The sequence below is a fragment of the Propithecus coquereli genome, unplaced genomic scaffold, assembly GCF_000956105.1.
Source record: "Propithecus coquereli isolate 6110/MARCELLA unplaced genomic scaffold, Pcoq_1.0 Scaffold8, whole genome shotgun sequence".
In the NCBI taxonomy this organism is placed as follows: domain Eukaryota; kingdom Metazoa; phylum Chordata; class Mammalia; order Primates; family Indriidae; genus Propithecus; species Propithecus coquereli.
The window spans coordinates 2,762,713-2,827,706 of NW_012154173.1; the positions used below are offsets into that span (position 1 = coordinate 2,762,713).

Consider the following 64,994-nt stretch of genomic DNA (forward strand, 5'->3'; position numbering starts at 1 on the left):
CTCCTTTAGAATGAGCATGTTCATTGGGATTATCCTGTCCCGTTTCACCATTGTATATAGAATATGTAGGAAAAGATAACTTGTCTTTTTAATTTATTTGTCTTTGGTGAAGAGGACCCATGTCTAAACGAGAGAGAGAGAGAGAGAGAGAGAGAGAGAGAGAGAGAGAGAGAGAGAGAAACTGTGCATCACCCAGAAATCCCAGACATTGAGATTGATGCTATGATTAAATGAGACTTGAGGACTTTTTATCTTGGGGACAGTGTCTTTACACAGAGGAAGGAGAGTAAGCTGAATATTTGGTGACTAGCAGGGTGGCAGTCATTGGGTGGCTCACCAAATATTTCTGGCTTTCCTCGTTCTGAGCCTATGACAAGATTGCACTTTCCTGCCCATGTAAGAGTTAAATGGCTTTGCCTTGCTTTGGCCAATGAACTGTGACATGTGCTACTTCTGAGCAGAAGTGTGAAGAGAGGCAGTGCGTAATTTGTCATACTTGCACTTTCCCTCTTCCTCAGTCACCAGCAATGTTCTAGATAGAGGCAGCTCTATCGCCTTTGGCCCCAGAGCGAGGAATGACAGAGTCCACAGTGACCCCTGTTGGATATGTAAGAGGAGCAGAAAATAAACCTTTGTGATTTTAATTTACTAAGATTTTTTTTTTTTTTATCATAGCCTGACCTAGCCTCTCCTGACTTATATTGCAGTGAAGATAATTCTATTCAGAGAGTACAGATGTGCATGGGGGCCTGAAACGTCATGTCACTGGCATGCCAGATTGAATAGTTGGGGGTCGAAGGAGAGCAGTGTTCTTTTTTTTTTTTTTTTTTTTCCCGGAGACAGAGTCTCCCTGTGTTGCCCGGGCTAGAGTGCCGTGGCGTCATCCTCGCTCACAGCAACCTCAAACTCCTGGGCTCAAGCGATCCTCCTGCCTCAGCCTCCCGGTAGCTGGGACTACAGGCACGTGCCACCATGCCCGGCTAATTTTTTCTATATATTTTTAGTTGTCCGATTAATTTCTTTCTATTTTTAGTAGAGACGGGGTCTCACTCTTGCTCAGGCTGGTTTTGAACTCCTGAGCTCAAACAATCCGCCCGCCTCGGCCTCCCAGAGTGCTAGGATTACAGGCATGAGCCACAGCACCCGGCCGAGGGCAGTGTTCTTGAGAAAAGAGACAGGTGGGCACTTCAGTGTCACCAGAGGTGTGCAGATTCATTCTGCAGATAGCGGGCAGGGGGCAGTAGAGTACCGGAGACACTCGATCAGTGTGTAGAGGAGGCTGCAGATGGGCGCGAAGGAGGCTAGTTGGGAGGCTGTTGCAGGTGTCTCCTAGGCCCAAGCTGGGCAGTGGTTCTTGAAGTAGAACAGAAGCAGAACTGAGGGACCATGTGGAGTCAAAGGGACGCTACTAGATGATCAATTGGAGATGTGTGGTGGGGGACAGCGAGGAATCCAAGATGACGGAGGTAACTTGGTGGGGCTCGGGGACCTTAGATTTGCTGTGGGCTCTGTGTTTGCCTGAGCATTTTTGGCAAATGGCCTGATTAGAAGTCAAGGAAATTGCCTAGTCCGCGCCGGGATCAGAGAGGTGATCGATTATTTGGATGCTAAAGCCACAGAGCCATGTCTCCCCCTTCTCATCCTCGCCTCAGTAGGAGGAGGGTGGCTGGGACAGAACACGTCGATCAGTACGTTTTTATCTTTGTCTTCTCCTCTCAAGTGCTGTGAAAGCGGATGAGGAGCCCGAAGGCGGACTCTCACCAGAGAGAACGGCCTTTGCCACGTTCGGTTGTTCCACACATTTTGGTGTAGAAGGGACAGGAGATGAGAGTGAATCATCAAATCAATGGAATTTTGTGAAAATTCATAGAAAGAAATTTATACAATTTAAACACAGTAATGAGGAAACCAAGACTCTGCAAAACACAAGAGAACAAAAAACAAAAACCAAAAAAATCCCCCCAAAACTGTGAGTGCAACCAGGCTACCAAACTGTGGATAATTCACGAAACGGCAAACCTCTGCACAGAGGCCTTAGTTAATCTATTAAAGGGTCAGGAGCATCTTCAGATCATTTAATCCCACTGAGAGATGATGAGTCGTGTGTTCCCTGACCTCACCCCAGCCCCTAGGTGCATTTTTCCTTCCATTGTTTTATTATCCTGCGAAGTGTCATTGTTGATTTTGTTTGTTCTTGGATTCCTTTGCATCCCACCTCTGCTTTTTTGAATCAGAGTAAACAGGTTTCTTTTCACATCCTGCCCCCAATGGAACATGCCCGGATGGAAACAGATGCCCTCGGTGTGGCAGCCACCAAGAGTCCCCTGCACCTGGATCTGTTTCGTTGTTTAGAGCGGCACTTCTCAAGTGAGGGCTGCAGACACACCGTACTGGCATCACCTGGGAATGTGTTAGAACTACACATTTTTAGGCTTCTACACAGACCTCAGGAATCAAAAACTCCGGAGGTGGGACTGACCAATCTGTGTTTAATAAGCCTTCTGGACAACTCTGAAACACAATAAAATTTGAGGACTACTAGTCTAAGGAAGCTCCATAAATAACTTCCCCCGTCACCAGTTTGCTGAGACTTGGAGATGTCCGCGATGAGCTATGACTAGGCAGCGAAGTCATGAGAAGAGGACATCGTGGCCTGGAGCAATCGTGCACCTCTCTCTGCCATCAGGCAGCTGGAACCATCAGCAGTTTCAGTTTAGGGACCCGCAAAGTAGTACGAGGGAATTGCCAACTATTTCTAATATTTCAGAAAGCTTCGTAGAAATTATCCGCTTCCCCTCAATATGCTGCATGGACTGACCAACATATCCTGCTTGCTGCTTTTGGGCCAAAATAAGCTACTAGACTGTGAGCTTCCTGTGGTCATTCAGGTTCCTGTTTCTAGGGCTTTTCTCACAGGGTCTGGCCCAGTGAAAGTCATACAGGTAATGTTTCCAAACTAAGTTATATAAAACCAGTGTGAAAATTCGGCTTATTTCATGCTATTCAGAAGCTCATGTGTATTGCATTAAGCACGTGTATCATATATTCCCACAAATATTAAAGGACATTCAAGACAGGGACCAGGTGGCCTCCACCCTAAACTTGGCTTGCTCGTGCCCCTAAGGACTACAGCCCAGTTTACTGATTCACAGATCTGTGTGATTTCAGCTATTTATGATTTTCTGCTAAAACTGGATGTGGTTCCTTTGGTCCTGTGAGGACCATCTGGGTCACTGACAGGACCCTGCTGTGTCCATGTGTGCAGTATGTTTATTGGCAGCACAGAATTCAGCAGTACGGCCGGGAATTACATTTTAACAGACGGCCTAGGCTGGGGGAGGTGTCCTGTGGGCCACATGGGGGAACTTGAGACGGTGCCAAGAACCTTCCACTGTTTTGAAAGGGGCTCCCTTCCCCAGAGTTATCAGTCTGAATCTTTGGTATCTCCTTCGGTCCTGTATATTTTTAAGAGGAACAGATTGAAGACCTCCCCCACTGTGCTGGCCTGTCAGAGGGTGAGAGAAAAGAGATGCAACCTACTGCTCCAGAAGGGAAGTGAATCAGCAGGGCACTGGTTTCCTTCAAACTCTAATTATTACCTCTGCTTGTGCGATTGTCTCATTCGATGGCCGCCCTTTTAAAAAAAGCCGAACTCCAGGGCTGGAGACCAGAAGGGGCAAGAGAACAGACCAAACCTTTATTAGTTCACAGAACTCCAATTCTTTATTAATCACAGCTTGCTCACAATGACATACAGGAAAATAGCACTAATGAAGAGTAAATATGCAGGCAGCAACCTTCAGGAGTTGGGAGTTGGGGAGAAACGACTTCAAAACTGCGCTAGGTACTTATGGTGGGTATCTGGTGATTCTCGGTTGGCACAAATGCCCTGCCTCGCCCCCTTAACTTGCATCAGCTTCACAGATGGAGTAATTTATTTATTTTTTTTACTAGGCAGGATTGCCTCACACTGGGGAAGAAAGACCAGCTTGCGTGAAAGTCCGCAGTGTTTCGATTTTGTTTGTGTATGTGTTTTAATGCAACAACCAGCTCACAGTTTCCAAGTGGAAAAATATTCAGTAGCATCATGTACTTGTACTATAGGTAAGAGCTTAAAATGAACATCATCAATCATAGCATCCACAAATAAGCCACCTGACACATTAATTAATTCATTCCATCAAAAGAACTTAAACTAGAGAATTAAGCCCACTTTATGAAGAGCGATTTCATGGCTGCTTGAACCATGTGGATTTGGATGTGTGTTCAGCACTTTTACAAGGTTCAACTTTTTGCTTCTACCCAGATTGATCTCAGATCTGTCTTCTCATCCATCCCTTTTTAAAGCCAAAAGCACATTTGTAGCACATAATCCAGTAGAAGCAGAAGTAAATGCTATGACTGGTGGTTTTTCTTAGCCTGGTTTTATAGTTTCTAGGCAGTAAGTAGATTATGAGCGAACAAATGTGGAGGTTCATGTGGAGTCATAATACCTGTGTGATCTAGGTATGGTCTTAGTCAAGCTCAGAGATTACACAGCCATCCTTCTAGGTCATTAGGCAATGGTGGGTTTCTAGCACCATAGACTGTCTACTGACCTCGTGTTTCTGTTGGAATGGAATTAGACATGGGGAGCTTCAAAAAGAACAGACCTAGCAAATCCATTTGAGTGGAAAGACACAACATCAAAAGCCTGTTACAGGACATGTAAGATTATGAAATAACTTGCATAATGCAATACTTGTATTTTTTAACAAAAATGTAAGTATTTACAAAATAAGATCCAAGGTATTTTTTAAACATCAAGCAAAACATTCTGCAAAGAGACCGCATTGATTTTTTAAAATTTTTGATTCTGTTTTTTTTTGTTTTTTATAATGAGTTCTTTTTAAACCATGTCATACATTCCCCATCCTGATATCGCATGATCCATTATAATATAGGCAGGGGGATTTACTATTGGTGGGGCGTGCCAGACCCTCATCGCTTCAGCCAGACAGTTCAACCTGGAGTTCCTTGTTCCTGCGCACCTCCGCAGCATGCCTCTCCTAAAAAACACCGAAGGGAGAAGAAATGTCACACAGCCATGTTGTCTGGTCCACAGAGAACTAGGATGGCCTGTCTGATCCTTTGCATACCATGCGCTTGACTGGAAATAATCCAGTTTGGTGTCTACGTTTAGGAATTTTTTTCATTTCACAGGAGAGAAAAACAAGGGCCCCAGGAAATGTCACATTAGAGAAGATCTTACAAGACTTACAGTGCCTTTACAAATATATTTAACCTGTTTTTGTTTAAAACTATGATGAAAAAGTCGTATGATTAAGAGAATGTTGAATATTAGGACTACTGTATAAATCTGGATAATAGCAATAAAATATCACATTGTTGATTTCCTCATCATTTTTAATGGTGCCTGATTTTATGATTGCTGATGGACATTGTGGGGGTGTTAGATCCAGGAAGAAGACTTTTTGTACTGCTTCCTAAGCTCTGGATCTCTTCGTCAAGGTCCTTCCTAACTGGAGTCCAAATGACTTTTCCAGTCTTTTCCTACACACACTTGGTATTTCAGTTTAATGGAATTGCCTTTTCATGCAATTTTCAATAATTGAGATCCTAATCTTTTATCTTCTCTGGCCAGGATTGTAAACTTACTCTTTAAGCCCTGTGCCTTTTTCTCCACAAGGATTTTTATGAGATTGCAAATGAAAGTAATCCATTTTCCATTTCAACACCTGCATAAATCTTTCCTTTTAGGTAGAAGTCATTTTACTCTAACTTGTATTACGAGCATTTCTGTTCTTGTCTCATCTGCTATACTTGACTATAAGCTTACTGAAGGCCTGGACTGTGTTTTCTCATTTTTGTTCCACTTGCAGGGCCTAGCAGAGTGCTTTGCAGGTAGCATGGGATTGGTGGATGTTTATTTATATGAGAAACCAAGGCACTAGCCTTAGGTTGGGAACTGAACTTCCTGAGGTGGGAACTGATGGAAGAAAGGTGGGTCCAATATTTTTTAGTACATGGTTCTACATCAGATGACTACAATCACATTGTCTTGCACACCACAGGTGCTAAATTAATGTTTGTTAAATTGAAATTTCAAGATGCTAATTATTAGTAGTAGTATTTATTTTTGTATTTAGAATATTGTTTATATTGCCTCCCCGCTCCCACCCGAAGCTCCAGAAATTTCTTGAGGCTGTATAGATTCCTTTAGTTCAGCGGCAATGACCTTGACCAGCTAGAAAGTAAATCTTATCATTAAAGTCTATTAATCTTAAGGAGCCTATGCTTACAGCATTCTTTATATTATAAAACTGAGCATTTATTAGGCATTTAATATGTACCAGGCCTGCATCAGTACAGATTTTGCCTATATTAATTCCCTTAATCCTCACAACAATCCTATGGTGGAGGCTCTATTATCATCTCCATTTCATAGATGAAGAAACCAAGACATGGAAAGCATAATTTTCCCAAGTTCACTTAACTAATACCTAGAAAGCTAGGAAGGATTTAAACCCAGGAGACCTGGCTCTACAGCCCACCCTCTTAATCATAATCTTAATAAAAATTTTATAGTTATATGGGAAAAGTCTCTCTATCTCTCTTTTTTTTTTTTTTTTTTTTGAGACATAGTCTCACTCTGTCAGCCAGGTTGGAGTGCAGTGGCACGATGATAGCTCACTGCAGCCTCGAACTCCTGAGCTCAAGTGATCCTCCTGCCTCAGCCTCCTGATTAGCTGGAACTACAGGCATGAGCCACCACGCTTGGCTCATCTTTTAATTTTTATTTTTAATTGTAGAGATGGAGTCTTGCTACCTTGCCCAGGCTGATCTTGAACTCCTTGCCTCAAGCAATCCTCCTACCTCGGCCACCCAAAGTGCTGAGACTACAGGCCTGAAAAATATGTCTTTTCAAGTGTAGTTTTTGGGAGAAAAAGGCACAGACCACCCTACACTTCCTTCAAAAATACAAAATTGGAGTAAGCAGGAAGTTGACTCTAGAGAAAGAGATTAAAACCAATTTTATTTAATTGGTTTAAATGAGCCTTTGTATATGTTCAAAAACCATGAAGAGGAGGAAAAAAGCATGTATAGAGAAATCAAGTCCTGTTTGGAAATGTCACAGGGGAAATTAGCATGGATGCAGCTGACTCTTCTTTCTGTTCTGCTATTATGAGGAAAAAGATGAAGCAAAATCTTTTTCTCATTCAGGAAGAAACTAATTAGTGAGAGCTGAGTTCTGGCGAAAATTGAGAAAAAGCCCAGACCATCCCTATGCTGGAAGAAAACAAAGCCTCAAGTGTAAAGATTCATATAAGCCCAAATTTACAAAGTAACAGGAAACATTATAATTAGCATTATTAGGCTATTTTGGAGTACACTTATTAAACTTAAAATTAGTAATAAAGAAATGAATTTTGCCATTGGAAAGAACAAATATAATTTGTGAGCTTGAGAAAATATTTAAAAAAAAAGGGAAATTTAAATAAATTCTTTGAGCTTCCGAAAAAATATTGTTGATTTTCAGGCATTTTTGTCAATCTATTACTTGAACACTTTACATTTAAATGATCAAATATCTACTCATGAAATGTTAATGGGACTTTATATCAAAATGTGGGAGAACCAAAGGCAGACATGCAGGAAGCATGTAATTTTCAACCTAGTTTGATTTTCTGATCAGTAAACTGTTTGCAATTATCAGAGGACCTTGAGTCCAGAGGTTCCTAAGGCAGATACTCAGAGAAAGCTCATCAAGAAGACTCTTTGATAGTATTTATTTCATTATTGAGCTTCTGATATTTGCTAGGTGCTGTCAGAGGCCCAAACATATTTAAATTTACAGTGTTCTCTGCAATTTATCCCCTTCCTCCCATCAATATGAGGGAAACATAACTGGTGTTTTAGTATTGTATGCAACTATGCCTTTCATATATGCAAAAAAATATATGAAAGGCAATCTTAGGAAAAATTCTGGTCCTCTAAGAAATCGTGATTTAGTAGAAAAATTTCTCTACTGGAAATTAAGAAAGATCAGGTCTTTTTTTTTTTCTTTATCTCTTGAAGTCCCTTTAACTTTACTAGATATCAAATATAAAAAAGGGTCTTGGAATAGATGCCCTAGGGTATCAATTCCATTTATGAAATTCTGTTATATGCATCTATTTAAATGCAAGATGAGGTCAATATCATCAGGAATCCTTCTTTTGAGTAATGACTCTGCACTTGCAATACACAAGAGGGGTCAGGAGTGAGCTGTGACAGCCAAGAGAGCATATTTTCATGAATCAAGATGACAGTGATCATGAGGTCATGGGCATCCATGGAGTGTGAACTTTCAATGCTGTTGCCAAGCCTGTTTATTGCGCAGTGTTTGATGACTGAGAAACAACCAGTAGCAGCTTTAGCTTAGTCTAAAAGTTTGGAGTGAAAGAGACTTGCATTCAGATCTAGACTCTGTGGTCTACTGAGCTTTGTGATCTTGGCCAAAGGGCTTCAGCTCTGTAAGGATCAGGTTCTACAGATGTGAAATGGGGATGATAACAGTATTTCCTTTCAGGGTTACTGTTTGGATTAAATGTGATTGTACATGCAGAAAATGCCTGGCTTATAGCAAACAATCAATAAAGGCTACTTTTAAACCCATTTCCTATTTTACTTTTCATTCATCAGGTATGTTCAATAGTAAATGGTTACACAAATGACATCTGTGTAAAATGGAGATGGCACTGTGTCCACCTTTTCGCTAATTGCTTTAGATTGTCGATGATGGTTTAGATCTATTATATACAGAAGGGAGTATTAAAAAAAACCCCACAACGTCTACCAAAAAAATCCCCCCAAAACCAACAAATGACATCTGTGAATCAGAATGACAAGAAAACAAATAAAACTCAGAGGAAAAGAATTCAGTACGTATCGGTTGATAATGGTTGAAATATATACATAAAGGGTTATATATTGTCCAAATCACCTCTTAGGAAAAGAATCACAGAATCTTAATTTCTTAAGAAAAATTATTTTTTAAGCTATATTATATTATGTGATGCTATTGTCACTAAAATTATGGCTGTAATATTTTCATTTGACATTTCCTAGATTATTATACGTGACATTATTGGTTATAGTGAAATGATTTCTTTTATGTCCTAAGTCTTGTACTTCATGGTTGGATAGGGTCAAGTAGTTGTCAGGATTGCCTGGGTTACTTCCTCCTCTCACTCCTGAACACCGGAAAGCTGCTTTGGTATTTGTTACGGTATTATGAGCTGGGCATTCTTGGCAGTGACTAGTGGATGATGCAGTAGAATTACAAAATCAAGAAGATGTGATACAATCTGGATTAAGTGAAGAATTCGACAAGGTTCAGCAGAAATCCTCCTCAATGACTCGCCGGCTTGTTGCTCCCTACTCCCTCCACACATCCTACTGTGTGACAGCTCCTGCGTGCCGAGCTGTAGCTCCACATACTTTTCCTATCGTTGGTTAAATTATATGCTTGATTCAGTCAGTGGTATTTCCACACCTGTTTAGCTATTTGCATTTGAAAAATTTAACTATGTAATTTAATTAAATATGGCATTAATGGAAAACTGTGAGGGTGGAGAAAAAGCTTTGGAAATACTTGAGAGAGTGAAGTATTTATTAGATAGTAGGTGAATCAACTACAAAAGCTAGGGAAAAATTGTAAAAATTCTTTATCCAGATGATTTTGCAGGTGTCTTTGATCTTCATTCAATTTTGAAGAGATTGAAACTGTAAATCATAGCTAATGGGATATAGCGTGAATAACTCAAGACAAAAAAAAGACACAGAACCCCAATAAATGGATACATTTTTCAAAGAGGTCTTGGGTTACATCAAAAGATTGGTCAATAATTTACATTTAAATATTTGACATGAAAATATGTTTAGTTAATGGATGTATTACTATTAAATTGATTATACCTGCTATAACTGATTTTTCACAATTAACTATCTCACTGCAGGTCCTCATCGGGCCTGATAAAGGAGCTCCTACCTGACTAAAAGGGTCGGGTGGGGAATTTTCTGCAGGGTGCTGTGGAGTGCAGTAGAGGAGAAAGGGACACGTTAGGGGAGGAAGAAAGTGTCTCTTTAATCACTTCTGCATTGCAAGAACAGGTGTTTCTCTCTGACCTCCCCTTCCCCAACTCCTTTCCTTCTCTCTCTGTTTCTCTCTCTTTCTACTTATTTTACCACTCCAAGAACAAGAACATATTTAACTTTACCAATGTGTCATAATCCACAGACTGCACTTTTGAGTCTTGGGTATGACTATGTATGTCACCCAAGCTGAGTGACATCAATAGATGAGCCTAATGCAGGTCTTTGTGGCATAGGCATCCCCTCTCCTACACCCTTCTCCACATTTGATTCTTTTCTATATAATAGTCTGGAGTGTTGAGATGAGGTGCTATGGAAACAGGAAATTGAAATAAAAAATGAGTATAACATTCTTCTTTGGAAGAAAAAAGAACACTTACGGAACAAAGATCAAAAATACTTAAATACAATTTATAATGACGTAGGAAAGCATATTTAAGAAGCCTTTAGCTCAGTGGTTCTCAACTATGGCTAAATAATTACTAGAGCCTACTGGTGAGCTTTAAAAATAATACTAATTTCTGGGCCCCACTCCAGACAATTAAATCCGGATCTCTTAAAGAGCTCTCCAGGAGATTCTAAAGTGCAGCCAGGGCTACTTTGGCTTTGGGCTTTCAGTTTTAGCTAAAGGCTTTGAGCTAACATGGCTGGGGCTCCGAAGGGTTTCTGGGAATTTATCAGCCAATGACACTGAGGAAACCATCAGGGACGTCATGGTGAGAGTATGCTCAAATGCTCCATTCTCTTAGCTGAGGAGAAGAGGGACCGAGGGCTGGGTGGTTGGCGGATTGCTGCAGAAGCTCGCACGGAATTGTATCACATCTCTTGCTTAATTGAGAGGCCAGTAAGGGCTGTCAGAATGGTAGGCACTTAGTGTGGTAGCCTTGATGTGGATTTATGTACACTGATGTTCTTCAGTGTCTTTGTATATATTGTCTGTATTGGACCATACTACATGTTGTCCTATTCTCTAATTGTTGGTGCTACATTATAACTGGATTTTATGTTGTCTGCACTGGGAAAGAGATGGTTGGTAAATAACTTTTGATGTTATATCCCCTTCCATTTCCTAAGCACATAGTAGGGACTCAATAAATACTCATTGAATGATTAACTCATTAGTGGTGTTGCTTCCGGAGTAATCATCTTTTGATGTGGCAGATTTCAGAATAGCTTATGTTATACTGGCAGATTTATGCATTTCAAGCATTACTCTTATGATTAACCCTCTTTTTAATTTCTAATCTTATAGGAGCAATTTCATTAAAACAAAAGGCTAAATATTGATCATAATATAAAACTTACTTTGTCCTATTTTAGGAAAAAACAAAGTAGGTTTAATACATACAAACACATGCACAGTATGTAAGCAATTTTGTACTAAATCAACCTATTTAAAATACATCAAATGAATGTAAATTTGGTACCCCCTAAGAAGTACCTCCACTTTATTGAGGAGATAAAAGAGATCTTGGCTAACACTGGTCAAAGATCCTATTAGATTTGAAAAACATCTCTCTAGCTATGGAATACTAGGAAAAACGTTGTCTTAGAAATTATCTGGGCGGCATCATTCGACATGGGATAGAATACTGCCAGCTGAGATTTACATCAGAATAGGCTACAAACCACTAGTTCTCAAACCTGGCTGCATATTGGAATCATACGGAAAGTTTAAAAAAATACAGATGCTGGGTCCTATCCATGAAGATTTTGCAGGTTGATGTCAGGAATTTTAAACACTTGACAGGTTTATTATTTCCAGGAAAAGTTGTATGTAGGTATGCACGTATGTATGTATGGGAGGAGGGGACTAAATCTGGGTGGGAGTGGGAAAGAGTGCAAACAGGCACGGAGCATGGGTGGGCTGGGGGAAGAAAAAAAAAACACACAGAGAAAAATAAATTGCCTATTAAAAGCCAGCACTTCTGGAAATTTGCATAATATGCAAATTTCATGAACTATTTTACAATTGCTATCAAGAGGGCTATGCTCTGTGTTTGCATATGTGCAATTTCAAAAACAAAAATACTCATGGACTGCCAATGTTATAAATCTTGCACTGGATACTAGAGGCCTCATCAAGTATACTGGGCTAGCCATGGTACCAGTACAGGTCAAGTAGGAACCTCTTCAGGCTCTAGAGAAGTGCCAAATGAGGGCAAATGGAGGAAGACTGGTTCAAGGTCAGGGAGTAAATTTTAGCAAGTGAAACTGCTGCATCTCCTGCATCTTAGTAGAGTACTTGTTACAGTACTACCATATGTAACCAGCAGAGAGCCACATTCTGTTGCCTCCTCCAAATCCTGACCTGACTCATTGGGGTGAAACATGATGACATAATTCTGAGTGTATGGAAACACCAGCTTATCAATCAACATTTAATCCAATTTTCAGGTGTTGGCTAAGGCATCCAGCGGCTATTCTGGCTCCTGCCCAAGTCAACACTTGTCCACACACCTCTACAGCCTCAGTGTCTTGCTGCTGCGTCACAGCCCACATACCTTTCCCAGCAATGCTTTCAAAAATTCTTCAAGAGCACAGATGAAAATATCCATGAAATTATATTTTTAAAAGGTTTTACGTCTGATTTCCTTTGGTTCTAGCCTAAGATTTATAGTCAGAGACTGGGAATAAAAACAAAGAATCATCAGAACTTCAGGATGAGGTCGCCTGAACCTCAGATGAGATGGCCCAACTCCAGAGAAGACATGAAACTTCCTAAGAAATACTCAGAAAACAGGAGGCTGATTGGACTAAAAACTCTCAGTGCTCTGAGGACAGGGACAGTCCTGTTTCTCGTTGCATTTCCAATGCCTAATGTGTAATAGTACTGGATTGAGGCATCTTTTTCAGAGATCCTATTTCTCAGTGCTTAATCCAATTTCTAGAAATGGACAAAGCTAAACTGCTCATAGCTATACTGTACAATCTCAAAAGAAAGTGTTTTTGCGGGGGATAGGCGGGAGATAGATGGCAGAGAGCCTACAAAAGAGAGAGGATTTTTCAGAAGAACCCAACACTGCTCATCCTGAATGATGGGAACAAATATATGTTCAGATTGTTGAGAAAAAAGGCACCAGGATATCAGAACCTGATGAAATGAACACCCCCTATTGGCTAATCTTAGCTAGGGTTTCACATAATGTTATTCTACCCTAGTTTGCCATGTGGATTTTCCTGCATGGGAAGAATGGGCTTAGAAGTGTTCATAAATATCCTGGCCTTTTCTGGTAAATATTTTCCTAACTTAATATTTAGATCAAATATCATATATTACTTAATTAAATATTAAATTAAAATTAAATGTTATTTATATTTTATATTAATATTTATATTAATATAACATTTACTTTAATATTTCCAATTTAATATTTCTCCAATATATTGGTTCTTAAGGTTTGTATAGAAGTCTTATACATTTAAAAAGCATTAATCAGCCCCCCTGAATCCATTCATCATTGGAAAATTTGACACAATTCTAGCTTTAATGTTGGATTCCCACTCCTCTACCATGTTGCACCTCCCACTAAGTTAATGCTACACTGTGGGACCCTGCCCATGGTGGGGGATAGTTGTCCTCACACCTGCAGCAAATTTTGACTAAGTCTCTGGTACTCAGGTCTATGGGAGTTCACCCAGCTGTGTTGCATATGAATGTATCCATCTGCTCAGGACTCTGTTGTGATTACCTTTTCCTGCAGACGTTCAATAATAGCAGCTAGATTAGCCTCACGGTTTTCCTTAATTTGTTCCATTTTCAGGATCAGCTTTTCCTCCGCCATCTTGCTGAAGTTGTTGTTTTCCTCCAAAGCCTTCTGAAGGACTTCTCGCTCGTGTTCCCTCTTCTCTGCCAATTGCTTCAGCACCTGGGCCTCCTGAGACTGGGGAAGAAAAACATATCCATCTTACAATTACCCAAAAGCAAACCTAGCAGAATAATGGTCCACCGATTTGAGGAAGCGTGCTTTTCAAATGAATATACATGTAGCCTTGAGCACTGCTGTGGATTCTGTATTCATCTGCATGGCTTAGGGTTTTCTATAGAATATGGTTGGTTGGGATATGCAGTTAGCTGAATTTTCAGCTGTGAAGTTTCTGAACAGACTGTCTTAGCAAAAAAACATTTAACCCTCATCAAGGAGTTCTTTCTTTTTCTTTTTTAAAATAAGTTATTGCTAAGTATTTATGCAGCAGAAAATGCTGAAATTAATCATTAGATGGAAACATTCCATTGAAGCCTGAGGAAAGTAGTTGAGGGCTGGGGCAAGTTCTGATCTTTTTCTTGCCCCATTGTTTTTTGCTCAACGGTAGGCTGGGCCTTACAATGAGCTTTTGAACTTTGCTCAATCAAATCATCAAACTTACTTTCTCTTTTTATTCCATCCTCCCCCTTTTCTCCCCCATAAGCCAAATTCTCTTTGGAACCTGGTAACAGTGCAGACAATGTCCACTTGGCCAGAGACAGCAGAAAGTCCTTGTTCTGACCCCCTCTTGAACATTCTGAGGCCACCTGGGTAATCATTGAAACCCTGTGGTTGCCCAGTGTTGAGAGCAGAAATGTTAGAGCCAGATGAGCTCCCTTTGAACGTGCTCCCCACTTTGATCACTGCAATTCTCCAGCATCAGGAGGCTCTGTACCATGTATGTTAACAATCACTGGGGCACTTGATAACAACTCCGGTGCCTGGTATCTACCTCGAGATATTTGAATTCCAGGGTTCTTTGGTGAGGCCCAGCAATAAGCATCCCTAGTGATTGTAATGCCAGCAGTCCATAGTCTACTTTTTTGCAAAACACACTGGCATGGGCTTTGGTGTCAGTGCTATGTTTGAGCCTTAGCTCTTTTGGTGACTCTGGATGTGTTACTTCTTTCTGTATTCATTTTCTCCTCCAAATTATGCAGCTAGCAGAAGTCTTACCCAATACTAACTTATCCAGCTTTAAGGCGAAATTATTACATATTCATTGTTCCTGGGTAATTCCTTAGGATTGGCTGATGCTCTGAGGTGAGCCTTCAAGGAGTAATTATAAATGTGAATATCTAAACAATGGTAGATCAAAAAATATCCGTAAATGCCCTGTTAAATATATTAATTAACATTGAAAACACTAATAGGAAAACATTTTAGTTGATGGTAGTGGTTGTGAAGGTTCACTGGAGAGATCTTGATGTATAAACAATATGGGCCCTGAAAAGGGGAGAAACCTCTTTTCAAATAAAATTCTACAAGCGTGGTAAAGTCAGACAGCCTTACGAGTCTCTGTTGGTGTGTTTATTCTGACGTTTATCAGGAATAGGTCTGTGGCTCACTGGGGATTAGACAGAAAATCCTGGGAACCAGTCCTGCTTCTTGCTTTAACACCATAATGGTTTCATTGACATTTTTAGTGCACCCATCGCATTCTTGCTTTGTTTTAGCTTTCAGGAAAACTAACACAAAAAATAATGAGAAAATGATAACACAAACTGAGTTCAAAACCAAATGGAGACTTTCTGGAAGAAATATGAATAAAATATTTTCTAGCTGGTTTATCCTCCTGCCTGTAGGTGGGACCGTTGGTAAAGCATCCTGCGTAGATTTTGCTTGTTTACTGTTCCCAGGATTACTGAATTGTTACAAAGAGAAAGATGTGTGCGTATGTGTTTAAAATCTCATGAAAAGTCTTCATGACATTAATTTTTTGGTATCTGGATAAGAATAGTACTTATATGGTTGTTTGTCAGGATCAAATGAAGTAATGTTTGCAAGGTATTTAACACGGTGTTTAATATCAAGTAAGTTAGTACTGAACACATGGTAGTCCTTATTATTGAAAGTAAAACTCAAGGCCCAGTGACTAGAAGATGACATAAACTGAACCTACTGGTACCGCTAAACTTAAATGTAAAACTCTGGCTATCTTTGTGTGCAGAGTATTTGTTCAAACTCCTTTGATTGTGGACGATTAGTGGACTCAGGGGTCCTGATGGCTGATGACAGTCTGTTTCCCTAAGTCCCTCATCCCCACCACACACATGTCCACAGAACAGGGCTGTCCTGAACGGCAATCTTACAGTGAAGTGAGCACCACAGAGAAATAAGAGGAATCAACCTTGGTCCTGCATTTCAGAAAGTTCAATACATGTAATCCGCAGACTACAGAACCTTCTAGAGGAAAAAGGCTGGGTTATCACAAAACAAGGGTGCAATGTGTCCAAGAACTAAAGATTGGATTGGAGCCCTAAGTTCCTCTTGTAATGAACTCATGGCGGCAGCTCCAGGAAACCAAACCAAACCAAATAAATCAAAATAAAACAAAACAGAACTTTTCAAAATTCTCTAATGGAGTAATTTTAAGTTGTTTTTTTTTTTTTTTTTCACCTTAACATACACTTAGGTAATACTCTTGGAGCAACCTGTGCCCATTAGGCCCAGGTGCTAGAGGCAGGTAGCTCTGTGACATTTCTGCTCAGCCTCTTTGGGGTTCCTTCCCGCTCCTCCGCCCACAGATCAGTGTTTCTAACTCGGCCCTAGATAGATCCACTTGGATTTTTCATGGCCATTTGTTTTAAGTAGGTGTGTTTTCAGTAGGAAGTCCTGTGGCACAGTAAAATGAGCTCCAGCCTGGTATTCAGAACACCTGGGTTCACACCCTGCTTTGAGTGAGGGGGGCCACCATAGGGCTTTGGAGACAGACCTCATGGCAAGGGGCCATGTGCCAGCTGCTTCATGCCCTGGATCAGCTAAAAGAGGGTTACAACGGGTAGTTATCAAGAAGCCACCACAACTGCCGAATCTTTCATTTTCAGATGCTCAAATTACTCTAGCACTTTGTTCAGTTGTGTTTTAACTTAATGTTTATATTTGCCTTTGTGATTTCCTTTGTGAAAGAGCCAAAGTCAGAAAGAGACAGCAGGGGAATAGGATTGAGACGGGAAGGCGTTGAAATTAAAAGGATAATATAGCAACACATACGTTTTCAAATTTTTTGCCGTGGTGGGACACATTTGGTCTGCGTGAACTCATACTCCCACAGTTCCCGTTATGAGTAATGTAGAATTCCCATTATAAGTAATGCCTATTGCATTTACTGGAGTGCGGCGTTTGGCTCAGTTTTAAATGCCTCAATTAATGGGGTTAGTACTTTCATAGCCATCGGGGCTAAATGAGATTACAAAGCATAGGTGTCGAGTGCATTTCTTTAGCGCAATTAATGGGGTGAAACAGAAACAGAAAGCAGTATAGAGCGTTATTGCCTGAGTCTGCTGCTAGCTGACAAATACCTGCGAAACTGGGCTGGGCCACATTTCAGTGATGCCTTTTCTTACACTCTGGAAGAGAATGATATATCCACCATTGCCTCAACTAATACATTTGCAGCGTCTAATAATTACCTGTGTTTCAAATATTTAAAGCTCAAGTCCATGAAAAAAATACAGGATGTAAAGTCAATTATGGTGGAAAGTAGTCCTCCCCGAGAAAATACTTATGGTTTCCCATTGTGGTCCCTACTTAATAAGCACTCAATTTTTGAACAAATTCTTCCATGGAGCTAATAGCCATGGGGGCCTCTACTTCATTTCCTAAGGTCTCTGTAACTCCATTGGTGCAGAAAGTCATAACCATTCTTCTTTTTTTGCAGCATAGCATCCAGATATTGCTGCCTGTAACTTCTCTAACTTAATTCCTGGGGAGAAATTGATCTTCACAAGAATATAGTTTAATCTTCTAGTTATATCGTCAAGGAAGAAAACTGTCTCTGATTCCAGTGATCAAATAAGCAGTTAATCAATGAGCAAAGAAGCAGTTAGTCCAGAAAACTGCCCTAAAACATGACATGAAACGAGTGTGAGGCTGTAGAATGAAAACATGATGTACAAAAGTGAAAGCATTTTCCTTCGTTTTTGGCAGAAATAAATTTCTCACCATATGTTCAAATAGGTTATTCCTTTATGCCTTGGTTGGGCAGATTAGCAGGAAGGGATCTTGATTGTGTGGATAGATAGGGAGGCTAGAGAGGAGGGATTTGCTAAAAGCTGATAAAAATTAATTGTTCAAGGAAAAAGTATCTGGCCTTAGAGGAACATTTCTGAATAGCGTGTACCTGACATAGAAGGTCACTGAAATGCTAAAATGGAAAATTAGGGCAAGATAATGATCAGCTGATATAATGCAAATGTCAAGGCAAAATATAGAACTGAGATGTTCCACGTGACATTCTAGGAGACTAAGGAACCTTCTCTGTCTTGCTATTGTAGAAACTGAGCACATTATTGGTGAACACCTTTTCTAGGCATAAACCTCCTCACACTGAACTCAATATCACTGAAATAATTACATGAGAAGTACATGAAGGGAAAAATAAAGCGACAAGGGAGAAGAGTTATTGTACATTTAGGAACACTTTAGCATTTTCCAAAGAGGTTAATTATCATTTCTTATATTACTGAGTATAAGAGTTTAATTACTGTACAAATGAAATGGATGATAAATTTCCATTAATTGGCATATAAAACTCATTTTACTTTATGTACACGTATGAGACTCAAGACTACCTTTTAGCCAGTGCTAGTTTTCCATTTATTTCTGAAGTACACACATTTCTACCATTTTATTTTCTTGTCCCTTTCATAATTTGGGGGATATATTATTCACCATTCAGAACCACTCATCAGACACCAAATCTCCTAGTACCAACATGCTTTTACACTAGCAGGTTAGACGATGTGTCTGTAATTATTGGCTTTACTGCTAATGATGAAAAAACATTATTAATCCAGCTAGAGTCACAATGGCTTTTTGAAATATGACAATTGAATATAATTATGTAAAACAAAAGAATCTAATATTCACTTTGTGTTGAAGAGCCAGAAGCATAATAAGAAATTTCAAATGATTAAAATCCAAAGACCTTTGGAATGAGCCTTTCTGCTAAAGTGTATAATGTGTTAGCACCTAGGAAGAGAAACATGGGAGTGCTCTTCCTCACTGAGAAGATGGCACACAGGAGGGTTTTGTGGCCGTGCCTCACATTCTCCGAGGAGCAGAATGCTTCCTGAAGGCCAAACTGTGACTAATCCGGCACTATGTTTCATACTCCATTGCTATACAAATCACCCCCTCTTTTCCTGGAATCCATTTTTATTGCCATCTACAATGTGAGATACCAAAAAAAAGAAAAGGTACCCATAATAATTAAAAATAAAAACATTTAAAATGCTATAAATTGATATCATAAATGAAAACAACTAAATACAAAAAGGTAAGTTTAACAGGTTTGGTGATTAATGATCCACTTTTATGACATTTTGCGAAGAATAAGCAATGAATCTTCCTTTTAGAGGTTCAGTGACTTTGGAGTTGATTGTGCCAGTAATGTCAGAATGCCAATTAAATCTCACTGGACTGATTTGAGTAGGGTGTTTTTTAATTTTATGTTTTTTTAGAGTGCGATTTATCAATGTCATTAAGACCTTTCAGTTTTTGTCATTTTTTTTCATAATTTTTCAAGCCATTTTTAGTTGGGCTAATGTATTTACATATCTATTACCTATCAAACTGTCTATTCTATGCAATTTCATAAAGAATATTTTATAATATTTAAAAATTTTATGAAATGTATTGTATGGTAGCATTTCAGTATCTGTTAATGAGAAACTTCTTTCTTTTATAAAATCATGAGTTTGCTAGACCATAATCTCTGTGAGGTCGGGAACTGGATGTGTCTTTACATAATAATAGCTGATGCTTTTACTGTGCCTGTTATAAGTCTTTAGGAAGAATAACCTACCAATTCTCACAATAACTCCATGACATATGTTTTAGTACTAGTTTCATTTTACAAATTGATAAAAGAAGACAGAGAGAGATTAAGTGACTTGCTTAAGGTCACATAGCTGTTAAGCGGTGGAACCAGAATTTGAACACAGACATTCTCTTAACCGTACATTCTTAACCACTATGTTTTTAAAGATGTTTTTGAACACTGCACTCTGCTGAAATGACCATATAATTGACTGTTCAAACTGGAACACTTATAAGAATGAAAAAGAAATTATTAATAATGATAACGAAACAAGAGGAGTTAGCTGGAGTTGTCCTGAGCCCACTGGGATGTATGCTTAGCCTAGCTCCGCTGCCTCTTGCTAAACAAATGTTGACAGAATGAGTAAATGATGGATGCCTAAAGTGTTCATATCATTTCACCCATGTGGGTCAGTTACAGTATAGAGACTATGATTTCAAGAAATGAACTTCAAGCTGACCGCATGAGATTAATATAGTCTCTTGGAGGTTATTGAGGACTCTCAGAGATAATCAAAGATGGGAGAAACAAACAGGAAAAAGGCTTACTCTTTTTTTTTTTTTTTATAACAAGCTTCTGCTAGCCAGTCACTGGAGTATTATTTCTGGTTCGGAAGAGCCTGAGGGAGTATTGTCCAACCTAGTAACCAGATGGTCAGTGCTGCAACAGTGTCAACAGATGGGAGTAAGGAGTTGTGGAAACTGCCAGAACATTTAACACAAAGTAAATTTGAGCCCACATAGAGACTCCTCTATGGCAGCCTTCCAGCTATAAACTGAGAAAGTCCCCCAAACCCAGCCTAGGTCACTACCGCCCAGATAGGGTCTCTGTACTCCCAGGAATAGGCCTTAAAGGTAGTATTAGGTGGGGAGAGGAACTCATAAGGTTTTTGATGTTTAAAAAGCCCTAAACAGAAATCATACTTCACATCTATATCCATGCCTATCTTTATATTTACTTTCAGTTAAAATTATTTCACTTTTGTACAAAAATGCTTATCTTATGATAATCAGAAATATTAACGGGCAGTTACAGATTCCTTTGATCATAATCATGGCAAAAGGTATGAAATTAATACTTATTTAAATGAGCTACGTTTGCTAGGAAGAATCTTTAAAAAATATTGCTAGGGAAAGGAATTGGGTCCAGGGCAATGAAAATGTTGCTGACCACTGGGCTAGGTTGGACACGTGTATTTTTGAAAAGCCTTTAGTAACTCCTCATTGCTTACACAATGGAGTCTGCACACTAAACTGGCCCTCAAGGACCCCCTTATCTCACCTGACTACTCTACAACTCCCTACCCAAATCCATTAGTCCAAACTGCTGGTCTACCTACTGCCCTGAATACATGTTTTTCTGTATTATTGTCTCTGTGAATCCTTAGTTCTAGAATCATTTTCTTAGCCTAGGATATTTTCCTGTTTTTCTATTTATCTAACACTATTTATTTTTCCAGTCATCCCTTTTTTTAAAAAAATGACATTTCTTTGAAAAGATGGTATGAGTCACATCAAGTAATAAAATGGCTTCATTTTCTTTAATGACCTCCTATTTCACTTGAAGTCAAAGTCCTGAATACTACCTCTGATTTCAATTCCTCTCACCCTCCCCTTGCTCTCTCTGCTTCAGCCACATTGGCTTCCTTGTTATTTCTCAAACACACCTACCTACCATACTGCCACCTCAGGGCCTTTGCACTTGCTGCTGTGGTTACTTCAAATATTCTGCCCCCAGAGAAGAGCTGCATGGCTCACTCTCTCAGTATCTTCACATTTCTTTTCAAGTGTTCTCTTACTCAAAAGGCTTTTTCTGACTATCCAATAATATAGATTTTTTCACCCTCATGCTCCCAATCCCCTTTGCCCTGCTACATTTTGTGTCATCTAATATACTGTATATTTATTTATTAGCTCTCAGCTCTACTGAAATGTAAGGTTGATGATGGTATCCCTAGTGCCACAACTAGTAACTCCTTGGTAAATATCTGCTGACTGAGTGTCCCCAGATTGGAAATTGTTTGTATTACAGAGTTCACTTAGTGCGATTTCTGATGTCATTTGGCAACTTATTGATTCTAATTTTATTTTAGGATGAAAGTTATCATTTATTTATTCACTTAAAAAATTTGTAGTACTATTTCCAAGCACTATTAAACAAAAGACAAGCCCTGCCTTCATGGAGGTTATAATCTAATGGGAGATACATGGTTAAATAAATAAATACACAAATAAGCATATGCTTATTCATTGTGCTAAGTGCCACAAAAGAAAACTTGGGTACCATGAGAGAGAATATGTGATGAAACCTGGGCTCAGAGAAGTCCCCTCCCCACAGTGAGGAATCAGCATGGAAACTGAGTTGGTAGGTAGCCAGCCAGGAAAGCCAGTGTGAGATGTAGAAGATCCTGTTACTTACAGTACATCCTGAGTTTCACCTGCATTGGTTCTGACAATGTAAAGATTAAAATCACAGCATGGAAGTTTCTTTTTAACTTTCTGAATTTCTATACTAATGTAATTCTTAGGGAAAAATATATATGTGTATTTTATATATAAATATATACACACACACATACATAGAAGTAAAATTGAATCTGAATTATCATCTGGTATCAACTTAAAAACCTTAGGCCTAAAGTTTCCCCATTGTTCACCTGTTCACTAGGAGTTTCTGGTCTATTCATCTGTGTCTGTGCCGTCCGACTCAACAGCCGCTGGCTGCGTATGACTATTAAGCACTTGAGGTCTGGCTGATATGAGTAGGAGTTGTAAGTATAAAGTACACACTGGGTTTCAAAGACTTAGGCTGAATAAAAGAATGTGAAAGATCTCATTAATACTTCTACATTGATTGCATGTATGTTTAAATAATAATGTTTTAGATATATTGGGTGAAAATATGATATGAAAATTCATTTCACATTTCTTCTATTTTTTTTAAATGTGCTTTCTATAAAATTTTAAAATACATCTATGGCTCACACTGTATTTCTTTTGGACAGTATGGTTTTATAGAGTTGCGTAGGTTGATGTTTTTCATTCTATTTTTGTGAAAATAACCACAGCAGGGCAATGAAAGAGAATTACAAATTGAATAGTATCTGAGCTAAATAATTATTCACATTGTTATAGTAACACTAAACGTTTATGGATAAAAATTGTGGACATTTGTAGTTTTGCTTGCCTGAGATCCATGACCCCTCCCTCGGGTGAGAACATCTCAATTTTCTTTTAGGAAACTATCCCTCCACAATTCTCACCCCAGGGATCTTCCCTACACTCCTTTGCAGGTCAGTGGTGGACATGAGATTCAGGCCAGCAAATCAATCTGCATTCCCTTGGCCACAGTAATTGCTTCCGGGTTAGGCATGTGATCCAGGTCAGGCCATTGACACTCAATTCTAGGACTTTTGTTAGAACTATTTGGAAAGAGAAGCTCTCCTTCTGCTGGAGTTGCTAAGCCACGAGAAATAATTTGGGACTGACTGTTTGAAATTAAACTTTCTTGCTAACGAAACCAAATAGATGCAAGGAGAGATGGCAGATACAGAAAGAAAGTTTTCTGACAATACTTCTTGATCACCTGGTTTCAGCCATTCCTGATGCTGTATCTACTACTAGACTTTTTAGTCATGTATCTGCTTTTTGTTTTGTCTAGTTGACTTGAGTTTTGGTTACATGCATGTCTTCACTAAGATAATTACTGAGATATATGCACTTGCTGAAGACTCTTAAAGAGAATTAACAGTTCTTCAAATTAGTGCTAATTAAGTCAGTACAACCCAATAGAATAAAATCAGTTAATGATCTTTTTAAAGTTGGTACTTTTAGTAATTAGTTATATTTTCTTTTAATTAAAACCCAGTCACTAGGATATAATCTATATGGTGATTTTTGCACTGGAAATTTTGAACAAATAATATCAAAAGGTGAAGCAAGACTGCTTTTGAAGGATTCCAAAGAATATATTTTTCTGGGCATCGAAATGCTGGCTGATGACATTTGTCAATGTGTTTTAGCCATGCAGCCAATTTCTAGTTCAATTAAATTGTTTAAACATATAACTGTTGATAATTCATTGCTGTTAGGGTGTAGGAGTTTTATCATTAATTAGGTACCTCAGGGAGTTTTAGAAGAACACCCAATTAATTTTGATCGTCTCTGTGTTCTTCTTTTATCTTCAATAATCTCCTTTGAATTAAATACATTACTGAAACATCAACAACATCCTAAACCATGATGCTGAATTTTTGTTTCTGAGTGTTAATTGCAGCTCAGTCACTGACTTTGTATTCTAATCAAGCCATAGCATCATTATATGTCAACCATGACCTCTACTTATACTGATTACCTCTGAGTTGCCTGTGCTTGGGATGAGAACTTAAACCGCCTCAAGTATATCATGCTTGATACTGTTTTAATTGGTTGCTTATATCTGTTAGCAGCAAAGTTTTGATGGACTGCCACTCTGAATAATTTAATTTTGCTTTACTATGAGAAGAAAGCTATAAATAACAACAAAAAGCTGATGAAATTTTTTAAAAAGTAACTTCCTGTACATATGCTTGGGTTAGTAGCTTAGGTTCCTCCTTTTAAAATCTATAACAACAGTAATTGGTAAAATGCTATATAGTATTTTATATGTATAAATATTAAATACTCATCAGACACTTGGAGAACCTGACTTTTAAATGAAAATTGAGATCAGTACATTACATATCGTAGGAAAATTTTTTTCAACCACAAAAGTTAATATTTTCTTGTTCAGAAAATTTAATCTGAGGGCTTCTAATGTTTCAGCCTCATTATTTGATAATATATATTTGTGTATATGTGTGTGTGTATATATGCACAATACTACACACACACACATTTGGGTTTTTCCTACACACCTTCTTAGAGAATTTAATGTCTAGAGTAATGACTATTTTCATTCTCTTTGTAATTACCCAACATAGAAGTGTTTAGTGTGTTGGCTGACTTTTTATAGACAACATCTTCATAAAACAAATAAGTAGTAAAAATGCATAGTTTTCATGCACATGAAAAGACTGTTCATGACAAAGGGTGCAATGCACACCACCTGAAGGATGGACATATTTGAAACTCGGACTTGGAGGGGGGGCAAGGGCAACATACGTAACCTAAACATCTGTACTCCCATAATATGCTGAAAAAAAAAAAAAAAAAAGACTGTTCATGGAGCATATTCTTAGTGACTACATGATTCTAAAAATATATCATAAAAAAGTAAGTGGAAAATACAATTCAGGGATGAATTACCTAAAAGAATTCCATTGTTGGATGATCAAGAGTACCTTGGTTGGATGAGCTACCCTCACCACAATTTTGATCATCTCTGTGTTCAGATATCTCTTGGAACAGATATATTCAAGCGTAACTTCTGTCTCTCTAGAGAGCCCATAGGATTTCTTAGTGTCCTCAAATCTTAATATCCTTGGCTTTTCTTAGCCATCTGATTATGGAAAATTAAAAATTTGACAAAAGGAAAGCTCTTTACTACAAGCAGGGGCTGAAGGCAAAAAGAGAAAAAAAAATCCCACCAAGGCTTAGAAATGGACAGAGGAACATACCTAAAGATCTCTGAGAAGGTCCTGATCTTGGAAGGACCAACTTGAAGAGTAGGCAGCAAGGCTCTGGGGAGGAAAGGGGTAAACTCCTGGCCTTTACCCTGGGGGCAAACAGCATCTGGGCAGGAAAGATCTTGGAGGGAAGATCTGGTCATTTATAGTTCCAAGGAAAACCAGGCATAACACTGGGGGCATCATGCAGATCCTGAGGGAGGAATCACCAATCCTCCCTCCCTAACCCCCAGAGTTAGCTAAGGCTGTGCTTTCTTGACAGTGTTCATACCTGATGGACCACAGGAAGGAGGCTTTACGGTAAGGGGATCCAACATAGGGGAAGGGGCGCTAGGGCATGGATGCTTTTTTAGTTTCTGAGAACTCTGGTTTTGGCTAGCCTAAAATCAGCATTTATCTTATCATAATTAAGGCGAATTTTACCCCAACTAGCCTGGCTCTATGTCTATTGAAGATCTACACATGTTGGGATGGTGCTGGTTCTGGTGTCATTGTCCTGTGTGTGTGTGTGTGTGTGTGAGAGAGAGAGAGAGAGAGAGAGGGAGTGGAGAGAGAAGAACTTAAAAATCTCTGGAGAAAGTTACCTTTCTTCTTTCCTCTGCAGCCTCCAGTTTCTTCTGGATCTCCTCCAGGGACAGGTCTTTCTTCTTTGGAGAAGCTAAAGTTCGTGGGGCTTCTGAGATGGGAGACGGTGGCTTTAAGATCAGCTCAAAAGCCTGGCCAGAGGCACGTTTGTTGATTTGCTTCACTTCCATATCTGGGAAATGAACATTTGAGAATGTTAAGCACACGGCGCTTGAAGCATGGCTTATTTTAGTAATTTGGATTCCGGCAATTAAAAGTAGCATTGTTTTTCTGGGAGACAGGAATAAAATGCTGCATATGATAATTTGCTGTACATTATTTTGAGTATATAATACCTCTCTTTTTAGTATAATTATGGGTATATTTCAACAAAATAAATATTTACAGCATTGGGAAATTCAACACTGCCTATAGAGAGTTGAATAATGGTAGGCATACTTAGAAAAATGGCCAGAATATTAATTTTAAATTGAGCTTTATTTTCCTTTTGAATAAATATGAACTTTGCATAAAAATCAAGTAGCACGGATTTATTTTTGGAAATTTACATGGCCAGAGGTATTTTTTGGTTAGATGAGAAAAATAACAGTTTTCCAGTTCTCACATATAATGAGACTATTCTAGTATTACATTAATAATAACATAGACATATAGTATTATTACATATACACATACCATTATAATATAATCATTCTTAAAGTTAGTAATCACAGGAGCTATGTCTGCTAGGACATTTATAATTACTCAACTCACAACTTAGTAAAATAAAATGATTTTTTAAAAGAACTTACTGGTCAGCCCTTATTTTTAGATGAACGTTCTTTATTTTGAGCCCCAGACTGCGTCCCTCTGATTTCAGCCCATGGATCCCTGTTTGAAATCCGAACCTACCCAAGACTAGGCCATTCTCTGCTGTGTGTCACCATCTTTCAAGTATTTGAAAACAATTATGATGCTCCATTTCAAGTTTTCCCCCGACGTTAAACATCCTCAAGTGCCACTGTTTCTAGCTCTTCACCACCACATTGCTCCTTAACCTCAAAGTGCATTCTAATCTATTAATGTCCTTTTTAAATTGTGGCAACTAAGCTGGACAGGTCTCCAGGCCAGTTTGAGGAGAGGAGAGCAGAGAAGAAATATTACTTCTCTTGACGTGAAGATCATGTTGCTGTTAGCGTTCTCTTGGCAGCCTGGTTAGTGCATGTGGAGATCGTGGGCAAATAGAACCAACCACAGGCTGCCAGGAATTGACCTTAGATCCTTAAATGCTGACAGATAGTCCAGATAAAACTAATTCAATAAGTATATTGAAAATGATGTGGGTTTTTTTCCCCACAAATGTAAAAATATCTTAAATTTTCCTGAAGGCAACCAAGATTATACCTATATTTTAAATACCACTCTATAAAATTATGTAAGCTTATGGAAAAGGACTGCAAGAGAACACAGGCACATAAAAATAGCTTATTTGATAAGGCAATGGAATTTTAAGTCATTTAGGTTAGAGACTCTGGAATCAGAACTGTCTTTAATTGCTTCCAAATAATAAGCACCTCTTAATAGCTGTGTGACACTGAAAAAGTTAACTAACTTTTTAATGTTTTTGTTTCTCATCTAAAAGGTGGCAGTAAAAAGAATATCTTCCTCTAAGATTGTTGTGAAGATTAAAAGATAAAGGATACTGACTGCAAAACACAAGCTGTAATATTTAGCGTTTATGTATGTGAACAATAATAGCAATCATTATTATTAATTCTTGTTATAATGTTTGCAGCAAACAAGTCATATTATTATCTAACATAGAAATACAAGACCAAGTTAAAGACTTTGGAAATCCGAAATTCTCTACCAGCTCTTTCAGGAAGCAGTTCATGAGCAATGGTGAATTGTCGACTCAGCTTAACGACTCAGTTCATACGTAACCTCGTACTTTCTTCTTTCCCTTTTCTCAACCCCTAAACCAGCAGAAACCGTCCCTACCTCCTCTGTCCTAACCACTCCGTGTTCTACCTACTGATATTTGTATATTATAAGATTGTTCTACTAAGCCCTGAGTTCCTCGAAGGTGGGAACCACACCGGATTGAACTCTGGGTCCTCACTGACAACCCAGAGTTAGATATTAGAGTCTCATAGGAAACATAGCTGGATCCTTAGTCGCAGCTACATTTAGCAGATAACAAATATCTGACTAGTTTATTTGTTGACTGAATGGACTTGTACAAAGCAGGCATTGGACCTGCATTGTAAGGAAAGTTTTGGTTGGAAACCGAAACCCTTTCACATGGAGGACATTTCCTTACGAAAGTTAATTAGCACTTAAGACGCTTGTGCCATGATAGAACAAATTTGGAATGAAAATGCCTTTGAGGTTTTAAAGGCACAAGAGGGGTTAATTGCTAAGGGGTCCCTTAGCTTTGTCTTTAATGTCTTTCTTTACATATGTGAAAAAGAAAAATAATTGTGAGCGTAAGAGTTCACAAAGTATGCTTCGGCTATATCTAGTATACACATAACTGTATCAAACATTTTCATTAGGTTGCCTGATTTAGGTGAGGATAATATTGTTGAGAATGACAGCTATCATTATTGAGTGCTTGTAAGTGGCCAGGCTTGATGCTAAGTGTTTGATTTGCATTAAGCAATTTAAACCTCACAAGAACCCCGGGAGGAAGATGCTAGGGTTAAAAGAGACTCAGAGAATCTAAGTATCTGCTTGCTGTAGGTCATGTGGAGAGTGGCAGAGCCAGAAAGGAAACCAAATTAAGCACGAGTCAGGATAAATCAAACCTAAAGGGTTGCACTTCAATAAAGGTAATGGCCATACCAATTCTTTAGGCTTCTCTTAAACCTTCTTTCTCTGGGCCTTAGTCATAAGTTAATTCTATTTATTAAGGCAATTATTATTATTATCACTGGCATGTTGACATGCATACACAAAATACGGGAACTTTATAAAGGCTACAATAAAGCAATCTGTGATATTTGTTGATTTTCTCTCTTGAGTGTCCTAAGTAGAAAGCATTTTCTTGCAAATTATGATGTATTCTAATGATAGCTTAGCATATTATATAATTTGCAAAGAAAAACCTTAGACGTATTGTGGATGTTGAAACACTGGATGTGGCTGCTAATAACAATCTAGGCACGTTTCTTAAGAGACATTAATGTGTTGTTATTTGTACCAAATTCAACTTGTTTTGAGCAATCAGTAAGACCTAACAGCTAGACACTGCAAGTCAGAAGTAAGATCCACGAAATATTGATATATTTATTTCAGGAGCTGGGAGTGAGGAACAAATATAGGCGAGCTTTTCCAAATGATCTAGCTAGCAAGGCATTTCTATTGCAGGCAACTCACCATCGTAAGTATAGATGTTGATGTTGCGAGGTTCCGGGTAAAAGCAAGAGCAGATCAGTGACAGCATGGACAGCTCCTTCATTTTTTCCTTGTAGGCTGAAATGAAAGACTCAAGATTAGCATCTTTTATTTTCTCAATTTCCTTTTACTGCTTCCTTTAATTTGAATAATAATTATAGCTTCCTGAAGAATGAATACTGCCCGATATACTCCTTTGCTTTCTTTCACAAAATATAAATGAGTGCAAAATGTCCACAGATCTCTAAAATGAATATTCCTTCTTGCATAGGACATGAATTGCATATTATAGCAGGTTAGATATTAAGTGAGAGAAAGGGAGTTAGAGAAAGAAGGGACGGTGAGAGGAATTAAGATCCAGCAAGGCAGGAAGGAGAGGTAGAAAAGATATGGAGGAAGTAGAAAGAGACAAAATTAGCAGAGAGAGAGGCTCATTCTAGTAAATGTGCACGCAGGTCGATTGTACATAAGTAAGATTCAGGAGGGTTCCATTGTTGGTTCAACCCATATCACCACGTATTCATTTGGGGATAGTCAGAGAAGTCATCAGGATAGTTATTAAGCAGATACATCCTCCAGGGACCTACATTGCTGCTGTTGCTTCATCCCCAAGTGCATTTTCTTATCCCTCCCTCTGTCCACACACACCCAAAACCTGGCTCTGAGATCTGATAAGCTCTTATAAGGATCTCCTTTCCTTCCTGTGAAACCCAGTTTGGGTGCCAACCTTGTCAAGCAGCTGCAGGAGGCCAGATTGTGACCTCCCTGCTTCGTCACTCCCCCTCCCCATTTCATTTTTCTCCTGTCTCTTCTAGGAGGCCTCCTGCCCAGGTAAACTCAGTGAGCGTCTCATCGCTGTCAGTTGTCACCAGGACAAGTGTCTCCAGACCACCACATGGGGATAAGGAGGTGGGATCCTCTCCCTGTTGTTGATTATTTGATTAGTAAAATTAATAAATTAAGGAAAATGATGGGTGCACAATATTGTGCACTAACTTGTGAGAAATTATAAACAGATGGCTATTGTCTAATATAAGGAATTTCACAGGTAACATTTGCCTCTTGGCAAGGTCTTCCGGTCATTATTGTAACCCAAGGGAGAATGGGCACGTCAGACAGGAGGGATTCCCAGAAGATGTTTGGGCATTATTGACAAGTGCATCTTTTCTTGGCCAGAAGGAACCAGATTTAACACTCAGATGCCTTAGAGCTACAGAATGTTATAATGGGAAGATCCTATGAAATCATTTAGTCAACTGCTCACCTACCCCACCACCAATTTTACAAACGGGAAACTGAGCCCCAAAGAGGCCAAAGTCGTATGTGGCCAGTGACAAAGGTGGAGGCTTTGGATAAAATGCAGTGAATCAATCTATCTCAAGACTGCCAAGAGGCCTTCTTGTAGCTCTACTTTTAGGATGAGGTTCAACGTGTTGACAGGTGCAAAGATCAAATATTGTCAATTGCATATCGTTCAACCTAACGTATCCTGAGAATCTGCTTAAAGATTCTCTCTCCTTGTTCAGCTTATGTCCTTAAAATAGGCAACACAATTTGTCAAGTACCATAAAAATCCTCATAATCTGATTCTGGGAAATTTTATTGAGTATCTTTGGAATTTTAGAAGGCTAACCATATTTCTTTGCATTATTTGTTTATTTGGTTAATGAAATAATGTCATGTATAAAGGCCCAAGCAGATCTTTACACAGATGTTCAGTAAGAATCATAATTTATACCAGAGGATAAAACATTTGGTGGTTTAATACATTTAATTCCATGAACTAATTGAAAACAATAACAGCAAGCTTTTGTAGGCTGGTACCTTTTTTGTAAGAGAATGCAATATGATATCCAAGACATTTTGTAAAATTAATTACATATTAGCAGCACATGAAGCATATTTGATGCCAACCTTATTAAGAATGGTCATTCCAAACATAAAAATAAAATAGAAGATTTTATATCTCATAAAGTAGCAACAGATTAAAGTTGTAGAAGAACATGCATTTTTACTGAAGAGGTAACTCCTCAACATCTGTCCTCAGGAAATGAAATTCAATAATTTTCAGTGAGGCCACTGCCATAATTATGCTTGACAAGCCCATGAAGAGAGGGGAGTGCAAAGACTGTCAGGGAGCAGCACATTTAGAGCCTATGTGTAATGAATAAACATTATATTGTTATGGATTGAATGTGTCCCCTCCCATTCATATGTTGAAATCTAATCCCCAATGTAATGGTACTTGGAGTGAGGCCTTTAGAGAGTAATTAGGTCATGAAAATGGAGCCCTCATGAATGGATTAGTGTCCTTTTAAGAAAAGACTAGAGAGCTGGCTCCATCTCTTTCTGCCACGTGAAGATGTAAAAAGGCATCAGCAGTCTACGACCCTGAAGACAGCACTTCCTAGAACCTGACCACGCTGGCATCTTGATCTTGGACTTCCAGCCTCCAGAACTGTGAGAAATGCATTTCTGTTGTTTACAAGCCACCCAGTCTATGGTACTTTGTAATAGCAGTCCAAACTAAACATGGCTGATAAAAATTTTTGTTCTTTCCTGTCCTAGGTGGTCTGAAGACAAAACCCAGTTGACCTTTGTGGGTGATTCCTTTAATAGTAGTATCCTTACCTTGATGATTATTTTTATCGAAGGCTGTGACTACATGGCATGACCCAACCCAGTGACAGCCGTCGCATAGATTCTCATTGATACAGGTCCCCAAATCCCAGGGAGCTCCTTAGAACCAGCTGCAACCACAGTCCAATCACAGTCCTGATTGTTTCCTGCAGTGAAGGCACACTCTACCGTGAAGAAGGGTTTCCTCTCCACTTGGTGCAGTTGCCCAAACTTTCCCAAAATGGCATTGTCCTTCCTAGTCCTCTTTGCTCATCTAAATCCTTCCAAAATTTGAGTCCTAATTCAGATCCCCCCTCCTCAGTGCTTCTCTCTCTTAAGGGGCTATCAACACTGGTCTCTTATAGCCTGCAGCGGACTGAGCTACACAATCTTGATTATATACTGTTTAAGGTCATTTGCTACTGGTTTTGATGTATAATTTTCTTAAACTAAACTATAAGCTCTTTGAAGGCAAATATTACATATTACTCATCTATGAAATAATTCACAGCATAGTTCTGGATGGAATAGAAAGTGGTTGCTCAGTAAATAGTTGCTGGCTGTCTTGTTCATTGATTTTAAATCAGTTTCTCAATTAACAAGTATTTATGATCATAACCTACGGGCAGGAGTTTCTGTGAGGCATTATGGAATTACAAAGAGATATAAGAGCATCCCTGTTCTCTTGGAGGTTTCAAGTCAGGGAGGTGGATTATATGATAGAAAAGTGGGTAAAAACAGATGTACAATAGGATAAGTGTCAAGTGGTGGCATGGACAATTTGTAGTAGAAGTTCAGAAGAATCTTAAAGCTTTAGGGTGGTCGGGAAGGTGGCCAGGAATGGCTTCACAGTTAGGGTTGCCAGATTTAGCAAATAAAAATACAGGACACTCAATGTAGTATCAATCTAAATATTGTATGGGGTATACTAAAAGCCATGTTGTTTTTCTGAAATTCAAATCTAACTGAGTGTCTTGTATTTTATATGGCAACCAGAGCAAAGAGACCTGGATCATAAAGGCTGATGAGTGTTGAGGAAAGTAAAGAAGAGAAGAGAAGGTATACTTATTACTGTTAGCATGGAAATGGGGTTCTAAACAGACTATATGGAAGGCTTTTATGGATAGTGAAGTGAGTTCACATCAGGAAAGTTAAGTCCTCTCCAGGGAGCATCCTTCACTTCATGGTCTTGGTGAATGGCATCCTCTGTACTCCAGGGGGCAGCCTTTTCGTAGACTACACTACAATGGGGCTTTCAGGAGCTGTGTCCTGGTAGCATGCCTTTCTGGGTGGGGTGGGGAGAGGGGGGCAAGGGGAGTGGAGCAGGGAATCAATTTTGCTCCAAGATTTTGGATAAGATGTTCTGAAGTTTTGCTCATATAAAAGGTTTGTGATTTAAAACATGGTTTTTACATTAAAACAAACATGGACATATTCTGTGCTAGAATGTCAAGAGTATCATGAATTTTAAACACGTAAACTTAAAACAAAAATTAGGCTTAAGAGTTCAGTTTTGAGTCCACAATATGGAATATTTCTGTGAGAGTCTGAGAAGCACAGAGGTGGCAGTGGATTGGTTAGCCATGAGTCCTGGTTTGCCCGCAGAATTGTGGTTTATGTTTGTTAGTAACAGTCCCTTGCACTGTCAAAAGTGTTTTGGTTTTGCCATTACGATCATCCTAGCAATATGAAGCCATTGAACACGTTGAAGGGGGGGTACTTCATAAAAGCCTCTTTTTAGAAGGAATTTTTTCTGGCCATTTTATGCAGAAAAGACATGTCACCAGGAGGCACATTTAATACACAAATGAATAAAGTTCAGCAGGTTACATCATGTGGCTTAGGAAAATGGTTGTGCAAAGGAAATAAAGGGAAGATGCAAGAGACTTAATGAAACAATTGATACGAAATGATAATACAATTCTGGGACAAGTGGCTATAAGAGTGCAGAGGGAAGAGTGACAGATCCTTAGGAATAAGTCGTCAAGGGAAGCTTTCCAGAGAAAGTGTCACTAAAGCTGAGGCCAGTACGATGGACTACATTTGCAGAAATTTGGGTGTGGGTTGAAGAAATGAAATATAAATAATTTGGATAAATATTTTTTATTAACAATGAAAGAATCTCAAGCCAATGAGAAGCGCTAGGAGAAACATGCAAATAAGATTTCACTATTGATATTTCATACTTTGAATTGACAATCATTTCTTTATTAGTTTTTGGAATACGGCATATATTAATCTTTTCACTACACCCCAACACCAAGCAGAATTGTATGCATGTTTGTAAAAACGTAGGAGGTGAGAGGCAATTCCATATCTTTTTTTTATAGTCAGTTGCATTTGCTATTAACTATTAATGTTTGTAATTAAGTGCATTTCTCTAGTGAACTCATTTAAAATTCAAACCACATGAAGTATAATGATTCTATAGCAATAGTCACTTAACCTAATGATGTATGAACACTAATTGTTTTTTTGCCATTCTTCCAAATGGCTACAATGAACCCTGAATAATGGTAACAGCTGCTATTTGTTGAGCACAAACAATGTACTAAGGTATTTGCTTGCACTTTCTCATTTAATCATCTCAACGATGCTATGAGAAAGGTACTATAATTAGTCACAATTTAAAGATGAAGGAAGAGACTCAGAGAGGTCAGGTAACTTGCCCAAGTTCCCATGGATCATGAAATGTGGAGTAGTTTGAATGTAGGCCTGTCTGACTCTATATGCCTTGCTCTTAACGCTGTTCACTTCCCCAGCAATTTGCTCAGATGTTTTATACAAGATCTTTACTGCCTACTTACTGTTTTTAACAAGAAAATAATATGTATTATTATTGATTTTTAAAATAAAGTATCCAAGACTTTTCTATTTTCCCATTTTTCTTTGGCATTTGCTCTTTAATCAATTCCCACATGTGAGTCATTAACTACCTGGCAATAGATAAGTATAGAGTTTTATAGAAAAAAGTGTGACATTTTTGATATGTGGATTATGCTTGGGTAATAAATACTGATACAGAGATGGCTAGAAACCTCAGGAACAGTTTCTCAAAAGAAACTCTCAGTATATATATTCTTATTCTATGACTAAAAATATCCTTGTACATTCATATCACAGCTATCAAGTTAATAGAGTTATAATAATTATCCAGATAATTTAGAAAAAAATTTGCATTGGTTATTTGAATATCCCAAGAATGACTTTTGGCAGGCAAGTACCAGAATTTTCTCTATTTTGTTTTCTTTGTGTGTATGTGTGTGTACACCTGGGAACAAAGAGTGGTTGAGAAGAATAATATAATTGGTACTGAAGATTTAATAATCAGATTAGATTTGGGGATAGATTAAAACAGCACAGTGATTTATTTACTTGGTAAATGATAAAATAGATACTTGTATATCCTTCATTCTTCTAAATGTATATCAGAAACTCTGAGTTCTTTATTCAGACTTTCAAGTACATCTTAAATGTATATCCTTTTAAAAGAAGAAAATAATATGCATTATTCATGACAATACACCTCATTATTTTTGAAAGGCCCAAACAATTAGAAATAAATAGTTTAAAAATTTTCAATTTTCCACTTCATTTGGCTTGTGTGGGAACAGTCATCAATATGAATTTTCATACTTATCATTTTGCTGTTATTTAATTTATAATTGGCAGTACAGTAACATAAAATTTTTTTCCTGTTTATTCATCCTGGGTAAAATTTTATTTGACTCCTTAGTTTTGGCTGATGCTGAGTGTAAAAAAATTAGCGATGTGATTTAGACTTCCTGCTAATATGTAAAAGATCATAAAGAATGCTCTGAAAATGTCAATAATATACTACTTTGGGAGAAAATATGTCACAATCCCTGAATAAGATACTTGTCTGTGTTCCGACTCATGGGCGTTCTTGATGACCATAAGGACACAGCCATTCGGAGGGCCAGATGGCTGGCTGTGGCCTAGGCTTTAGGACAGCTCTGCTGAAGAGCGCCCAGGGCTTGTTAGCACAGTCCCTTTCCATTTTTCCTTTCTCTTGTTTTCCCTGCGATCATAATAGTCTAGCAGGGAGATTTTCTTGGCAAATCCTAAATACTCAATTTAAATTGAACCTAATTTTCTTCCTTCGAAAGGTCTCCAGAGAGAGAATAAAGAATAAAATCAGATGCTACAGAAAGCAGAACAGAGGTCTCTTGCCCTTCGTTTTACAGCAACCAGATCTGCATGGTTTCTGATAGGTGGAAAGGACAAAAGCCCTTTGAAGCTTACCAGTTTATATGAACAGAGACAGAAAGCACCTCTTTCCCAAGGAAAAAAAAATCTGTCATTTTCAGGCTGCAATGTCTTTAGTACCTGACAAAAAGGGGCAATAGCTACAGACCTTGCTCCCTTGGCAGTCCTCACAGCTGGTGCCAGGATTTAAAAGGACAGCTGACAAAGGGAGGGACAGGGCTCTCTGCCGATGGGTCCTACGGAGACCTGCGTCTCGCACCTACGATTATTAAACATTGCTGCTCCCCTAGTTCTATCTTCCCCTCTCTCTTCCTCCCATTAGACAGGAATCGGCTACCTGGTAGCTTCTCTTGGTTCCTTCTTTCTTTTTCCATTTCATAAATTAAGGCCCTGATGCTCATTTTAACTCGATTCTGATCACATTTTGTGTGTGCGCGTGCGCGTGCGCGTGTGGGTGTGTGTTTGGTAGTTTGTTTGCTTTGGGGCCCCATAGCCCAAAGTTAGATTATGTTTTAAAAAGTCAGATATGTCCTCCTAATTTGAAATACTTTCGGAGGTCCATCACTTTGATTTTCTTATTTAAGGATGAAATAGAGTAAAATGATTTTATTTAAAACACTTCTTACATACGATATTGGCTCAAATTTGGAGCATAAAAATATTTTGCCTGATGAATATGTAATTGAAGATGTGACATTTAGAAAAAAAATAAATAACTCAGATTTTAAAAACCTATTTTAACATCCCAGAAGATAACTGATATGAGGTAATGTTTTAGATATTTCTGCTATGATGATGTAATGCTAATTGGTTTAGAATAAAATTAGATTCAGTCCACATTCTACCCATCTCTCCCCACAAGAATTATAGTCTCCTAAGCCAGGGAAGTTTGGAAAGATTAATATTTTGACCAGCCAAAGCATCATAATTTTTCTATAAGAATAGATACCAAATCAAATAAAGGGACATTTAAGAAGGTCAAAGCAGTACAACCCATCACTGGGTTATACAGAAACATACGAGGCTCTTAAATTTCAAGTGGATGGATTCGTGGCACCAGCAATAGTGACAAGGAAAAGAAATTGGACGACATGAATCAGTCCCTGTGATCAAAAGTGTAATAGAAGCAGTAAATTGTACCAACCTGGGACCTCTCCTTACTCCTGATTCCAGCTAAAGCCCCTGCTGTGTTTAATGAGAGTTCCACTCCACCACGCAGGGCCTCATCCTTTTTTTCTTTCCTCTGATGAAAAACATTCTTACAGTCCTTGAGGGAGACCAAACTACACTGTGGTTTAAAGGAATAATGAAAGCATTTCATTCTGTTTATGTGTCAAGATTTTTATCACCAAGTCTAATTCTGAGTATTGAGGAATTTCCGCCCCCCCTTATACCCCCAAATACTACCAGGTAGTAGTAATAATCCAAAGTGATAGCTAGATGGGTCAGGATTTAAATGAGACAAAGCCGGAGTAAAAAACAGAGAATCAGTGCATTTGGCTAAGGAGAGTTCTCCTGTAACAATGACTTTGCTCTTTTCTTCCCTGCAGACTTCTGAGCTGGGACGCTCCGGAGCAGCAATTTGAGGCTGCCATGACATTCTCTGAATTGTTTCTCCAAAATGACTGAATGTGGCACCCAAGTGGTTTAAATCTCCCCCCATTACTTTTTGAATTCTTGACTGAAGAGTAGAAAAATATTTTGTGCTGACTTTTAATTCAGCAAAACCCACACTTCCTATGCAGAATGATGATTGCATTTGTGGGGTCAATATTTAGAACACAAATATGTTGGTCACCAATGATTAGGATGTTGGCTTCCTTGTGTTCACTTGGTTATTATGTGTGGCTTTTCTCTAGAAAATAAGCCTTGGCTTCTATTTCACATAGATTTTTGAGTTTAGTCTGACTATGACTTTGTATTTAAGACTGCATACAGGATGGATTGGCTATTATGTTCTCAGTGAAAGCAGAAAATTTCAGAAATGGAAAGTGCAAGACTTTTCATCACAGCGCAAAATAAAAAAAAAAATATATATGTAATATAAGATTCAGATAACTTTTTCTCAGTTCATGGGCCAGGTGACTTTCCCCCTTGAATTAACTAGGGGTTTTGATACTGAGGATAGATACAGACTTTACGAACTCAAAGGGAATCCAATTTATCACCATGGGATGGGATTGACTGTCTTCACATGATGGAATATGCTAATTTATTAACACTGGGGAAAAAAACGGAATCAGATTAAGCAGGCAGCAATTTGTGCCACAAGCCCTATCAGTTATATCTGATTAAACTCCTCTATCAATCTGAAAACTTGCTAAAAGTTCAAAGCATATTTCTTGAATCGTTGGCATGAAATCCTCTGCTTCCTTGGATTGGTGTACAGTTTCAGTGCATTTGAAGAGCTCTATATAGTTGTTTTGGTTCTGAACATATCTTATAAAATCCATTCTGTATATAATAGTTATTAACATCAACTATGGAAAAAATAAATATTTCAACTTGGTAGTATTGCCAAATAATATTTACCAAGGTTTCACCAAATAGAATTCTTATCTGGGTAGTATACAAACTATACTTATGGCAATCTCCCTAAATATTTTCTTAGAAAATGAATGACACAAGTAATTACTAGAAGATAACTATTCCAAGCAAAGTTCACAAAAGCCTCATGTAGGAGGCAGAATTTTACTTGCTCCCATAAATCTAAAAAGAATATCAGGGTCTTTGTCAATGAAACTGTAAAATGTAGAGTATGTACCATTTACTCAATAGTGTCCTAAAAGTTGGGGTTTCAAGTCACCTTTGTTAGCATTTTATTTTAGTCACTCATTCAAAAACTGCATTAAATGCTTATGTAATGCTGCAGTGAACAAAAACTGAACAATCAGTTAAGATTTTCTGCCTGAACAAGTCCCATGACTTTGCTAAGTAATATGTCCTATGTCACTTTGTGTCAAAGAAAACAGAATGAACATACACACGCACATACACACATATGTATTTTAAATAGAAAATATAAATACTGTCAAGATTTACAACTATCTGATATTACTCATAATGATGCAGTGATTTTATTTTTGAGTAACTCTGGCAGTATGTGAGAGCAGCAGAGCCTGGGAGATGAGTGTGAAGCATCTCACTATTGCTTTCACAGCGTAATTACCTTCAGCATCCATTTTAGAGGCAACCAAACAGTGTGAAAGATATCCTTCATGCTAACGTAGATATGACACAAAATTGCTTTTACGTTTTGGAATTCAAATGCTATTTCCTCAAGCTTTGCCATGTAAAGGCTCATTTTCTGAAATATGTTTCATCAAATAATATTCTAGAACTTTAATTAGTATAATTTTCTGCAAGGAACCTAAAGCAATATGCAAAGCACGTGAGTTATCTGTCTGAAGCCTTTGCATTCCAGTTTTGTGTCATCCAGTTACTGTCACAAATAGGGTCAAAATATAAAAAACAACACTTAGTCTAGGATAAATTTCCCAAAGTTACTTTCTTGTTTCTTCCGGATATTTTAAAATAAAAGCTCCTCTGAGAAATGATCATTTTCTCCTGAATAAACAGTTCTCAGAGGAAGACATACAAATGTCCAACAGGTATATGAAAAAATGCTCAACATCCTGATCATCAGAGATATGCGAATGAAAACCACAATGAGAGATCAGCTCACACCTGTTAGAATGGCTATTCTCAAAGGGACACAAGATAAGTTAGTGAGAATGTGGATAAGTGAGTGAGAATGTGCACTGTTGGTGGAATGTAAATCAGTATAGCCATTCTGGAAAGCAGTATAGAGGTTCCTCAAAAAATTAAAAATACAACTACCCTAAGATATAGCAATCCCACTTCTGGGTATATATCCAAAGGAAATGGAATCAGCACATTAAAAAGATACCTGCACTCCCATGCTCACTGCAGTATTATTCACAAGATCCAATACATGGAATCGATCTAAGTGTCTATCAATGGATGAATGGATGAAGAAAATATGGTACAATTACACAACAGAGCACTATCCAGCCTTGAAAAAGAAGGAAATAATATCACTTGTGACAACATGGATGAATCTTGAGGACATTATGTTAAGTGAAATAAGCCAGGTACAGAAAGACAAATACTGCATGGTATCACTAAAAAAAATAGAACTCATTTCTAGAAACAGAGAATAGAATGGTGGTTGCCAGGAGCTGAGGCAGGGGTGGGAGAATGGGGAAATGTCGGTTAGGATCCAAAGTCTCAGTTAGATAGAAAGAATAAGTTCAGGAGATTTACTGTAAAACACGGTGACTATAGTTAATAATAATTTATACTTGAAAATTCCTAAGAGAGTAGATCTTAAATGTTCTCACCACAAAAATAAATAAATATGTGAGATGATGGATATGTTAATTAGCTTGATTTAACCATTTTACAACATATACATAAATCGAAACATCACATTGTACACGATAAGTATATAATTTTTATTTGCCAACTATACCTTAACAAAGCTGGAAAAAATAAATTTAAAAAAATTTTAAAAAGAAAGAAGCAATCATTTTCTGTGGCACAAAATGTTTGTATGCTCATGCTATGATAAACGTAGTTTTGTTGTAATACATGCCAAAATATCACTTTGACTTTAGTTGTAATGAAGCAGGGGGCCACAGAGAAGATAAAGCCATTGAAAATTGGTTTTGATTTATTTGAAATAAGAAATTACATAGCACAAGAAAACTGAAAAGATTTAAAAAGTAAAAGTAACTATATTCTTTTGCAGGGAGATTTCACAACACACTTAACCTACAAAATAAAAACAAGAATTCCAGTGAGATCAGGAGAGTTTGTTCATACCTTAAGGAAAGACATTGTGAAGATTTTTTGTTTTCTTTGGTTATTGCATTTTTGTTTTTGCCCTTTTATGAGACTTGGTTGACTTGAACTCGTGAGCATTCTCTCTCAAAAGTTACTTTAGTTTCCTCAACATATATAAGTTTAGATGATTAATAATAAGTTTGCATTTTGTCTTATGCAGTTAGAATCAACAGCCATTGCACCTTAGACCTAGGTGGAACAGTAGAATCATCTAATGATATTCTCATTTAATAGATGAAAAAGTCAGACTTAAGAATCTTTATTTCTCCAAACACCCCCCACCCCATTTGGGTATGGCAGGTGGTGACAAATTGGAAAACAGAAGTAGGAGATGGAGGCGGTGAATGGAGAGATGGTGCGTTTTTCTTAAAATCAGTATTTTTATTTGATATTTGACTCTTCAAAGCTATTTGTTAGGAGTGACATCTTCCCTTTGCAATGAGCTTAAATAGGTAAGTTTTTCTTCTTTTGAGCTATGCAAGCGGGACACAAAGTCCAGTGTTTTCTGCCAAGTGACATTTTTCTGTCTTTCTTATCTAGGGTAAGCTGTAATATAGCTTGCCACAATTTGTACACAGTACAGACTACACCTGTGTGTGCTTTTTAAAAAAAATTCATTCTCAGAAAAATTTTAACAAACAGAATCCAATTCTTTCAAAGCAGCTTAATTCAGTTTTTCTTCAATATTGGTCCTGAACTTAAAAAACATTTTTCATCCTAAATACTGAATCCATGTTCTTTCTTTTTTTTTTTTTTTTTTTTTAACCAAGTCTTTAGTTTAGAAGAGATTCAGTTCTGTTCTCTCTACCTTTGTGTTTTGGCTCAACATTTCAGAGCCCCATGAGATGTTTTTGTATAATAACTAAAGGGAAATGTCTATTTTTTTTTTCCAAAGCTGAACTCTCCTACCCAGTGCAATCTATTATGACCTTGAGAGGATTTAAATTGTAACAGTGCTTTCAGACAAAGCTACTCCTCAGTCATTATTACATGTTTATGAGAAAGTAGAAGTACATTTATGATCTGTATTTTATGGCTTATAAATGTGAAAAAATACTGAGCATTTTTATATGCTCAATATGATGATTACTGTCATCAACAGTATCTAATTTGAAAAAGCACTATACTATACTTGTAAATATAAGCACATTTCTTTTAACATGTCTGAAGTTGTGTCATAAATATAATTCCTAGTTTATGTACTACATATTTATATGAATTGATATTTTGGAGGCAAAACAAAATGTTTAAAATGCTTTTATATGGGTAGTCAGTTATCCTCCCTTAAGCTTTTGTGAACTCAGATGCCAGATGAATGCTAATTTGATTTCTCAAGATACTTTTCTTGCTCCAGTAATTAGGTCTTGTTAGCTCTATTCTGCTAACACCCTATAGATTTTTGAAATAGCAATAACAGATTATTGATTGGTACCCGAAACACTATTGATTGAAGAAGTGTTGCTTTCATGCATTTAGAATAATACTAAATTCTAAGTATCCGTATCCTTTTCTCCACCACAGTCATCTAAGGACTATTCTGTTTGTCCTGCTTGACTCCAATTTCTTTCTCATGTGTGTCCACTAATGGGTAGAGAGGAGGAAGGCTAAACTGATCCAGTAAGAAAGTAACTGGAGGTATCCCTGAAAGAAAAGATTTAGCTGAAGGAAGGGTATTGAAAGTGGAAGTAGGAGAGCGGACAGTACCAGGCAGGGAGGAGGCTGAAAGGGTGAGGGCAAAAGACCGTGCAAGAGTCAAGTGATGAGGGATGTGGATGAAACTGATGGGTTGATAAAACGGTAAGAAAGAATAAGAGACTCTGTGTGTGCGTGTCCATGTATGAGATATAATTCACCCTCTTTACCTGCTCTTCAAGACACCTCATATTTTAATGTTTCTGGAGTCAGTTTTTATTTGTACTGGATGTGACTTCTTACGTTGATGAACCTTCCTGGGTAGGCAAGAATGCTCAGTTTTACTTTATGTATTTCAAGTAGGATGAGCTATAAAATATGGCAGAGAAATATATGCAGGAGAAATGTACTTTAAATTAATTATCTGTCATTGTGCTTATTGTGCTTTGACCTAGACAAAATGCTTAACTATTAAATTCTGGCATTATCCAGAATTTGTTTTGGAGATAGTTTGCATTGGCAGCAGTGTCATTAATATCCCAGCTCTCCCTCTACCACAAAGAATTATTCAGCAGTGATCATTTCCTCAATTTCAAGTAATTTCTAGTAGATGCGTCATACATGTAGAAATTAACGAAGTATAAGAATTAAGATGTTTGCATGTTTACTATTTACTATTTTTTTAATCATTCATCTATGGGGTCCGGGAAAGGGGTTAATATTAATAGTTTTGATTACCAAATGCTTAATATTCAATTACTTACTCAATCCTCATAACAACTATGTGATTTAGGTATTATTTTCCCATTTCATAAGTGAGAAATTGGAGTATAGACATGTTGAATAATTTCCTCAAAGATGCTCAGGTGGTGAATAATGGAGCAGGGTTCAAAACCATGCCCATGTGGTACCCACACCCACCTCTAATCCACTAGAGCCCTCTCTTACCCAGTACAGAACAGTTCCTGACGTAAGCATTTTTGGGGGGAACTTCCAGGACTACTTTGTGATTTTCACAGGATTTAGCATTCTTTTGAGTTTCATGACAAGCTGATTTTTCCTATTACACAGAGCTTTACTCTTCTTCTTTTTTTGAGACAGGGTCTCATTCTGTCACCCATGCCAGAGTGCGGTGGCATCATCATAGCTCATTGCAACCTCAAACTCCTGGGCTCAAGCAATCCTCCTGCCTCACCCTCCCTATTAGCTGGGACTACAGGCATGAGCCACCATGCCTGGCATTTTTCTGTTTTTTGTAGAGACGGAGTCTCGCTTTTGCTCAGGCTGGTTTCCAACTCCTGGCCTCAAGTAATCCTCCCACCTCGGCCTCCCGAAGCACTAGGATTACAGGTGTGAGCCACTGCGCATGGCCCTACACTTCTGTTTTAATTTTGAAGGCAGCTTTAAGCCGAATTTTAACATGCTTTAACATTTGGGTGTGGGCTGCTTTTTCCAAGCAGGGCTTGCTTGTGTAGTCTCAGGGAGGCAGACTCAGAGGGTAGAGAGTATCAAGATGTTGCCTGCAAGGGGCAGATATGGGACCAGAAGCAAAGTGAGTACTGAGTCTTATTTCTGGCTTGTCAATCCTCTCACATTTTCTGGGTCTACTTGCTGGAGTTCTCCTGTTTTTGGAGATGCTCTAAGCTTGGTGGCTGCCATCTTGGGCTATCACTCACCACCCTTCCCTTAAAGCAGGTTGGGTTGGGGAAAAGTTGGGTGGGGAATGACTGCAATAAAACTTTGGTAAGTTAATTGCTTCTTCTGAGCTAATCTTCATTTATGAAGAAGAAGAATCTTCTTCTTTAGAAAGAAGGACCTATTTAGGAAATAATCTTAAATATCTATCTACAGAAGGCTGGCCAGGTGGGTTCTAATCATAAGCCTTGCAAAATGTCAGACGCTGTTATCTGAGGGATTCCACCAACATTTTATCTCACTTTTCATTATTTAGGAAGTATTTTTCAAAAAGCAAAGGGCTCAGTTTCTCACTATGCTCCTTATTCTAAATGCATACACACTGGTAGCTCATAAACAAAATATCCACAGTTATATCTAATGACAATCAACTCTTCGCATTTGTATAGTACTTGAGAGACACTAATCACTTTCACATTCATTTCCTTGATTCTGACAATGACCCTTTGATAGGAACAAGGCAGTTACTATTGCTATTTTACAGGTGCTGTATTAGAGGTGCAGAGAGGAAAGTCGACCTGACCAAGGTCAGTTTGTGAGAGTCAAGACTAAAACACAGGACTTCGGAATCATGCTCCTGGGCTCTTCCTTCAATGCAGCATGAGCAGCACTGGTGGGAAGGGCAGAGCTGCTGGGAGCTCAGGCTCTCCGTTCTCTTCAGTCCATGTGGCAGAGTTAGGGGAGATCACTCTTACACCAGAGGGCCAGGCTCCCTGGCCTGCTGCTCTGGGCACCCCACTGGTCACTGCTGTTAGGTTTACTGCAAACGTGGTCCTGAACCAGCTGCATCAGCACCACCAGGGAGCTTGTTAGAAACACAAGCTCACAGGGCCATTTCAGAGCCATAGAATGAGAACGTCTGGGGGTGGGTCCTAGTGGCTCAAGTGCTGCTGATGCTCAGGGAAATGTGAGAAGCATTCTAACTAGAGACTTCTCTGGCTGAATCAGTTGATAGAGAGATCAGCTAAATATTTAAATTTTGCAGCCTTTTGGTGGATTTTAGTATTTTTCCTAATTGATGTTATTAGCATATTATTATGTACTGTCTTGTAATAATTGTAGGATAGTATAATAAAATTGTTAAAATGGTAAAGCCTTCTATAGTTATAAATTACCATTATTGCTATTCAATTTTTTGGTATGTACAGAATCTTGTTTTCTTCAAAGACTAAATTCCCCAAGGGTGAGGACCATGTTTACTTATATTTTCATAATACCTAGCATAGGCTTCAGAACAGAGTTGGTTCTCAAATCTGTTTTACTTTAGTTAGTGACATTAATTATTAATTACTTCGGACTGGAAACAAATATGTTTAATGTGTGGCTTTCCTCACTGTGCACGTTTGATTACAGGACAGTGCAGTGAGTGCTAAACCTTATTTGTGTGTGTGTGTGTATGTGTGTGTGTGTATGAGACAATATATAATATTTATTTATTATTATATAAATATTATAGACTAGAAAGATAATATATGCAACTTTATTATATATAAAACATATTTTCTTTATTATATATAACATATATGTAATATATATTAGACCTGTGTTCTGACCCTGGCCCTGAAGCTTAGCTTACCACATATAAACTTGACTTGAGTAAATGTTTTGAGCTTAAATTTAGTCATCTTTAAATAATGTAACTCATATACTGTGCCCATCTCACACGAATTATATTAAAAAAGATGAAGCAGGTGAATGTTTTCTAAAAGCAAGGTTCTATATAGATAGATCATACTATATAAGTTTTTTTTTGAGCATTTTTCAGTCTTCTATGCTTATGTGATTTTTTTTTTTTTACTGTAAAAGGGAAAAGTCCATCAGAAATAGAATGAAAAGATGATAATCTTTAAAGTGACAGGAGTGCAGGATTATGTAAACTGTCATCAAAAGACTAGACTTGACTTGGGTAATTTTTTATGTTTGAACATAACTCTATCCTCACAGTGCCTTGTTCAACTGCCTGAGATGATTGGTATGCCTTCCCATTAGTCTGGAAGCGATAACAGTGCCATCTTGATGGGATTTTCTGGTCTCAGTTTTGTAGCAGTCAGTATATTATAAATTAGGTTTTTTCTTTTTTTTCCACGGGAGTTAGGTTGCTACTCACTAGGAAGCCCCAACTGGAAAACTGTTATTAGGTTTACTGTGAGCAGTTTTGTTAAATGGAAATTAAACTTTATGGCTGCATTTCATAGGAAAAAAAAATCAAACGAGGGAGTAGAAGGCCAATAAAGATTTAATTTACATTTTAAAACACTCTCTTATAAAAGTCTAGGTTTAGATAAACTTCATTCAAGTCTCTTTATCCTGATACAAAGACATACAACTGAAAGATGGACAAATTCATATTACTGATGATGTATTGTTATGCTATGTACTGGTACTAATGGATAATGCACAGACTCCAATAACCAAATGAGTACTCTTGCAGGCATGGCTTTACAATCTTGGTAAAAAAAAAATAAAAATCAGTCCTAGGCAATTTTATTGCTCTATAAAAATAAATTATTTTTAATGTGCTACATGAGAGAACTGTAGTTATCTATTTCTTGTCATAAAAATAAATCTTGAAACCTATAATTTTTCAGAGTATTAAATATTTTACTCTGGAGGTCAACAACATTACAAGTGAGAAAAAACTTAAAATGTTTTTGCTACGGTTTTATAGCGTAATGTGTGGCTCCTTCTCTTAAGTACAATTCCTGGAGAAGCTATATTTCCAGATGACTAGTGAAGTGATTGCTGAAATGCATTAATTAACCTTTACATTCACATAAAAGTGTTTTGTGAGAACAAATGTACACAAAATGTTATCTTTAATCATGACTAATAAAAATGGTTATTATAAACACAGGTTTTACTACTGCAAATGTCTCCTTGACAAATGACAGGGACTGATTCCTTTATTAAAAGATAATTAAAAATGTTTCACAAGGGATTCCGAGGCTTCCCACAGATCTCTCCTTTCTGCCTGCTTTTGAGGTAATAAGATGAAGAGAATCTTGAAGTAATATCTAATAGTTATATTAAATGTGGATGCCTAAGCTGTTTCTCTCTTTTAGCTCTAAATTTACTTCATAAAACAAAAAATTAAATATCTAGGGTATATGGAAGGAGTAAAGGATACATTTTGAAATGTGTTAACCGGGATGAGACCGATGAGATTAAGTCCACATTTTTTTTCCAGAACTGGTACCACATAGTGTGCGCACATCGGGCGTGGCTGCGGTGCTGAGCCCGCAGAAAGCCAGGTATTTCATATATTACAGCTCCTGAAGTTTTATAGCTCTCTTTCCTCCAAAGCCTAAATCATGGCAATTATTTTAATAAGCCCCAGTTTAGCTATTAAAACTAGTCATCACTTTCAAGGTATTTTCTCCTCAAGTTGAGTCTGTATCCGGAAAGGACAAGACCATCTCAGGCCAGTTAAACAAAATGGTGGTATCACAGGTTTGACCTTCACAGTGGGAACACCTTTGACAGGAAGTGGATATAAGGCTAGCAGGAATTGGTTGAAGATACAGATACTGTAGTCAGATGGCCTGGGACCAAATTCTAGATCTGACTGTGTGACCTCGGGCAAGTCACTTCACCTTTCTGTGCCTCAGTTTCCTCATCTGTAATAGAGTCTACTTCTTGGGATTCTTAGATGATTAACGTAGTTAAGTGCGTAAAGTGCTTAGAACAGTGCCTTACGGGTTATATGTGCTATAGAAGGATTACAATCAGTCAACAAAAGTCACATCTTACAGAGAATCTGAAATCTATGTCTATGCCAGAGAAATGATTGTTGAAAGAAAACAGCATTGCAGGAAAATTATTGATTATAGGAGGTAGTTAGGAAGACTTTTTGGTTCAGGGTCTTCAAGTTTAGATTTCTGTCGTCTCTAAATGAGAGTGCATACATAGCCACGCCAGACTGCCAGTACGAAACGTTTAAAGTACACACCACTTTTGGTAATGCTGAGTATGCCTTCTTTTCTTTTAATGTACCAGGAATATTGCAGAAACTAAAGGTTTCCCGGCTTCTGAGAGACTTTGACCTGAATAGTTAAAAACAGCAACAAGAGCAATAACAAAGGAATGGCTCAACCTTGGGACTCAATCCAACTTCAGGTTGAATAACAGTATATTCTACCAACTCTGTGGCCGGTTTATTTGGGATCATGTTTTTAGTGCCCAATTTCGAAAATATTGTATTTCTAATTTGAGACATTTCATTTATAATATCGTCTTTGTGGGATGACATTTCCAGAAATGTGGTGATGTTTGCATGGTCAGCCACTGACCATAGGAGAACTGACATATGATATCTTTGATGCTATTTCCTGAAGAACCATTTTTTCCCTCTAGGTTGACTTTCTTAGAAAGCTAGAATTGAATAACCAAGACTGTTTATTGGCTTAAGTAAACCAAAAATCCATGCATAATCTGTTATCAAATACACAGCCATAGTCAATAAATTCTTAACAATTTTCTTCTGTGGTATCCAGAAGACATACTCTGTTAAAATAATGTGGTAAGTAATAAGTATAGGATATATTGAGACAACAATCCTGTTTTAATTTCTTCAATATGTAGAGTATTTGTGGTGAATTAGCTGTATGGTAAATGAGGTTACAAACTTTTGCATATTATCCCACATCCAAAAGGTTCTAGGTTGAACTTTTTGTTCTGTGCATTGTCAGTGACAGTAAACTGGCATTACTGATTTATCATCCTTCTCAACTGTGCCACAAGCCACATTCATTTCCTCTTAGACAGACACACACATACACACACATCTCAGACACAGAGTCAAAATCTCATTTTTCACATTTCTCTTGAAGGTCTTTTGCCGAGTTCTGCAATTTGAATATAATTTCAAAAATCCAATTAAGAGAGAGCGATGGTACAGAAAACATAGTTCCCAGACGAATAAAATCCCTAAGCATATGAGTTTGAAAGTGAAATATTTTGTAAAGACTGCCATTGTTTTAAAGATGTTAAGACATAATATCAGAGCACATTATGAGGGGTGCATATATATCATAGCTTTATATTTCTAAAACTGGTGTGTTTGGTGGTCAGAATTAGCATCATCTGGGAGTTTGTTAGGAATGCAGAATGTCTGGCCTCATAATTCAGATCTACTGAATCAGAGTCTGCATTTTAATGAAAATCACAGGTAATTCATATGCACATTAAGGTCTAAGGAACACAGTAACATGGCACTATTAATATTTTACAGATGGATTATAGTTACATAAAATAGGAAAAAAAAATCCACTTTTGATGATCCTAAAAATTAGTTAATGCTTATCTGTTTCTTTTTGCGTCATTAAAATTAACATCAATTTTCTACTAAACTAATGAAACTATTACAGGGAGGTGCTCAATAATTGTCGAGGGCTGATAAAACGTTTGAAATCACATTAGATTTAGTTTAAAAAGGTTTCTTTAAGTGGAAAAGAAAAATAGAAGATGGGAAAAAATAGTAACAGCCTGTCTTTGGTATACCTCCTCAGTATCACATTGTATCTGCCTGTTTTACCTACTAACCTGCAGGTTCTCTGCATGTGGGCACTCTGACATTCAGGTGTGTCCTAGACATGGGGCACATTTCAAATAAATGAATAAGTAAACAATGTTTTTGTTTAATTTATTCTTATATTTAAACCTTGAAACATTCTGTTCCTAAATAATTTTACTGTTGCTACTGACATTTTTATATTATTTGTCCACTATAAAACCCCAGAAGTAACATAAATGATATTATAATAACAATGTAATGAAATGGGAAAGTAAAATCATAAGGGAATAATTAATCGGGGCTTTCCAGATCATGATCACTCATTTCATTTTAGCTCCTTGAAAAACTGCATAAACTATTTTCATCTACTAGGGTAAAGGATGGCATAACTTACTGAATAAACAATTGAATATTCCTGATTTTAAAAAGGATTTTATTAAAGAACTAATATTTGGAAGTAGGTTTAAAAAAAAATCATCTACTTCCTTAGAGAACTTGATCGCCCTCTAGTGGGGTAAAAAGTTAATGCAGACTCCAAGGTTTTCCAATTGAGAACCAAGAAAGAGAACCAGCCTAGGTTCCGGGAACATCTGGGTCACCACCGGCTAATTCAGTATTTTTTTGGTCTGGCTAATTTCTTCAATGTTTCATATAAAGTCACAGATCTTGTGACAATAGAATAATGTGTATTTTTCCACGACCAAAAATGAAATTGGTGTGAGCTGGGGTTAGCTGTCAGCAGCTTGGGGTGGCCACGCCCAGGGGCAGGTTTTTGCTCTGAAGCCAGCTTCATCCAGTCTTGCATGAGCCGTGAGCTACTAGGGTGGCATGAACATACAATCCGTCCTACTCAGTTGGAGTAGAAAATAATGGTGATTGATAAATCAGGAATTTTCCTAAAGATGGTCTGGCTTTATCAATGACAAAATCTTCCATTCAATATGTAATTGATTCATCTTCCATTTCGTTTTTAGTAATACAGATTTAATTTAAAAATTCTGTTTGACAGCTGCTACTAGATATTCACAGAATTAAGTAACTATTTGTTACTTCCTAAAGTATAGGAAGGAAGATTTATTGTATGAATGAGCTTTATGGCTCTCCGAGAGGACATTTTCTGAATCTGAGTAAAATGTAGACTTGTGTAGCATTTTTATCACTGAGAATGAGCAATTTGATGGAAGTCATATTGTGCCAAATGATCAAATGCTTATTCCAGAATTTATTGATTGGTAATTTAAAAATTAAAACCCAAAAATAATTAAAACTTTTGCAACAAATAAAACCTTCCTGAAAATATCAATGAAGCAACAGCTCTTACAATAAAAATACTCCTTTCTCCCTTAGAACAGAATAATTTACTATAAATCTGTAAGTCACATGGAAAAACCACTGTGGATTTTGACTAAACAATGTTCTAGATTTTAATATTACAAGTCATCCAATCTTAATTATCCTTTTAAAATATACTTTCTTTTAGAGAATTTTAACATGAATAGATAAACATCACCAGGTCTATTAATTGATACTATCATCCTAGCTACCTGCAACGTGCTACACTGGGTCACACAGCATTTACTGTAGGCTCAGCTCACCTGGTGAACTAAACGTATGAGATTAATTGATAAACTGCTATTTCTCTTTCAATTTTATCCTGAGATCCTGAACAAATACCCAGCTTTTCACTTGTAGTTATTTATATGTCCATTTAGAAGGTGCCCACTTCATTAGAGGAAATAATGGGGAATATTATATGCAACTAGTACAATCATCCTGTATACAATAACTGTTTAATGAATCAGAAGAAAGCACACGCCCTGATGATTAATTGATTATACTTTGCAATTGGAATGATCTCCAAATCTATTATTTTCATATTGCAGAGGTAGTCCTTCTTTTCATAATTTGGAAATGCAGTTTAACTATGGCCAGAAAGGATCCTGGCATTTGTCATATTTAGGGTGGGATTTTTATTGGGATGGCGGCTACCATTTCACGACCCGTGTTGCTGTGTAGAATTTAGATTGTGTCAACAATCAGCAATTGGAAGAACAGTTTAGGGGGAAAAAACAGTTAAAATTTTGTACATAATCTATATTTATATGTTTGTAGATGTAACTTTATGCTGAAGATCGTAACATCTCACTTATATATGTAGATTTTCACTCATTGCAGCCACAATCTCTGCGGAGAATTTTCCAGCAATCGCTGGCACACAAACACTCCCTTTAGCAAGCACCTGCACATGTATCCCAGCCACATGAACATACACAATCCCGGCAGGAAGCGAAATATATTTGCTTTATAATTTAAATGAACCACCAGAGACAAAATTTCCATTTTTGAGAGGCAGGCGGCGAGGGGGATTAGGACGAAGAAAAGTGAGTGCAACAAGGGTTAATCCTTAACCAAAGCAATACACGTCCCTTTTGAACAAATGGGAACAAATAAGGCCACTGAGTCATGAAATAATAATAATGATGATTTGAAATGATCATACTGATGACGATGAGTTTGTAGCTGCCCTTTCGCAGCAGAATCCTTTTGGTAGGGCTGCAGAACGCCTAGCGAGATCCACCCCCGCCTCCCATTCTCAGACGCTTTCTGGACTTGCGGGTGAAACGCGAATTGTGGGAAGCCGGGGTAGCTCAGGACACTGCGCAGAAAGCCGTCTCCCCGGCGGCACCCGCGGGGGCCAGCGCCCAGCTCCAGGGAGGAGAGCACAGGGCGCGGCGCTGGGCTCTGCAGGGCTGGCTGCGCTCCACGCGCCCAGTCGCCACGTGCGCCCCCATCCGGCCAGCGCTGGCGGCTCTGGGGCCCCGCTGGGAGGGGCGGGGCCAAGCCGCGCCCCACTGGAGGAGAGAGGGTCCCTGCTAGGGAGCCCCTCCGCAGGGTCTCCATTCTGGGGAACCAGAGAGAACAGAGGGTGGGCCGCGGGCTTGGGCTGGGGAAAAATGGTCCCGAGCTCCGCGGGCCGTAGGTGGGCGAGAAGAGAGAGCCCTCCCTGCACCCCAGAGAAGGGGTCACCTCTGCGGTCTCGCGGCCGGGCGGGGTGGGGCCGCGCCTTTGTGCTGCGGGGCGGGGCTCAAGCCAGCTTTTCTGCAAAGCCACACACTGGGCTGGGAGGGGCTCGGCGACCGGACTGACAGCCGCGCCGGGTGTCCGCGCACACGGAGGGGTGCCCGGAGCCGTTCGGGACTGCGGGGCTGGGAAAAGAGGTTCCAGGACCGCAGACCACTCAACGGCCCCTCCCATAACCTCCTTCCCGGCCAGTCTCGGGGCCGTGGTCTTCCCAGTTCTGCAGGGAGGGTGGGGCAGGGCGGGGCCGTTCAGATAGAGCCCTTTCGCCAGCTCTTCCCCTTCTCTGCGTCCGGCACGGGGCCCCGGGGGAGGGGTGCTGCCAGCGCCAGTGGATTCCGGGCCCCTCCCTGCCCGTCCGCCGCAGAGCCGCCGAAAGCTGGCACCTTGGAACACTCCAGGAGAGGCGCCAGACCGACTGGGGATGAAGGCCCTGAATCAAGAATCTTGTTCGGTCTCTTTGACTCTACTATCTCTCTGTCTCTCCGACATAGGTTAAGCTCTGTGAAATTGTCAATATTTGGCCCTGTCCGACCCACAAAACGGGAATTTCACGTGGCTTAACTTAAAACCTTGACCTCCTTTTGCTTTATATCACATGTCTTTATCTGTATTATTATATATACACATAACTAGGTTCCAGAAGCTTTTCCCAAAAAACGATCAAAGGAGTTCAAAGACGCCTGTATCCGTGTCTACGTCTAAGCATCCTATGTAATGTGGTTCTGAAAAGAAAAATGTTAACCCACTTTTCCCACCTCTCTCTAAAACAGAACAATGAGGCCAGGGTGCGCAGGGCGGGGTCAGTGGACAGGTCTCTCCTGGAAGCCGAGGCCGGGAGTCAGGAGCGCAGGGCGTGGCGCTGCTGTCCCCGCAGGGCTGGGCCCCGGGTGTCATGCTGCGCTCCCCACCCGACCCCCTAGCGCTGGAAGACGCAGCACCAGGCGGGGGGCGGAGCGGCGCGGTTCCGCACAGGGTGGGGCTGTCCGCATTGTGCGCCCAGCGCTGCAGGTGCCTCCCCGCACCCCCTACCCCCGGGACCGCCGGTCCGCACACAAAGAAACCCCACCCCAGCGCCTTCGCCGCTGTCCCTCCACCCCTCCCCGTCGCGCGCTTCCCCGCCCCTGCAGCTGCCCACCCGCGCCCTCCCCGCCCTGCGCGACTTCCTCCCTTCCTTCCCCTCCCTTTCCCTAAAACAAAGGAGCAGAGGTCCCACTCGCCCCCACCCCCCGCCTTACCTCCCGCACCGCGCCCAGGACTAGCGGGTTCTCCGACCAGACAATACCGTAAAATGTATTCTTCCCCTCAACCCCCGCATCGTCTCCACCCATCTTTCAAACAGCCTAGATGGGACCACTTTGACTTTGTATTTTTCTTTTTCCTTTCTCCCAACCTCTCCCTTCTCCTTCCCCATTTTCTTTTTAAACTAGAGAAAAAATAAAGGTCGTTAGAAAGCACTTTTCAAAATGTCCCTTAGCCCCATTTAAGGCAAACAGTTAAGGTAGCTCCCTCCCCTCACGATTGAGCCCTAATTTGAAATATATATTAAAAAATAAATTTCCAACCCATGGGAGGGCAACTTACCTGCTTCTATCTTTTAAAAGAAATTCTTTGCTTTAGATTTCCAAGGACCCCCTTTCTGCCCTCCCACCTCCCACAGAGCTGCCTCTGTCCTTTCTGGTCCTGTATACCATTAATGTCTTTTTCTTTATAAAATATCTCAGAATGCCCTCAGAGCTCTAAGAGAGAAGGTGCGAGGTGGGCTCCAGGTAGAGCCGACGGAGAGCCAGGCGCGATGCCTTACCCATTGCTGTTTTAGCCATTGTAGGGATGTGCAGATGCTGAGCGGTGGCGAAGGCGAAGGGTCCGGCTACAGCAGCGGAGAGAGCGAGAGAGAAGACTGAATAAGGCACTGAGTCTGCAGAGTGGGACCGTGCTAGAGAAAGAGCAAGAGGCAGGAGCCCATGAATAATTATCACTCAGAAGCTCAAGCAGATTGGCTCCCAAGGTCCCCTGACATGACTCCCACAGAGTCAGAATCTCCAAGCATTAAATATTGATCGGCCAATGGTGCTGGAGTACAAAGTACCAGAATGCAGTTTGAAATGGAAATCAGTCCTTCGCAGGCGGCTCCCCCCCATTTTGGGGGCCTGATAGTACAGTCCAAGTAGCGTGGAGCCTTAGCCCTGAAGCCTCCTAGGAGCTAAGAACTGGGCTGTGCCTACCTGGGAGCCAGTAGGCTTGACTTTGTTCACACGTTTCATTGCACAATTCAGCGGAAAAGGACTCAGAGACCTGAGAAGTCCTCGCAAGTACTGCCTGTTGGAAAATTCTGTTTAAACACTGTGCTTTTACTTTTTCATGATTTCTCTTTCACCTTTGGCACAGGCCTTGGTAGATTCTAGTCTCCCAGGGCTACCCCATGTCTGGCTGTGATGGCAGCTTAGAGAGCAGACTTGCATTATTGTCCTTTATCTTCTATCACAGTTGGACTTAAGTGTCTCTGAACTCTTGAAGGTCTCTCAGGAGAGGGAGGCCTAGTGTTTTCTCCCCCAGGCACAGAGGAAGGGGAGAAAAGCATTCCTGCCTGCTGCTCAGGAATAGGAATGGTAATTATGGTCCACCTGGGGAGCTGGTAGAAGAGGATGAAAATTTAGCCTCTGGTGCCTGTGTCCTGTCCATCTGGTAACAGGGCAGAACCCCTTAGTTGGCTCGTTTAGGCATTGGGGTGAATGCCATGCTGCCCCAGAAGTGTAGGATTACACAGATTGAAGCCTTAGTGACCTTTTCAGGGCTCTAAGGAGAATCCTTTACATTGAAAACTTAGAAGAGATGCAGGGCGAGGTCTGGAGCATGATTTTTCTGAGATCCAGAGAGACTCCAGTAATCTGGGCCTAGGAAAGATGTGTTCAAGTGTCAGACTGAGCAATGTGGTATGTGAGGATCTTTGAAACTGGTTGCAAAAAGTGCAAACAAAGTATTCCTTAATTCATTCCTTCCTACTTAACATATATTAGTCTTTAATTCATTCTCTCACCGGACTCAAATATTTATTGAACATTTACCATGTGCACAGCTCCGAGGATACAGCAATGAGGAAAAGTTAGGACTTGCTGTCACAGAGTTGTTTTTTTATGGGGGGGAGAGAGTCTCGCTCTGTCACCCAGGCTAGAGTGCAGTGGCATCATCATAGCTCACTGCAACCTCAAACTCCTGGGCTCAAGTGACCTTCCTGCCTCACCCTCCCAATTAGCTAGGACTACAGGTGCGTGTCACCATGCCTGGCTAATTTTTCTTTTCTTTTCTTTTCTTTTTGTTTTGTAGGGATGGGCTCTCACTCTTGCTCAGGCTGGTCTCTCCTGGCCTCAAGCAATCCTCCTGCCTCAGCCTCCCAAAGTGTCAGGATTACAGGCGTGAGCCACGACGCCTGACCTCACAGAGCTTTTAATCGCTGTTAATGAAACACTTCTGAGACTTCATGGAACCAGTTTAAATCCATGCAGACATTATGGTTTTAATATTAAAAAAATAAGCAAAAAATTGCTAATTCCACTGTATTTGAAAACTGAAAGAATAGCACATTGTTGCAATCATGAACATGTATAAAACTCTGACAAGTTTTTAATTTCATAGAAATGATTGGGATTTTTCTCATTAGTAAAATAAGTTCTTAGAAGCTTTCTATCAAACCACATTTCAAAATTTCTTTCTATCTTCCGGAATAGTATACGGTTTCCAGTACATAAAACCATTTGAAAATAGCAGGGCACTCTCCTTGGTGCTGAAATAAATTTCTTCATCTCCTATGAACTTGTAAGACATTTTAACCCTGTGGACATCTTGCTGAATGATAGGAAGCTACTGGAATTGAAGTAATTCTGAACTGCTGAATCATGGTGAAAGTAAGAGATGAAGTGGAGATCAATAAAATTATTTCTTGAACAGGAAAATTAGAAATGCTTGTTCCTGTCATTGTACAGGTCTGTGACTATGACACAGCAAGAGAGCAATATGGAAGTTGGCAGTGTCTGGGAATAAATAACCATTTTCTCCCTCTCTGCATCCATTTCCCACTTTAAGTGTGAGAGTTAATTCCCTCTTACTGGAGTAGTTATCAATCATGAGATGAAGGATCTTCAGCATGTCCGTGCGACTAATATCTTTAGAGTATTCCTCTTCTCCCCAGCACGCCCTTCCCCCTCAGGCTATGTGTCATCTCTACATATTTTTTAGCTTCCTTGGAGGAGAAGGGTCCTGAGTCATGCCATTAATGTCTCTAACAATTACAATGGGCAGTTGAATGAGATCTATTGCACTTTTGATCACTACAAGGAAAACAAAAGAAAACAAGTATGCCACTGTCCTAATCTCTCATTCTCTGGTGAATATTACTTACTGATGGATGGAAACATGAGAGGTCAATATATACAGGGCCAAGTGTCAGATATGTGACTCTTTCCCATTTCTGACTTTCTGGATGCTAGACACCTAACTTCAGTTATGTATGATTTTCAAATAATGTCGAACAGGAGAAGGAGTAGGTTAATGTGACTTACTACAGAATGTAAAGGTAGCAGGCTATTGTCAACTGGCTTAGAAAAACTAAATAAATTCAAAGAGCTGTATCATTATCAATTATTGTTTCTTATTTTCTTTTAACATTACAATGTGCTATCATGCATATTGGCCTGGGGGAACAAGGGCAAAATAGGAACAGAAAAATTATTTCATATTTAGTAGTTTATTCACTTGTTTCTGCAGCCAATTTATTTATTCAACAAATATTGATTTAATGGAGTTTCAGGATTTTATATTATTATATAATGTTAGTCAAGCTTTCCCTTAATGTCTAAAAAATATAAAATGAAGACAAATGTAACACTCATTTTAAGAAAATATTATTAATTTTGGAGGTGAATATCACCCTATATATTAATATCAGTTAGAGTACCTTTAGTTGCAAATAATAGAAAAAAATAACCCAAAGTTGCTATGATAATAAAAGAACATTTGTTGGCTCATCTAACTATAGTGGTAGAGGGGACCCCAGAGGTCTGGAGTTGACAATCAACTTTCCCTGAAGCAAATGGTTTCAATGGGGATGGGTGGACACCCAGATTAAAGTAGGTACAAGTTCTGCACATTGTAAAATAAGGACAATAGTACCTACCTTACACAGATTTGGATACATTGAAGAAATTATCATGTGTAACTGCCTAAATCACCATGGTTATTTAATAAATTTAAAAATAATGATTACTATGGGTATGGCTTTCAATACATTTAAACTTTTTAAGGGTAGGGACTGAGTAGTGTATATCTTTATATCTTTCCTGGTGGTTGGCTTCATAATCACATGGTAGATAGTCAATAAATGCTTGTGAAATAATAATAACAATAAATAATACACTGTTGAAAATGGTTCAAGATGATTGAATCCAGTGAACCTGTATCATTGCTTTCAACCACCCTTCTTGGCTTAGCTCAACTTGGGAGCAGGTATTAGGGTGTTTACTAGTGTTTATTTATTTATATCCTGCCCCATTCCCAAAAGAACATAAGTGAGTAGAGCCCACATCAGTAGAAGGCCCTTATAAATTTTTGTTATCTTTAATAGCACTAAGCTGAAGCTGTGGAAATCAAAGACTTGCTAAAGGAAATTTTAATTACTGTGGGGTTATAGCCTATTGTGTATTGTCTCAGCAAGGAGGCCTGAGGTGTTGATTTCTTTCCAAACTGGAAGAGGAACAGTGGCTTTGGAGGATTAGCTGATGTCATCTAATATAGTCATATGATTTTCTGCTATTAATAATCAAGTGTCTCAGAGAAATCCTAAAACAATTATTAAAAGTTAGTGAGATATGGAAAACATTGTTAGAGTTAATTGTTTTAATTTGACCTTAGTTTATTACAAGGGAAGTTTGAGATATAAAAGCCACAAAATTTTTTTAGGTGGTAGAAAATTTAGGATATAATGCAGTTATAGCTGAAAATATTTAGAGATGCATCTAAAATAATCACACATGAAAGAATAGTTAATTGACTAACATTTTGATTATTTTGCCATATTTAAATCCTTACAGATTAATGAAAAATAAAATAAAAAGGATCATATGTCCTGTAACAATTCTACTGTTCAACATGTTTTATTGAAAAGGAAAGTCATTCCAAGGAGGGATAGCTAGTATTCTTTATTAACAATGAAATCTATATTGTTCAGGAGTTTGCCAATGTGGTAGAATTATTTCTGAAACAGAGAATGAATATGTTTTATTGTTTTCATCTTAAATTGGTTATTTAAAAATGAAGAATGCTTAGTTAATTATTATGTTCTTTTCTGTACCTAGGATTTTTTTCATGTCCAAATGGGACTTATATATATTAGTAATTAGTATAATTCACCCCTGAAGCAAAATGACTTCTTGAAATTAGTAAATCCTATTGATGGTTTTATAATTGAACTTTCCTGGAAATGAACTTGCTCTAATCATAAGAAGGGATTGATATAAACTTAATAAGCCAAATCTTTATATTAAATTGGTAGTGTTGAAAAATTATTTGCTATCTTGGCAGAAATTACTGTAACTTTTTCCTTCTCTCCATGGGTTGATTTATAGCTTGAGTCCAGGGAGAACATTAGTTGGACACCACTGAAGCTGGGAAGTTGGTTTCCCTGGGGATTTCACTTATCATCTTAGTTTACAACCATTGAGTGAGAACACAGTGGAGACAACACTGAAGTGTCTGGAAGAAAGATCTAGAAGTGTGATTCACTCTATTTATTCAGAATAAGTAGAGTGTGATAATTTATTTTATTTTTTTAAACAGAAGCCCTACTATGAGCATTGCAGTATTCATACGGTAACATTAGTTTGCCTAGGAACTTTGTTTTTCTAAATCAAACTGGAAGGGGAAGGATTTACAGAAAAAGAAAAGCAAAAGCATTTTATTATACTGCCTTCCAGGGAGATTTTCCCATTAGTCATTTATTAACTCATTTTCTGACCCCCTGAACTTTCTCCACTCTCATCCTGCTGTATTATCAAATTGAATTGAATTAATAGATAGAGGTCATGTTTTTAAAAATCCATTTTATCAAAAATTCAATTTGACAGTAACATTAGCCTTGAACTCGACTATATACAACAGAATTTCATTCCACTTTTTAAAAAATCTCTTCACATATTTAATGACTCTTCCTTTTTTTGATTGCTTCCTGAATCATAGGCTAAGAAACTACACCTAAATTTTTAGTCAGTTCAGCAAAAATGGAGCAACATACAGTTAGGTAGCAATTGCTGCCTATTGTGGCACAAAAAAATTGCCTATAGATTTGTAGATGTGTTATTTGGGTTTATGTAGAATGTGCAGGAAATGTCCTCTTTTAGAAAGAGAATTCTAATAGAATTTTAATTATTGTGGGTTATATGTACATACCTAAATTTTTTATATTAAATATTTACATCAAAATATAAAAATACTGTATTTAATTTTTTGTCATAAACTATTTCAAATGAACAAGAGAGAGCAAATAATGAACGTGTATGAATTAAGTTAAAAAATTACAAAGATTTTATTCTATTTCTCTTTCTTTTCTTTTCATCTTTGCTGAATTCTTTAAAAGGAAGTCTCAGACATCATTTAAATTCACTCTTACTTACTTAAGATCCTTTTTATAAATATGAACCTTTTCTTACACAAATACAATTCTATTATTAAACTTAATTTTAACAATACTTCATTGGTGTCATCTAGTACCTGGTTCATAAAACACATTTTCATGATTATCTAAAGAATGGTTTTTTTTTTTTTTTAACAGTTGTTTTGTTTAAATTAGGACCCAAATATGGTCCACACATTCTATTCCTTTTTATGTTTTTTAAATCTCTTTAAATTCGGAGCAGTTCTCCCTTCATTTTTCAAATTCCTGCCCTTGACTTAGTATAGAAACCAGGTCATTTATCCAACGAACTTTCTTATATTCTAGATGTGACTATTTGCTTCCAATGTAATCAGTTAACTTGTTCCCGTGTCCCTGTAAATGGAAATCAATGTTTCAGTCTTGATTAGATTCGGAATCATCTCCTCAAAGAATAACTCAGATATATTCAGTTCAATTAAAAGCACAGCTTATATTTATCGATGTGTGCTGGAGATCAGCTGGGGAACCAAGGCAAGGGAGGGTTTATAAAAAAGCAAAATCCACAGCACTCTGAGGAACAGTGAGATATTTTTTGTCCTTGGGTATTAGTTAAACCTTATCAGGGAGAGCATTTCCCCCAAAGCAGACTGCCATTTATCAGGGAAGGCAACATTACTTATGAATCTTCTGAGAAATATCGTGACAGAAAGTGACAGCAAGTGGTATGTTTTATTTCTGGGTGTGGCTATTGTTGAACCCTGCTGGACTTCTGCTGAACTCCTTGTTGTAGTTAAGTCTGCACCATTTCTCTGTTATAATTAATACCTTTGTCCCACTTTTGGTCAAAATCTGCTGAGTGAGCTGTGATGGCTTCAGTCTTTTTGATGTAGTATTGAAATGGACTGAATTATTTATGTCCCTCCACCCCCAATTAATATGTCAAAGTCCCGAACCCCAAGGTAATAGTACTAGGAGGTGGCACCTTTGGGAGGTGATTAGGTCATGAAGTTGTATCCCTCCTGAATGGGATGAGTGCCCTTATAAAAAAAATCCTGAGAAAGCTCCCATGTCACTTTCACATGTGAGGACAAAGTTAGAAGGTACCATCTATGAACCAAAAAGCAGGCTGTCACCAGACATCAATCTACCAATGTCTTGATCTTGGAGTTTTCAGCCTCCAGAATTGTGAGAAATAAATTTCTGTTGTTTACAAGCTACCCGGTTTATGATATTTTTGTTATAGAATCCCAAATGGACTAACACATAGCTAGGTGTCAGCCTAACACAACGGCCGTGTAGCAATTTTTCAGCATCTGCATACCATTTAGTAGAAAGTGTAAGAGGTATGAGGACAATCATAAATGTCAAAAGAAATATTTGGAATCCTAATTTGCATTTAACTTTTAATTGTCCTAGAATCAAATAGGGGAGTAAGTCCCATGGATATGTTTGGCCAGCCTTAAATAACTATGTGCCTTTTTTTTTTCAAATTAATTATTCCACTTTTTATGAACTGTTTACCCTGGTATTAATTATTGTATTGACTCACTACATAGTCAGGGAAAATTTTTTAGCTAGCGCTATTCTAGCCAATAAATTTATGCTTGTTGGTTGAACTTCTAAAACTTGAGCTATTTTATTTGTTGCTTGGTCACAGTAAGTTTTAAAATGTGGATCATACTTTTCAGTCTAAGAAAGAAATTCTAGTTATATCTGATGTTGTGGATATTTGCTGGTAAGTTACCAAGTGAGGCTTCCTTCCATATATGAGAAACATGAGGATTTGTTTCCAACCCATAGAAAGGCAGAATGATCTTGACAAAGTATAGGTCACATTTTGATGTCACTAGCTTGGGAAGTTCATCTAATCATATAGAAAGAATAATCTCTTGGTTTCATATCAAGGGGACATAAAGATAATCAGTTGGTACCAGTTGCTGCCTGAATGTATTTGGTCTGATTGCAAAGAACAAAAATTCTAGGTAGATTTAAATAAATCATATGATGGTTCTGAATTGATTTATGACAAAATAGCTGAATCATAACTTACATTATTAGCCATGTGTCTCTTTCTATCCCTGACATCCTATGAGTGGCTTTGAAGCCCTGGATATGTAAGTAATAGCAATAATTGTGGGGGGGTCTAGAGTTCAATAGAGACATGTGGATTAGATGTGTTTGGGTTAATGCTTTCTAGAGGGGTCTGGGCCATATAAGAAATTCCACAATGGGTAGTGTTGGCAGCTGTGGCAATTGTCTGTTTCAACTGTCTATTTACTTCTGTAAATTTCCTACTTCTGGAGGCCTTTAAGTGAGCTCGGGGTTAGATCTCCAGTAGGGATGGATATTCACAATGTATGACACTTAATATGTTTGTATTGGGAAGCATAAATCTATGGGTTGTATGTTCAGGAGTTTATAAGCAGCATTAGTGGTTAAAAACACTTGAAATGATCCTTTTCAATATAGTTCCAAGGCAGACTTGCACTAGTGTCTTTCTCTGTATAATTGGTACACTGGTTGTATATTATGTGGGAGTGTGTTCGCTAGTATCTCTTTAGGAAATGTAGTTTGTATCTGTTAGGTATGACTCTGTACATGACATGAGGTTTTGAAAACATCTGACAGGATCAGAATGTAACAAGGTAATATTGGTTAGCAATGAAGTGAGAGTTTATGGACATTTTGTGATGGAGAGTACATCATCATTAGGCTTGAGTAGAACTTTAGGATAAGATGGATTGAATTCTTCTGTAAATATTAAATGTTATGGTTTTAAATACCATTAATTTATAACTTTTAAACACAGTGCTTTGATTATATATCCTTCAAGAAAAAAAAATCTGCCCCCCCTCCAAAAAAATCTTGAACACTCCTTAATAGTTTCTTTTTTATATAGTATGGATGTGGAAATTCTGAAGCCATTTTGTATATATGGTGGGATTAAGAAAATAAGTAAATATAATCTCATTGTTGGGAGCCAGGGTTCTCGCTAGGGGAGAAGGGAGATACAAATATGAAATTGAGGAAGGTAGAAAAGAATATTGTATTGTTAGATTGGAGTTAGAGGTATAAGAATTTGAAGTATTAAAAAATACATATTTCTTAATTAATTATTTAAAAATATAAAGTATTTGTAATAAAAGTATATATTTCTTAGCTCTATTTACTGAATGAGCTTAGAAGCAATATAGCTACCACCCAGATCTTGTTTTTGAAATACCTTTCTCCGCTAAAAGGGACTAGGGCAGGATGAAACCTTGGAAGGGCAGGATTATTTTATCCAAGTATAGGTCATATTTTCACGTGGTTAGCATGGGAGGATCATCTGAATACATGGGAAAAAGAGTTCCGAAGGGTGTATATTGAAGAAACACAAATTTATTGATATAACTGTAGAGAATAAAAACTATGGGCAGATTTAAACAAACCATGTAATGGTTTCTGAAAAGCTTAGACATATGGCTGACTTCAGGGCTGGGACAGAGAATATTCCATATAAGTCTGAAGTACTTTGTTGTGTCAAAAAGCAAGGAAGTTGGGACCCACCAGCCCCTGTGGCTCTCACAGTCTCCACCAGAATTGGAACATGTTTGTGTGGGAATGAACGAGATGAAAACTGGTGGGCCAAAGCCCCCGGCGGGGGGGGTCAAAGGCACACAGTGGGTGGAGAAACAATATGGCGCCTGCCATGGCTGCTGGAGTCTGTGGTGACAGGAAGTGCCCCAAGGGGGATGGCTGCCTGGTGCTTTGTGCCCAAGAAGCTCCCAGTTCACTGGCGGCAGCAGCTTTTGGGTTCTGAGGGTAGAAAGGCTCTCCAGTAGCTCGTGAGGCTGCCACTGCCAGAGCTGGGAGAGAGGGAGAAAGCACCACCCCACCTACCCTTTATGCGGGGCTCCAAGCCTCTCGTAGGTTGATCTCTGCCGGTATCTTGCTCTTCGCATTCTGCTCTGCAACTTCTTCCCGTGGAATCTCTGGTACGTTCTGGCACTTTTCCCTTGGAATTATACCCAGTCTATGATTGTTTGTTGTTTTTATTTCTTTTTCATCTAAAACTTTTCCTTCTTCCTGAAATGATCTGGCAGCTGATGTCTCTGGTCAACCATCTTGATTCCCACCCCTAGTAATTTCTTTTCTCATAGTGTCCTTTTCTGTCTTCGATATCAGGATAATGCCGGCCTGGTAAAATGATTAACTTAATTGTTTTAAAATTTAAACTTGTA

The 64,994-nt window shown here is 38.4% G+C and overlaps 1 protein-coding gene across 1 annotated transcript; it reads right to left on the reverse strand.

The window, feature by feature from the left end:
* Positions 1 to 3,700: 3,700 nt before the first annotated feature.
* On the reverse strand, positions 3,701 to 55,334 carry STMN2 (stathmin 2). Its single transcript, XM_012663154.1, has 5 exons — positions 54,934 to 55,334; positions 29,477 to 29,572; positions 26,116 to 26,288; positions 13,830 to 14,021; positions 3,701 to 5,048 (listed from the first exon to the last, which is right to left on the reverse strand). Exons 1-5 carry the CDS (start codon positions 54,950 to 54,952, stop codon positions 4,989 to 4,991), a joined length of 540 nt encoding a protein of 179 aa, XP_012518608.1. The 5' UTR covers positions 54,953 to 55,334; the 3' UTR covers positions 3,701 to 4,988.
* Between the last annotated feature and the right edge of the window lie 9,660 nt (positions 55,335 to 64,994).

Excerpts from the sequence above, each read along its gene's own strand:
- STMN2 (XM_012663154.1), bottom strand. Across the intron at positions 26,289-29,476 it reads CAACATCTATACTTACGATG|ATATGGAAGTGAAGCAAATC; the intron begins GTGAGTTGCCTG and ends TTCATTTCCCAG. Across the intron at positions 14,022-26,115 it reads CTGCAGAGGAAAGAAGAAAG|TCTCAGGAGGCCCAGGTGCT; the intron begins GTAACTTTCTCC and ends TTTCTTCCCCAG.